This window comes from Trachemys scripta, chromosome 2 (assembly GCF_013100865.1).
Source record: "Trachemys scripta elegans isolate TJP31775 chromosome 2, CAS_Tse_1.0, whole genome shotgun sequence".
NCBI classification, from domain to species: domain Eukaryota; kingdom Metazoa; phylum Chordata; order Testudines; family Emydidae; genus Trachemys; species Trachemys scripta.
The window spans coordinates 147,060,019-147,123,446 of NC_048299.1; the positions used below are offsets into that span (position 1 = coordinate 147,060,019).

General features: G+C 45.5%; 2 protein-coding genes across 2 annotated transcripts; both read left to right on the forward strand.

Moving 5' to 3' along the window:
* Window positions 1-43,974: 43,974 nt before the first annotated feature.
* LOC117872933 lies at window positions 43,975-47,560 on the forward strand. The gene has a single exon (XM_034761795.1). The coding sequence runs from the start codon at window positions 44,048-44,050 to the stop codon at window positions 47,519-47,521; it is 3,474 nt and encodes a 1,157-aa protein (XP_034617686.1). The 5' UTR covers window positions 43,975-44,047; the 3' UTR covers window positions 47,522-47,560.
* LOC117871770 lies at window positions 47,522-60,720 on the forward strand (the record flags this gene model as incomplete). Its single annotated transcript, XM_034759534.1, is given in 9 exon segments — window positions 47,522-47,929; window positions 47,931-48,402; window positions 54,424-54,857; window positions 55,583-55,648; window positions 58,095-58,174; window positions 58,595-58,700; window positions 58,909-59,004; window positions 59,138-59,242; window positions 59,691-60,720. Coding segments are annotated over 9 exon segments (1,995 nt in total), but the record flags the coding sequence as incomplete, so codon positions are not given.
* Window positions 60,721-63,428: the final 2,708 nt, after the last annotated feature.

Here is a 63,428-nt window from a genome sequence, read left to right on the forward strand (position 1 = left end):
GAGGTCTGTTTGCAAGGCATTGTGGGAAACTTGGACCACTTTTGTGATCAGGGGAGGGATTAAGGCAAAATGGGGACCAGATCCACCATACCTTCAGGCTTCCTGATTTCCTCCTTCAGAAAGACTCCTCCTCATCAGAATGGCCATCCTGTCTTCTGACAGTAGCCAGTGTCAGATGCTTCAGAGGGAGTGAACAGAACATGGTAATTTTGAGTGATCCATCCCCTGTCATCCAGTCCCTGCTTCTGGCAGTCAGAGGTTTAGAGACACCTGAAGCATGGGGTTGCGTCCCTGAACATCCTGGTTAATAGCCATTTATAGACCTATCCTCCTTGAACATATCTAATTCTTTTTAGTATCCAGTTATAATTTTGCCCTTCAGAACATTCCATGGCCGTCAGGTTGACTCTCTGTTGTGTGAAGAATTATTTCCTTTTGTTTGCGTTTTAACCCTGCTGCCCATTAATGTCATTGGATGACCCCTGGTTCTTGTGGGGGGTTTTCTGGCATTGCTCCTCCTGCCAGTGAGTGTCTTGATTCTGCTCCCCTGCATTAGCCTTTTCATGTTTATATATAATTATAAAAATTGCGCATTCTGTTTGATGGCATTTTCAGCCTTTTATTTTATTGTTGCCAATATTGGCATTTGTCTTTATATATTTAGTGCAAATTTCAGTGAATCGTTCACCATACCAAATCCCTGTAGTAACCGCAGTATCTGTATCTTCCTACTCTTAGTAGCATGACATGGCAATTACTGTGGAGTTTTTAATGGCACCCACCCTGGTTGCCTTAATCTAAACTCTTTACAAAATTCGTATTATTTTTCCTAGTTTACAGATGAGGAAACTGAAGCACAGAGAGGTTAAAAAAATTACTCGCCAAAAGAATCACTGACTCATTGGATTTAGGAATAAAACCCAGGAGTGTTGAGTGACTCTTGTTGCCATTAGCTAACCACTAGACCACACTCATTTCCAGAGAGTTGGGACTAGAACCCAGGAGTTCTGGTTCCCAGCACTTCCTGCTCTAATCTCTAGACCACACTCCTCCTCAGAGTGCTCGGAGTGCTTAGAACCCAGGCGTCCTGACTTCCAGCTGCCTCTGCTCTAATCCATAGCAGAGTCTTCTCAACTGTAGCAGCTAGGAGAAAAGAAATGCTTTTCTCTCACAAAGTTAGTCACAAAACACTTGAAACAATCATCATTCGTACTGTTCCAGCCACACTCAAAAACACACATGTGGTGAGCTTTGGATTTCGTGCTGTTTTTTAAAGCCAGTAGCAGAATGAATGGGAGGACAAGTATCAAAGTGTAAGACTGGAAAGTGTGCATAATGTCAGTGTAAAGGAAATATGCCTTTCAGTTTGACACAAGGAGTATAGCTGCCACTGCAATAGAAATCACAATTCTGTTGCAAAGCAGTAGGAAGTAAAAATGCCTAAATAAGACATTAGAAATGCCAGACACACAAATATCATTGCTACTCACAGCATCTTAAAGAACGTGAGCTATTGAATGATCTATCTGAGTGGGAATCCATCCCCTTTCTGGATTGGGTTTAGACATCAAGCCCACTTGCCTTCAAGCTACTTAAAATCTGCTGCTGTTCCTCAAATCATTCTTTAAAGGTGTGTGTACAGATGGAGAGGTGAGAAGGGAACATTAATAGTGACAGAATGCCATGTTGAAAGGGTGGGAAAGTCACAGGAACGGAGTATTGTAATTTATTTTACAGCAGCATGGTCTGTTTTGCACGACTTCTCTTGTGCAAAGGGAAACAAACAGATATAAAGGAAGTGTCTTAACAGAAGCCACATATGCATACAAAGCATCAGTGGTTTAACTGAGTCTTTGAACACATGAGAAAGTTAAGCAATGCTTCTGGACGATCTTATTTCAGTTTGACAGTGGCTTATTCCAGTTGAGTTTAAACTTGTTCTGAATCGGTGTAAGCTAAACTGAAGTAAACCTAGTTTAAGCCAAGGTGAGTATCCACACAGCCTTTGCCCCAGTTTAGCTTAAGCAGTTTAAAATCACAGCTTAAGTTAAATTGGTGCTACTTTCCCATGTAGGCAAGACCTAAACATGTTTTTTTTTTTTTTTTTAACCCAGTTTAGTTAAATTGGTTCAAATTTGTTTATAGACATTTTTATTTCTGTTGAGTGGCTTATTTCAGTTTAGGATAATCGCTTTTTTATAGGATTAATCTAAACTAACAAAAGCCATCTTAAATCATGATATAGGCCCAAATCCTCCCCTACTGTGCAAAGGCTGAGCAACTGAGCGTGAGCTCTGTTTGGAGGAATGCTATCCTTCCACTCAAGGCAATGGGACACCAGCAGGATTGCTGTGCGGCTGCTATTGTAGCCAGTTGGGGTATTGCTAGACATTCAGGTACATGGGTGTCTTGTGTTGGGCATCCCAGACAAGGAAGTGGACTCCGGTTACAGACAAAAATGGAAGCCATCTTGTTTTATTTGTAATCTATGGCAGTTCTCTTGAGTGAATGCCTGTTGTATAAGGATGATAGTTTCATGTACAGTGCACTCCTTCTTTTATAAGAATCGCATCCGTTCCATATTATTTGATTCTTATAAGTGGAGTATAGGTTAAGTATAGGAATGATTTTGTCCCAGTGGTTTGGATCACTCTATACAGTGGATTCTAACATCAATGATTCTTATAAATGGAGAGCACCCTATGATGATGTTGTAGCTCTTCCTCCTCCCCCAGTTTTTCTCCACTAATCTGTGTATGGTATTCCCAAAGAGCCTATCACCTTGGCATCTGGGCCCAAAACAAAATTATGGCAAAGTATCCAAAGAAAGCATTGCTGAGGCTGGAGTACCCATTTAGCACAGCTGCAAAATTCACAAAGTGGCATAGAAACTACTGTGTGCCTGTTCACACTGCTTCCACTGCCTTCCAGGCTCAACAAGTCGCAGACGTGCATGTTGGCGAGACTGAGCCTAGGTGTATATCGGGATATATGATCTCTTAGTGGGTGAAGTGTGAAGATGAGAATCTGAAAAAATTAGGGCTGGAATTTTCTAAGGAGGCTAAGGGAGTTGTGTCCAATTCCCATTGAAATCCCATAGAAGTTGAGCACGTAACCCCCATTAAGTTCCATTGAAAATCCCAGGCCAAGTGAGTTAGCCTTTCTTAGTAATACTTCTGTGTGCTCCTATTTGATCTACACTAATTCTCTCTCCCAATCACCGTGGTATCTAAATACTGATGTGTAGAAAATGATTTTTAAATGGCAACAACTGTACATGTGTTGAAGAGTGCTAGAAGGGAGTTAATAAAAGTCACCATTTCAGTGTAACGTGTAATAAATGATGACTGATTCTGATCTTAATTACACAGGAGTAAATCAAGAATAACTGATGAAGGCAGTAGAGTTACACCAGTGTAATAGCTATTACATAAGTAACATCAGAATCTATCAGTCATGGGGCTTTCTGTAGTTTAAAGATAGTGGATTTAGAAATTAGTTGTTTTCAGAATTTCTTTTTAAAGTACACTTTGAAATGTAAGCCAATGAATTGTAAGCAGTTGTCACCGGTGAATGAGAAATATTGTATTTTACTATCCAAGCATGCAGTAGTGGTGAGATATTTTCCATGCAAACAGAGACATTACTATAGTTAGCACAGTAATGAAATTATAATTAATTGTTCACTGTACTATAAATACACTCTTCTTTAACTTGTTCCCACATCTCAAATTTAATTCTTGTTTTTACCTAAATTAAACTTGCCTGGCATGCCTGAAATATTCCAGTCAACATCACTCTAATAAAGTATGATGACACTCTATCATCTGACTATCATCATTTGGATAATCCACTGCTGTAATACATCACTCGTGTGCTATTGTTCTCAGGATGTATGAAAGTAATGCATCGTTACAGGGCTGCCAGCAGAAATATCCCAGAGGCTGACGTGCTTTGTAAATTTCCCTGATCCCCGCCTTCCTCCTTAAAAAACAGGTATTTATGGGAGTTGAAAAGGAAGGAAGTTTGGATGGGAAACAGAGAGAGAATATTATGTATTGAGGATTTTGATTTTTTTCCCGAGATTTTCAGCTGAAATCAATAGATGTAGGTGCTCAGCACTTTTGAAAACTAGACATGAGATCTCATGACCACCAGTCCTGTGCCTTAACTACAGAGCCATCTTTCCCATCCTGATCCTCTTTAGCTACATGGAAGAAAAGGCAAGATGAACTTGTTAAGGCAGTGAACTGGGACTCAGGGGACCTGGATTCATTTCTTGGCTTTGCCACTGACTTCCTGATTGACTTTGGGCACGTCAGTTCACCTCTTTATGCTTCAGTTGCCTATCTGTAAAATGGATATAGTAATATTTCCTCTCCCCACCGCCATTTTCCTATGTTGCTTTTTTTATGTTGTGCTCAAGTACCAAGGTGATTGGTAAGGAATTTTTAGTATGACAGTAGTATGGGCTAGGTGCTGTACATGCACATTGCTTACTTCAGTGGCTGCTCTGAAGAGCTCCCAGTCCAAAGCCCTGAGTGAGCAAGGTGTTTAAGCATATGACTAAGGCTTCTAAAGCTAATGGGACTAATTACATGCTTAATAACAATAGCTGTCTCTTGTACAGAGCTTTTCAGCTGTAGTTCTCTAAGCGCTTTACAAAGGTGGCCAGTATTGTTGTCCACATTTCACAGATGAGGAAACCAGACCTCCCATCAGTCCCAGGTTTCGTTGGACTATCTCTCTTTGAAACCCCAAATCCCCCGTCTCAATTGAAAATAACATCGCTTGAGTTTAGAACCGGGTCCTCCCAATGATGGCAGTGCAGCCTGGCCCACAGGATCACAATACCACTCTAACTTGGCTCGCTTGCCCTTCCCTTTCCATGAATGGAGGGGCCGAGAGGCCAAATTTGAGTGGCATTGCAACCCCATATGTGCTAGGCTGCAACACTAATCAAATAAGGCCCATCTGCCTCTCCATCGGTGGAGGGGTGGATGGGCCAAACCTGAGTGCCAGCATCCCTGTTTAGCTGCTTGAAATATTAGGTTGTTATGGCAAACTGAGTCACAGAGCAAGGGAAGTTATATGCCCAAAGTCACTCAGCAGACCTGGTGGAGCTGGGAATAAAACCCAGGTTTCTTGAGGCACCACTGCCTTTCTTGCTGAATCAGGGCACTTCGGAGCAAGGGCTGACTCCTACCATGTTTGTTTAAAGAACCTAGCACAGTGGAGGCCTCTTGGCACTACTGATATACTAATAACAATATGCTATATGCAAGGACATAGTTCAGGGGTTGACTGCAAAACCACAGTCGTTACTATTTTTTGGAGATAGACGAGAGCTTTGGTTTCATACAGCGTCTTTCATACTCCATGTATCTCCAGTCACTTTACAGTTCAATTCCAGCAGCTTCCCTGGTGTGACAAGACCTACAGTTGTTGCCTAGGTTAATTCATCACTTGTCTGAGTCTAGGACAGTTTTCAATGGTTTTTCTTGGTCGGTCCAGCTTGTATTAGTGCCCATTTCAGATAGGGCTAGACTGTGACTTGGATTATGTGTTCCACTAGCGGGTTAGTACGAGAGAGACACCTCCCTCACTTCACATGAGCTATTTGGACCTTGTATATATGTAAGGTACTCAATGGCCCCCATAACTGTAGTATCTGAGCATCTCTAACACTCTAATTTATTTATCCTCACAACACCCTGTGAGGAAGGGCAGGGCTTTATCCTCTTTTTATAGATGTGGAACTGAGGCACAGAGAGGCTAAGTGACTTACCCAAGGTCACTGTGGCAGAGCAGGGAATTGAATGTGGGTTTCATAAGTCCTAGGTTAGTGGGGGTTGGGACTCTTCACTGATGAGTCCAGATGAGCTGGTTCAGGGAGCATCGTAATTGGCTGTGCCAGCATATGCCAGCAGCAAATGAGCAAATAACCCCTCCCTGCACTCTGGGGGGAACTGATTCTCAGGGTGTCTCCTACACACAATGCTGCACCAGGGCTGAAGCGGTTTATGCACTGTGCCTTGCTCGTGGCCGTGTCTACTGTCACAGTCTAGTCTCTAGTGAGCCCCTTCTGGACCTCTCTTTCCTGCCTCTCAAAGCTATGCATCATTTCTCTTCCTTGCCTTTCTAGCAGGCCATTGCATCCTGTTGCTGATGGCTTGTCAAAGCCCCCCTCTGCTATTCCTTTTCATTTTGGACAGCCAAGAGGAAAACACCTCTCAGATTCAGTCTCTCCTCTGTTCGGCTAATTACAAAGCCAATCCTCCCTGGGTTTCTGTTCTGCCTGCCTCAGGCCTCCTGGTTTCTATTTCTAGCTTTTGATCACTGCATCTCTTTGGTAAGAGACTGACTGTCTGGGCTGCAGCCCATCCGATTATTACACTTCACAATAATGAGTTAGCAACTGGTACCTCGGTGACAGGCTACGGAGAAATCATTATGTGCTGAGCAATAGCTTCCAGGTAGCCTGAGACCTCTTGGAGCATTTTGCTGAGAAGGACTGCGAGCCAGGACACTAACCCTCTGGAAAATTATTTAGGGGATCTTTAACTTCTATCTGGGCATCCACACGAGGCTTCATGTTACCTTCTCAGTCAAAGAGCGGCTCCTTACAAATCCAGCTGGGTATTGGTGTCCAAGATGTACCATGCAACTTGAACTCATGACCTTACCCAAAGGCAACATTACTACCAGCTGCATGAGTGGACTGGGGGTATATAGTGAATCGGTTTCCATGATCAATGTGAAGGGGCAAAGGACAGAGATGAAGGGAGTGATGATACTGATGCAGAATGTATACATTGGGCTGTGTTTTCCAGAGATCTCAAATCCCATTTAGGCATCAAAATAAGGGACCAAATTTTCAAAACCGCTGAGGACATTGGGTGCTGACATACTTCTAAATCTCAATGCCATTTTGCAGAAAGGTCTGAAGAAATGACAACAACGAAAGTAGCAGCTGTGAAATATATGAATCCTCGATTTAATGGGGGCTGCAAAGCAGACGAATACACTAGGTAGGGTTTGTGGTTTTGTTTTTGTCATCTACAGGAAACATAGCCATGCACTAAGAGGGCCGAGCCTAAGTGCACTGAAAATATAGCAAGGTTACTCAGTTAAGCCACGTGTTTGTCCAAGGAAAAGCATATCAATCGGGAGCGACATGACATGAGCAATCATTGACCCAAAGTGATTGCTTCTGCTCTCATTTGTCCACTGCTAAGTGGGAAGGAAGGGCAGTACTGCTAGGGAGTGAAGAACACTTGTCATTGCTCAACCCTTGAAGCTGCTCACTATGAACAGAGGAAAATTCACCTTCCTGCTTTAATTCAGTGCACATTTTAAAAACATCAGTAGTTCTCCCTCCATGGGCACCAGTGGCCCACAGAGCCATTTCTTGATGGTTCGCAGAACAACCAAGCGCAATACAGAATTCTTCAGGGAAAGTGGGAGATAGGGAGGGTAGCTAGTGCAGGAGAAAAGGATATGTAGCAGGTATTCGACAGCTACTGATTTAAATGCCAGGTGGTGATGCAGTTGGAATTAAGAGATTTCTAGCAGATTTACAGACTTGGCACCACCAAAAGCCATGCACCAGCACCTGTGTGTGTGTTTGGGATACAGTTGTTGTCGTAGACACTCTATAAAATGGATTGCATGTACACTGGCTATTGAGAGGAAGAATGGCTGTGTGGATAGAGCAATGTCCTGAGACTCAGGTTATGCGGGGTCCACTCTTGGTTCTGCCACTGACCTGCCACTGTAACATTGGGCAAATTCACTTAATCTCCCTATGCCTCAATTCCCCATTTGTAATATAGAAATGGGAATATTTTTGTCTCATTCATCTACTTAGGCTGTAGCTGTTCAGGTCAGGGACGTCACTTACTCTGTGTTTGTATAGTGCCTAGCACAGAGGGACCCTCATCTCAGTAGGTGCCACTATAATATACATAATAAAACTGACACACATTATTATCTTTTATCTCCTTGTTGATCTCATCTCACCTGCTGGTTTTCTTTGTATTTCCCTGTTTTCTCCTTTCTTCTTAAGCAGCGTAAACTTTAAAGCATTAGGCCGAGCCTCACCAGGCATGTAGAGAATTAAATCCCATTGGAAACAGCCAAAGCGATCCCTTCCTGAATGTTATCTTGCCGCTCCAGCCACTCAGTCAGGTCCCTATGCATGGTGTCATGTCAGGCATTGGCAGCTCAGCCTGGTGTAGATTTCCACTCATCACAGTCCCAGCAAGGGACCAGCGGCAGGCCTGTAAATATGCCACGGGGAAAGAGTTTGTTCTCTGGCATGCAACCTTCATTGTTACTTTGCTAAAACTGGAAAATGGTCAGCCCATTGAACCCCATCACCATCTATAAATACTGGAGGAAGCTAATACTAACTGACCAAGTCTGCTGCCAAGGGTGCAGGAGTTGAGGAAAGTCCAGTGATCTTCAGTTTAAATGCAATATGACTCTATTGGTATGCAAAATCAAAGTGTAGGGACACTTTATAATTCACCAGAACTAGATTATGGCAGGCCTCAGATCTTTTGAGTACAGGGATGACCTTGCTGTTCCTTGTCCTTGCACAGGGTGTATAAGAGGAAATGGGGCAGGCTATTTGCCCTTTATTTCCTCTGTGCATCTGTGCCATAGCCAAGTAAAAGGTGGTCCTAACGTTTGTAAGACTCTTTAGCATCTTTGGAGAGAATGCGCCATACAGATATACAGTGGTATTAGTTAATTGACTAAATTTTTATTATTATTTGTAGTACATTGAACTTCTTATATTGTTATGGCAGTTGTCACGAGATGAGGCTGCTTCACATAGTCTTAAAAGTTGTTTGTTAGTGAGCGAGCATTTCTCCAAAGACAGAACAATGTTATGTTAGTGTTTTGATTCACTGTCTTTTTTGGGGGAGCTGTTGCAAATAGCAAGATAGTTTACTCTTCAGTGCCTTAATCTATCTAACAAGAGTCAATTCTTGGGGCAGAGTTGCTCTGTGGGAACTGGGGATTGGTGTTTAGATGAGATTTATGGAGGCGGTGATTACACACATGCCATTTGTAGCCACCTCTGTACAAGGTTTGGTGTACATAGTGAAAATAAAGAAGCTACACTAAGAAAATACCTAGTCTCTACATTACTGATTTTTCTTCTAATGGGAAACTGACCTATAAGGCCCAGACACCTGCTAGCACTCATAAACATACACCTGTACCCCGATATAACACGAATTCGGATATAACACGGTAAAGCAGTGCTCTGGGGGAGGCGGGGGAGCGGGGCTGCGTACTCTGGCAGATTAAAGCAAGTTCGGTATAACGCGGTTTCACCTATAACACAGTAAGATTTTTTTGGCTTCCGAGGACAGCGTTATATCAGGGTAGAGGTATACATGTAACCTTCCATTAAAGAAGTTTAAAATATATTACCGGCTTTAAGTATCTTGGACCAGATTGCCCATGTCTTGGGGAAGAGAACATCAACTTGGGGATTTTGGAGTTTCCCCCTGCCTCGTTCTGATGGGTGTACTGGGTTTTATCTCTTTGTGATACTGACATGGTGATTAGCATGTTCTCCAGAAAACCCTCTCCTTACCCTTCCCTTGTTGAAAAGTCCTATAGAAGTTAGTATGGATGGCGAGTTGTATAGGAACTCTAAAAACCTATCAGAATGAAATTCTTTTGGTAGAACCATTTTCTAAAATACTATAGCAGGGAGGTCATCTCCTATTGAATTATTTAGGGTACACCAAAATAACAATAATAATAGTAATTAATAAGAGTCAAAGAAAGAATGATTGATTGCATTTGAGCACCTAAAATGCAGGAATTTTGTGCAGGGTTAAGCAAAATTCCTGACTACCCAAATGTATGGAATTGATTTGTAGCCAGGTTTTATTGGTGACAGATGGAGGTAAATTTTTGACAGTAGCTTTCCTCTTTTTGTGCTTAAAGATCTTGTATACTGTGAAGGCTGCTTTTAAAAGAAGTCCTAAGGTGCAATATTGAGGGATAATAAAAAAAAGTTATTGTGGTATTGAGAACTATGTCTTCAAGGCTTCCCAGACAGTGGGGCCCTGTGAAGCTCTTGTTGTGCACAGGCAGTTGGAAGTGGACACACAATTAACAGATCCCTTGCAAACTCCTTAAGCAATGAGTGATTACTGAACAACACACTTGCAGGAAAGTTATTCTCTAATAAATTCTATAGCGCTTCTCCATCAGGGTGGGAATGAGGCTCATACTTTTAGAAGCACCTGGACTCTGCATCCACTCTGGAGCCTCTTTCTTCAGGATCCTGACAACATGGGTCAGGTCTCAGCTGCTTGGTGTGCTTCCTTTGGCTTCAGCGGAGCTGTGTTAAGTTAGGCTAGCAGAGGGCTTTATCCTCTGGATCCTTGTGAGCTGAGCTTCCAGTGACTTTTTGCACATGCCCCCAAATGTCTATGCACTAGCCCCAATCTCTCTATAATCTCCTCTTGCAGCTTGGTGGGTTCCCTTGGAGGATGAGTCCCTCTCAGGATCCTGTAGATATTAAGCAGAGGGGATAGGAAGGTTTACAAATACAGTCCTCTCCGCAAGGTTAGGCTCTTTCTCCTGTCCTGTGCCCTCCCCACTTGCAAATCCTGTAACACAAAAACTGATAACGCAGCCCTGATCCAGCAAAACACGTATGCACGTGTTTAGCATTAAACACCAGAATAGTCCCATTAGAGTCTATGGGGTGACTTCCCCATTTCAATTTAAATGTGCATAAGCGCTTTGCTGGATGAGTGTCCATATCAGCACATACGCTATCACTTCAGCTGGCATAAAAAATGTTTAACAATAAGTACCTCTTATATAGCACTTTTCTCCTGTAGCTTGCAAAGTGCTTTTCAAAGAAGGTCAGCATCATCACCCCCATTCTGTAGGTGGGGGAACTGGAGTGCAGAGGTGAATTGACTTGCTCAAAGTCACCCAGCAGGACAGTGATAGAGTAAGGAAAAAACCCTGCATCTCCAGAGTGCCAGACTAGTACTCTATCCACTGGACCACAGTGCCTGCAACTACCACGAAAGAGGGTGGCATTTTTTTTAAGTAAAAAAAAAAAAAATTAGATGATTAAAAAGACCTAGGAGATAGTTTTGGATCAAAACTTTAAACTCCGCTACACTCAAGCTCTTTTAACTGGGTTTTCTACACTAATAATTACTGTGAATAGCTGTCCGTTCAAAATCATTTTAATGGGAACTAAAAGAAAACCTATTTCAAAATGAGTTTGCCCTCCAAGACAGGATGAATAATTTTTGGAATAAATTTCATTGCCAGATCCTTTGCTTGTTTTAATTAGCTTAGCTCCATTGATTTCAGTGGACCTCTAGGTATTACTGTAGTAAGAATAATAATAATTAATAATACTAAATAAGCCAAATGACACTAACTGAAGATCTGACCACAATTATTTAGGTCCTTTGCATCTGCAACTCCCATTGGAGCCAATGTTGATGATAGGTGCTTAGCACCTTTCAGCATTTACCAGTAATAAAGTGTGAAATAAACCTCATATATAGAGTCCTATGCACCACTCAGAATCCACTTAAGCCCTATTGTTAATAGAACTTAATCGGTGCATAAGACTTGGGTTGGCCCTGTGGGCAGGGGTGAATTACACTCCGAGAGAGCAAGAATGTTAAAAGCTAAAAATGAAAATATTCTCCCAGGTACCAAACCTCAATTCAAAAGAAAGAAAGAAAAGGAAGCGGGAGGAGAGGGGGGAGCCCATTCCACATATGTTATCGGCCAGGAGATATTTAGCACTTTATCATTTCCAATCTCTTTCTCTCTCAGGATCAAAGTCTGATCCCTTGTTATGTATTTATAGGTGTTTTAAACATCTGTTTCCCCGCTTGATTCAATTTACCAGATCTGATGGGTTGTTAATTGAAATGCACATCTAGGGCATTCTGAAACGTAATGGTCTCCAAGTGCCATCTAATAATGACAGAAATGGATAAAGGCTTGTCTAAAAGGAGGGTGAATAAAGATTCATTTCAGAGTAACATGCTTTTATTTTTAAATAGTGAATATTGTCAAAGTCATTTTTAAACAAACTTGCAACTATTAATCTCCCTTCATATCTGGTTGGCAGAGCAGGGTTTTCTAAGTGACATTTTATATTCTTTAACCAGTCAAACCTCTGGGAATGAACTCAGGGTGGTAATTAACACTGCATGAATCTATTTTCCCAGAAGAAGTACAGACCTGGCAATTCGGATAACACTTTGGGGGATTAACTTATTTTTTTAATTTTCAGGAAAATACCAACTGTTTTAATTTCTGTATCTGTGGGGCAATGTCTTATTTAAGAGATTTTTTTTTTAAATAATTGTATCATAATGGAAATAGGATGTTGGTCTTGAAAGTTGACTCTGAATGGTGTTTAAGTGTTTCATGAAAACTAGAGGAATTAAACACATTCTTGTAGCCTACAAACTTATTGTGTGTGTAATAAGAGTGACTCTGTAGCTTAGTGATTAGAGTAGTTTTGTGGAGCTGGTTTCCCTGCTCCAATGAGGTTTTGAACTCTGGAGGTCCCTTCCAGCACTATATTTCTGACTTTCTAATGTACTTGCCCTTGGATGACTTATTTGAAGTTACTGAATGTGGGCTTTTTAGATCCAAAAGTATAGATGCTCTACTGCATGAGTGGCAGTGTAAGGCTGTATGACTAATTAGTTTCTCAGTTTGCTGGGAATGCTGAAAAGCTGAAGAAAAAAATAGTTTGTTAGGTCTAACTGAAAACAATTTCTAAAATAAATTTTAGCAATTTTTTTTAAAAAATAATTTAATTTAGATTCTGAAAATTTTGTTTTTAATTAAAAAAAGAAAGGAAAGTTCAAAACAAAATTTGTTTTAAATAGAAAAAAGAGAAAACATCAAAGTGTTGATTTTTCTGGATTTTTTCACTGAAACAATTTAACAACATTGACACACATAAGCAAAATGTTACCGTATCGCTGAATCTGCATTTTTCTTTGGCTCCAAAAGTTTTGTTTGGCAATCTTCACCCAGCTCTCCTGCTGAGTCTATGTCCTGTTGAAGGCTGTAGCAGACATAAAAACCTGTATATTATGGACTAGGCAGCCACTAGAGGGGGATCAAGAACTATACTGTGTATGAATGGGTTACATATGGAATGGCTGTATTCCTGCTCTCATAGATGTCAATGAGTGTCTTTCCATTGATTCCAATGGGAGTTAGATCAAGACCATAGATGATAGTGTAGTCTGTGCCTCATCTCTGGCTTTAAGCATGGTTGTGGCCTTGAAAAACTTGCCATTTATGCACACCTTAGTATTTGACCCTGAAAAGGGAAACATTCCAGAGACTCCATGAAGTTCACTAGCAATAGGTATTGCTATTGACTTCATGGAAAGATCTCAGATACAATGGCAGCAGACGGCAGTATAAAACCCCAAAATAGATAAATCTGCAGATACACAGCATTTGGAATATTCCATTGTAATTCCCTATTAGAGCTGGTTGAAAAAAATTGAAGTAAATGGGAGTTAGGTGCCTAAATTTTTGAAAGCGTGCTAAACTTATCTGCACCTTAGTCCTTCGGCACCAACAATCTGTAAAATGGTGATAGTAGTAATTTCTTACCTCTCACAGTTGTTGTGAAGTTCTCAGGTACTATGGTAACTAGGGACATAAAAGTATCTTCGCTAGACAGAGGGGAAGGGAACAGAGTGCACAAGTCCAAGGAAAGTCATGTTTCCTCTTGGTAAATCGTGCCTTTCTGGAGACTAGAGAAGCCTACAGAGATGAGGAGGAAATCAGCACCTTGGAGAGAGCCATTTAGAGACTGTAGAAAGGACAGATGATGGATGCTGAAATCCCAACAGACACTGAACAGCTATAAGTGATCTAATCAATTTTTATTCCATAGTGACTTAGATTGCACATTTCTTTGTTGTTGTTTCCATTTTTTTCAGACATTGATTAGGTACAATTTGTTGCAGCTTTGTGGCAATGTTTGAAACAAGAGCTGATAAAGAAGCAGAAAATTAACGTTCCTTGAGTATTAATTCCACAGATTATTAGATTAGACCAAGTGTTTTACTGTAAATAAAATGTCTCTACTTCCCAGGTCTTGGTTTCTTTTTCACCTCATCTTGTTCATAGGTCTGAAAAAGCAGTTAGACTGAAAGAAAATTACTATTCCTCCCTCCCACTCTGAGATTTTCACTATGAGATATCCCATACTCTGTACTACAAGCTATCATGGGGTTCCTTCCTTTTCTACAAGTCTGTCTAGGTGCATCTTGGCTATATTCATTTTTTTAAGGTCTGAAGTGACCCTTACATTGTTTAGTCTGAATCACCTGTTTATTGCTTCTGACATAGAGGAGGGCAAATGCAACTTCAAAAAAAAATCTAAATATATATGCGGAGCTATGACTCATGCAAGGGAAACAGGTACTGGAGGAGTTGATTTGGGAGAAGTATTTTTCACTTTTGTATTTTAAAATTAAAGAAATTCAATGATGATGTACCCAGCATCCATCTCCCCTGCATTTGCTAAGGCTATGAGTTTGATGTTTTACGCATGTTGCTTATTGAGGTCCAGATGCAAGAACTGAGACTCCCACTCATTTCATGTACTGGGGCCCTCGAATGCAGGAATTAAGGGTTACATCCTTGGCTTTGCCATAGATTAGTTGTTTGGTCTTGGTCAATTCTCTATTCTCCCTGGGCTCAGCTCTGTTCCTTATCTAAAATATTGAGATATTAATACAGTCTTTCCCTCACCTTATGCTTGTGTGGTCTAGTTAGATGACAAGTTCTTCAGGGCAGGGTCTGTCTCTTACTCTGTGTATGTACAGTTCCTAGCACAATAGGGCATGATCACAGCTGGAATACCATGTAGTTGAGGCCTGGCATGACATGAGTAATTAACACACAGAGGGAGGCTTCATTTCTTGGAAGATAGAATTAGGGAAATAAGCAGATAATTAGGCTGAAAACAGAACTTTTGTGCTCAATAAGATAGATAAATAGGTCAGTAGGCTAAAAGGATATAATGTCTGAGCCAACTAAGATGAGAGGGAGAAGTTAACACCCAGGGAACTCTTTACTATGAACTTGATAACAAGGGACAAAATAAGTTAGGCATGTAGAGATGAGGCAAAGAGGAAGTTGAACAACAGACAGCATATGGACGGTGCATGCTGCACAGTGATTGGTTCCTGCAAAGTAACCAAGCCAAGCCAAAAATGAGTGATGCAATGAGTGTAATATGTATATAAAGGGAGAGAGTTTCTGTGTAACTTTGGAGCTGTGATGTACCCGGCATCCATCTCCCCTGCATTTGGTCAACTTAGGCTAGCATTGCTGTATGCCAAATAAAGATACCTGAGTGATGAAGGCTGGACTCGAACTGAGTTATTGAGAAGCCAAGTGGGAATAGGTCCCAGAGGGAATCCTGGCATGCAGATGAGAAATGGTAGTACATAAAGATGGCAGGGCAGGATACTAAAAGAGAAAAAAATCATACCTTCTATAAAGCAAAGTCCCTAGAAGTTGTGTCAGAGGGAGAAAGTGCATATGGATCAAGAGACTAGAAAGCATAAAACACCTACCACAATGGGGAGGCTGGTTCGTGATGGAGATTCTAGGTAGGGATAGCTAGAAAACAAGAATTCTGATTTGCAGAATTTTTGACATTATGATACTTGGTCTCATTCCAACACAGAATGAAATCAAGATTTTTCAGAGAGCGAGGGGGAGGGGCTGGGGGGGGGGGATGGACGACACACTATTTTGGCTATTTTGGAGGTGTCTCTCACTCTGTGGGTTTGACCCAAAATTCCATCCTGGATCAGAGAAACCTTCCCAACAAATCGGTATTTTCAGACAAAAAAATGTAGTTGAAACATTCCTGAGTAATAGCTCTGCTTCAAGGTGCTACTGAAATAAAAATAAATGAATAATTAGAAGAGCAGGGTTGTTTAAAGCTTGATCCAACCTTGTTGACTTTGATGGGAATCAGATGGGCTACATAGCTTTAGTGTACTGGCTGCATTCTAACTGGGGAATATGCTCTGCCTATGTGAATTCTCCCTGCAGTTCTAACTGAATATACTCCTCTTCATTTTCTGTCCTGAAAATAATAATACTACTAATCCTTAGCTCTTATAGAGCCATTTATATGTTTACATGCAGGTGTGAGTTTTGCAGTGTCTATTATTATGGTGGATTGTTTTTCCATTTGCAGACTGAAAATGGGCAGCTCAGCACAATAGGATTATGTAATTAAAATGAACACCTGATTTAAGATCATACAAAGTTAGCTATATTAAAGCAAACCTTAGTCATACAATCAATTTTTCCCCACATTGTTTTTTTAAGGTAATTGCATTTAACAGCATTGCATCACTAAGTAAAAAGGATTGTTATGGTTTTGCATGCCTTAGCTCCTCCAGTTAAACTTTCTAGCAGTGGGTTAGATCTCTAGCTCATGTGAATCAACAGAGCACCATTTTCTCTATAATAGGTACATATATGGCCCCAATTACTGTAATACATGAGAACCTCACAATCTTTATTGTATTTATTCTCACAACACCCCTGCAATATAGGGAAGTGCTGTTATCACCAATTTACAGATGGGAATCACAGGCACAAGGACTAAATAATTTTCCAAGGTCATACAGGAATTCTGGGGCAGAGGAAGGAATTAAATTAAAGTCTTCCGAGTTCCAGTGTCCCGTCCTTCCTCTGCTTGAGCGAATGGAGCTCAATGGACAATAGGGACACATGATGGATTATTATCCCCATTTTACAGGCAGGGAGCTGGGTCCCAGAGGGAAGAAAGGACTTGCTCAAGGTCACACGGAGAGTCTGTGGCAGAGGTGGGACTTGAACGCAGCTTTCAGTCTAGTGCCTTAACTGCAAGACACTCCTTCCTGTCTTTGCATTAATGGAGTCCTTACACCAGCTGAGCATCTGGCCTGATATTGAAGTTTATAGGAGATGAGCTTGATTCTCATCTCACTTACCCTGGTAAAAATTAGATTAATAGATTACATGGACAGAAGGGACCATTGTGATCATCTAGTCTGATGTCCTGCATAACGCAAGCCAAAGAGCTGCACCCAGTCACTCCACTGAAGTCCGTGGGGTTACACCACTATAAAGCAAATGTGAATTAGGAGGATCAGTATACAGTCAGAGCAGAAGTGTGTCCCTTTCAGATATAATAGTGATATGCCCATATAGGTGGATTACGGTGGTGGTGAAATCAAGGCACAAAGAATTGAAATGACTTTTCCAAGGTCACACAGTGAATCAGTGGCAGAAATCAGTGTCCTGACTCTCACTCTCTTTCCTCATAAGAAATTCAGGAACCATCAGGAAGGATTCTCTGTTTGGGCTTGATTTGTCTCCCACTGATACTGGTATAAATCAAAAGCAACTCAATTTAAGTCAGTGCAGCTAGTATTGTAGAACCAGTGAGAGAGCATGCTCAGTGGTGGTTGGGGGTATGTGTATACCCCAATTAATGTGCCATTCCTTTTGTGTAGCTGAGTGCCTTTTAACTTTCTATTACTTATCCTCTCTTTTGCCAGGACTAACAGCTGTAATTTTCTATCACTTATATGAGTTTGCATCTAGACTCTTATCAAATATTATCTCATGCACAGATAAAAAGAATCAGCAGGAACTGCATCTTTCAGAATGGAAATGTAAGTGAATGTGATTATTATGCCAGAAGCAGGAAGAAGAAAAATCTGAGGAAATGTAATATGTTGACTAAGGAATAATGGAATATACTAAGGGCTAGAACATGGAATTCCAGCGAGGTCTAAGCAAAGGGCTATGTATAGCTTCTCTTCTATGCCCCACGTGCAGATTGGGGATCAAAATGTGACTGAGGTTGCAATATTTGTAAAGCACCTAACACAATTGGGTGACCCGTTCCATGTCTGGGTCTCCTAGGAACTACTGCAATACAAATACGTCTAAGTGTAGGCAGACAAGGTGGGTGAGGTCGTGTCATTTATTGGGCCAACATCTGTTGGTGAAAGAGACACGCTTTTGAGCATACTCCGAGCTCTTCTTCAGGTCTAGGAAAGTTACTCCGTGTGTCACAGCGTCATGTATCTACCAACCACCTCAGTGTAATCAGTGCTCAGTCTGATTCTTCCTTTGGTGAAAGACATTAGTAGATGCACATGGCAATGAAATTGGCTTGGCAAAGGTCCCATCATACTCTGGCAGCTGCAGTTTGCCCATATAATTGTAACATTTGTGCAGATACCGTTAAAAGGGCAGATTGACTCATCAATTAATGATTGAGCCTGATGCTTTGTTGTATATCTCCCATATCTAGAAATAGTAAGGTTTGAGATTCGCTTTCCACAGGTGCTGTTTATCTCTGAAGGTCCCAGTTCATCAAAAATACATAGCCCTTCATTTCAGCCAGTTTATCTCATACTTTAAAACCTGCACCTTCTCTATTCACAATTAATGAATCCTTCCTCCCAGTAGCCCAAACAGAAAACCTTAATTACCAGATGCTATGCTAAGACAAATAGGGATGGGTGGAACAATGCTGTTAGCTCAGGTTACATGTTACTACTGATACCTTGATATGTTTGCAAAAGATTTTACCTCAGGAGGTGAACATCCAAGTCCAAAGGGAAGGGATTTGGAGATTAAGGCATTGGATGGGAACTGGGGAGATCAAGGTTCGATCCCCAGCTCTGTGATGGGAGTCCTCGAGGAAAGATGTTTGTGGTGGGGGTATACTACTCCTTTAAGGAGTAGCTTGGAGCTTGCAGCCAAAACAGCTTGGGTGCAATAAAGGAGCAGCCTGCCCTACTCAGTGGTAGGGATATAAGCAGGAAAAGGGAGCTGGGTGAGAGACAAGGGATCCATCCCATCCAGGCAGTTATGGGTTGCAATCCCCTTCGGACTCCAGGACGCTTGCCTGATCTGGGCCCTAGTGACTTTGCTTTCCGACTGTAAGTTGGGTTACTCCGATTCAAGGCTCTGGGGTCAGAGCCTTATGACTTTGGCTCAAACTGTTTCTTTCCTGACTTGATGCCTCAGGGAAAAGGAGGAAGCCAGCCTGCCTTCCTCCTAGAACAGTAAGAGAACTGCGATCTCTGCTGGCTGGAGTGTGTTCTGAAGGGGCCATGGTGGTGATTTAGTTTGGTTTTGGCCTCCCTCTTCTTGGATCCTCTACAATATTCTCTTTGCTTCAGTTACCTACCTGTAAAATGGGGATGATAATGCTTCCCCACTATGAGAATTAGGCTATGTCTACACTACAGCCTATGTTGCCGTAACTTATGTCAGTCAGGTGTGAAAAAACCACCCCCCATGAGTGACATATGTTTACACCAACATAAGCCCTCGTGTGCATGGCACTATGCTGGTGGGAGAGCATCTCTCGTTGACATAGCAACTGCCGCTTGCGGAGATGCAGCACTGTATAGACGTGGCCCAAGTGAATAAAAGTCAGTGGGGTGTTGAGATACTATAGTGAAGGGGTGGTCTTGTAAGTACTTAGAGTGGAACAGCAAAGATGAGAGACAAGTGATTCAATGCCTGACAAATAGGTGAGCACAGGAGGAAGTATTATTCACATTCTGTTTCAGTACAAGTTGATAGCATTGGATTTGATCCGCCAAACACATACTACCAGGTGTACGCCCATGGGAACCAATCAAACTATGCCAGATGGTCAGTGTTGGGAGATTTGGGTCCTGTGCTCCATTGTGATGTACTGCAAATCAATGTAGCCGCTCTAATTTAAACCTCGATTTCTTAAATCAGTCTCACATGAAAGAAAATAGTCTTTTATGCCTTTGATCAGTCATGTTTCCCTCAAGGTAAAAAAAATGCAAGCAAATTGTCTTGTGATTTGTAATTAAACTGCACCCCTGAACATTTTGCCAGAGACTAGATAGAAAAGTTGTCTTTGAAATAGTGTCAATTAAATAGACTTAGATGAAGTGTTAACACATTTAGTGTTTCCTAACAATTAATTACGTTTCTAAAACAGTTTATCATTTATAAACAATCCTAAGGACCTTGCTCAGGCAAAACTCTGTCACAGAGAGGCATGTTGGGGTAAGGATTGAGTAAAAACTGATGCATCAGTTCTGCCACTCTGACTCACCTTGAGTGGTGTCTTACTACAGGCAAAAATTTACTTGCTTTGGGCTGAATTCTACAACCCTTATGCCCCTTGAATAGTACCCATTCACATGAATAGTCCCATTGAATCATAGAAACGTAGGGCTGGAAGGGATCTCGGGAGGCCATCTACTCCAGACCCCTGCACTGAGGCAGGGCCAAATACACCTAGACCATTCCTTCAAATGTTTATCTAACTTGTTGTTAAAAGCCTCCAATGATGGAGATTTCACAACCTTTCAGATCTGTATCTGAACCTTGCAATTTAGGCCCATTTCTAATATAAGATCACAAATGTGGTCATGACAACCAGTGACATGTCTGTTGTTCGGTATTTCTCCAATCAGAAGTAACTTCCTCCTTTGGAAAGCGATGAAAACTGCTGTCGGTCAGCAAGCTGAGTCTGATATGGGAAGCTGTTTCTAATGACCAGTCAAGCGTGCGTCAGTGGAAACTTCATGCAATGCTGTATGAATAACGAGGTGTTTGATTAACGGTGTTTACAGATCTGCAATATGCAAATGTGAAAGGAGTGGGGTAATTGTGACAAGTTCCTAAGTGTAGACTGAGTACACAGCCTATCTCTCTGTTGTATTTTTAATAGCTGCCTCCCTGCGGATAGGCCAGCCTCCACTGTAAAAACAAAATCTTACTGAATTCACTTATCCAAACTCCTGTGCGTCTGTCAAGTTTTGCAATTTCTATCGTGTTGTTTTGTGGAGAACATCTAACGCTGGCTGGAGCTGATATTGTGACACTGTACCACTCTAATCTGCCACACACGGTATACTGCAAACATGTATGCTTAGCAGCCTCATTCTTTTAGTCTGGGAACAGCCAGCCTCCCTTGCCCTCCCAAAAAGCAAACAACCTCCCCAGTAACCAGCTGTCTTAGCCTGGGCAGAGCCAACCTTGCAGGGGGCAAGTGTAATATCCTTTTTGGATAAAGTCTAAGAGGTGTTACTCCGCTGCTGAAATAACTGTGAGAGGTTTGGCCTATGACCTGGCCCATGCCTCTACTCTGTCACCATACTTGCGGCCCATATTACAGGAATATCTGAAAACGCCTCAAACATGAAATCATTCTCTTGCTGCCTCCATTTTGTAGGCAGAGAGCCCAGGCAGAGAGCAATGAAGTGACTAGACTAAAGTCATGGAGAGAACCGGTGGCAGAACCATGAACCGAATCTTAAACCAGTGCCTCTGAAGCTCAAGACCATCCTCCTCTGAGTATGGATGTTGCGAAATGGCTAATGCTGTACTTGGACTATTGTGTCCGTTGTTGGTAGAGTGCATTACTGCCGCCATGTGGTTGGTGAGAGTGTCGGCTGCCCTCAAACGAATGGTCATTTAGCCCTTCTTTAAGGAGTCCTCTTTTGAGACTGAGAATCTCACCCATGATCATCTCTTATCTTCCCATTTTGGGGAAGGTTGTTGAAAAACTTTTGGTGCCACCCAGAGTTCTCTGATTTCATGATTCTTTGGATCCTTGCTTTCAGTCTGGGTGCCCTTGCTGATTCTCTTCAGTCTGTCAGCAGCCTCTCGTGCCAGTGTCTGTAAAGCTTTGTTAACTTGTCTGTAGGTACTGGTGGGTGTGGGTGGGGTTGCTCATGCATGCTTCTGTTCTGGCGAGACTGGATACTGCTGTGTGGGGCAATTGCTCCTTTGCCTCCACACCTCTCCTGGGTGGGCAGTGCAAGGCTCTGTTTTGTCTCCTGTGCATGCAAAACTGCCAGAGGAGATTGTGGGGTATTTGGGACTGTGGTGCCATCAGTAATTGGATGATGCACAGCTCTGTGTCTCATTCTCATCTGACTGAGGTGGGATTGGTCTGGGCTTCCTCAGTGTCTGGCTGGGATTCAGAGGAGAGACAGCTGGTTTGAAGTTCAATCCAGACAAGGTGGAGCTGATGCCTTTCACGACTTTCAATTAACTGTTTTACTGTTATTATATGGCAGTATAAAAATGAAGGTCCTAAATTTTACACTCAGGGCATGTTTACACTGCCCCGCAGTTTTGAATAAGGGGGTGTGAATAGCAGCGCACACCAAAGAGCACTAAATCTCCCCTGCATGGATGTTGCAGGCACAAACTTGAGGGTCTCGAGGTCGCACTGTGCTGTACTGACTCCCTTCCATGATGAAAAAATCTGTAGGAATTTGGCCCAGGAAGTTTAAGCCAGACAAGATGGAGCTGATGTTGTATAACTGGGGAGGAGGATCATTTGGGAATGGAGTAGGGTGGATTCTGTCCTAGCTAGTGCCTGATGTGGCTTCATTAAATTCAATGACAAAACTCCCATTCAACTGGTGCAGGACTCTTACGAAGGTGCTTGGTTTTGCACCACTGATTTTTTTCCATGGAGTTGCATCTGATTTACACCAGTGTAAGTGAGAAGAGAATCGGGGCCTCAGGACTGGGTAAAAAAGGGTCAACAAACAGACAGGTAATGGTTTCTTCCTTTCATAGGTGCTGGAACTAGGGGTGCTGGAGGAGCTGCTGCACCCCTTGGCTTGAAGTGGTTTCCATGATATACAGGGTTTACAGTTGGGTTCAATGGCTCACAGCACCCCCACTATACAAATTGTTCCAGCGCCCCTGCTTCAATGCAGAAAATGTTACTTTGAATATTAATTATTATTACCTATAGTATCATAGGGCTGAGGAGGCCCGGTCATGGATCAGGACTCCACTGTCCTAGGCGCTATACAAACAGAACAGCAAGATAGTTCCATCCCCAAAGAACTTACATGCAAGGGAGTTTAGATTGCTAAGTGTAAGACAAAGGACACGTTGGTTTGCTTGAGAAAGCCCTTGTTTAATGGAGGCTTTATTAATATACACTATGAATGGCTCCTCTGCTATCGTGCATATTTCTGAGTTGCATGGTTTCAGATCACATTATCCTCTCACCTTAAGTAATTTTGGGGGCTAGTCCTACTGAAAGCTAAATTATAAGGCAATTCAAGATCCTATGAAAAATCCCTATAAGCCATAACCCCCATCTCTCTCTCTCTCTCACACACACACTCTCTCTCACACACTCACACTCACACACACACACACACACACACACACACACACACACACACACTGCCTTTCACCTTTCTTTGACTTGGCTCCAGGTTTCAGAGGTAAGAGAAACGGGGCAATTTTAGATGCTATTGTTTCAGGGTGTCTCTGCTGATTTACATTGGCTGTAATCGGTGCACATTTTAAAACTTTTTGATGTATCCAGGAGGGCTAGAAATGTTACTTTTTTAAAATGAAAGCTGAGATTCTGATCTCCTCATGCGAATCCAGGATCTGAGGGCTTTTGCATGAGCACATGATGTCTGTCTTAATCCAGCTCTGATCCTACTCTCAGTGAAGTCAGTGGGAATAGGATTGTGCCATTATGGAGCCATTAATTGTTTCATAAATTTAAGGCTTGAGAGCAGGGATTTGTACTGTCAGTCCCAGGAAGCTGTACAGAAAATCTCTGAGCGTCAAACTAAAATTGTAACCCTTGCAGTGCTGGAAATATCTTTCGTTATAAATATAAAATAGAAGCCAAATGCACTCTCATTTTAAGAAATTGTTAATGTGGAGTTGAGCTTTGAAGCTCAAGCCCATTTTATAAAATCATTAAAATTCTCTCCTAAGAAATACTGTATTATTCACTTGAATCATTAGGACTTGTTGTGGTCCACAGTGCTGCCAGAGGTGTGACTGCAGCATGTACCTAGCTATCTTAGATCTAACTAGCTCAGATAACAATGGCAGTGAATCCTTGGCAGCAGCTCCAGCTGCTCAAGTACAATGTGAGATTGGTTAAGTGTCTTGCTCAAAGTCAAAACATGAGTTAGTGGCAGATCTGGAAATAGTACCATGGTGTTCTGACTCCTAGTCCTGTTCGTTGTCCACTGGGTCATACTACTTCCTTTCCCCAGTGAAAAATACTTGCTAGAAATTAGGCCAAGAGGGTTTTCAGGACTCATACTAAAAACCTATTGAATTTATTTAAAAAACAGGGGCCTGATTCTCCTTTACACAAAGCCCCACTATGCTGTGAGAGTAACATAAAGGATCCTTAAGTCTAAAAAAGAATCAGTTCCTAAATCCTTTCAGTAGGACTCAGAATCTTTATGTTTTTTCTAGGTAATGCAACTATAATTTATAGTCTAACTAATGTAATGGTGGATGTTCTCATTCCCCATATGCATGTCCAGTTGGCAGGTGTGTTACCTTAACCTCAATCTGGCAAATGCTTATGTATGTATTTAATTTTAAGCATGTGAGAGATCTCATTGAAGTCATTGGGACTATTCATGTACTTAAAGTTAAGCCGATGAGTAAGTATTTGCAGGAGGGGGCTTAGAGTTTTCTTTAGGAGGGTTCATAAAACCTGAATGTCATTTTCAATAGGACTTTTCCATAAGGGTGAAGGACATATTAGATCATCATATATATCCCTATATGATTGGCTGAACTGTTCTTAATATTCACCTTAATTTCTGAAGAACCTGCATCTCTGATATGTGTTTGCAGTGCTTCAGTTCTTTATTTAATGTACCTCACACTTAAATGTTAAACAGATGCTGATTTGAATATGTTAGCCTGGCTTATTAATTTACTGCACATAATGACTCTCAGAAAAGGTAATAAAGGACTAATTGGTGTCAAGAACGGTAACATTGACAAATGCCTCACCGTGTAAATGTAAGCAACGTTTCCCAGCGCATATGCAGTTAAAATTCATTTCCCATGTGGAATCATTTGATTTTCATCTGGATGAATCATTGATTTTACCTGTATGCTAGGTAAACGAGACCGTGAGTGTATGAAATACAGCTGTTCATCAGCCTTGTTAATTGGTTTGCATTTGGCTTTATTGATTTCTGCCCAGGACTATTTGTTTTTAAGCTCAGAGGAATCAGAGAAGTGAGACTGAAATTAGCAATGATTGTAACTTGGCTATGTTAGTCCTTCCTACACTAAGAGGACATTATCATTGGACACTTCTTATGTATGTATGTGTATTACAGAAGCACCTAGAGGTCTCAGGTAATATTGTGGCCCTGTTTCACTGGACGCTGTGCAAACACATTGAGAGTGTCTCTGCTTCGAAGAATTTACATTGTAAATAGACAAGACAGACAATGATGGACGAGACTGAGACTACTGCCTGTCATGCTGAGCAATATTTGTTTCTTTGTACTCTGCTCTCTTGCTGTCTGTAGCCATCTCTTGTCTTATACTTTAATTATGAACTTCCTAGGACAAGGACCAGCTTTTTGTTGTGTGTTTGTACAGCATCTAGGACAATAGGGCCCTGGTCCATGACTAGGGTTCCTAAGTACTATGATAATACAAATAATAAAAAAACCCCAAAAGGGTAGGAGGGGAATAAGGAGTAGAAGTGACTTGGCCAAGGTCACAAAGTAGATCAGTAGCAAGCCAGAAAGAGAAGACCACATGTTCTGACTCATATCCCTTAAACCATACTGCCACCCATAGCCTCCTACAGACTTTCTACTCTCACTTTGGACACTGAATGTCAATGGATATCCTGGACTTTTCCCTTCTGAGACCATTTAAGTTGCAGTCATTGGTTAAACAGAACTCTAAAATGTTAATGTCAATAACTCTTGAGTGATTAGAAGTAACTATGGATCAGCTGGAACTAGCAGAGTACTATTTAATCTCTTGCTTAATTGATGTGTCTAGGTATCTAACTAGGTGCGCCCACCTTTAGGTATGAGAGTTTTGTGTTTTATAATAAGGTATTCTATATGTAAAGAAAATGAGGTTTATAAGACTGCTCCTTAGATGATCCCTTGTTGATTGCACTCTACATTTGCTGTCCCAGAGGCTACTTGGATTTTTTTAAACCAGTCCTTGTCCTCCTTACAGAGACCGAGAAATGCTGGAATTGAAGAATAAAGGTCTCCACGCCAAATCTCCCTGATAACTAATAGGAGTTGAGCACCCACCTCCCATTTGACAACAGTTTCTTAGGGTCAGGAAATAAGGCCAACCTACTTGGGCAAGTAAGACCTTCCCAGATATTTGGGTCTAGTCAAGTCTCCATCCTGTGAGCAACAGGGGCATGGAGTGAAAAGAGAGTTGACTCTACCCCCTACATGCAGCTCAGATGTGTGGGGTAAGGTAAAAGTTGCTCATTTCGAGCGCAATAGAAATTGACTCTGCTGCTTCTTCCCTCCCACAACCCAGGCATTCTGCCTCTGAGAAACCTCTCTGAGGCATCGTGCCACGTGGGGGGTATTCTTACGATGGTGCAGCTTACAAAGGCCCTCCAGTTCTGTTGGCGCAATCTAGGCCTGCTTCACATTTCTCTAATAAGTACCTACTTCCTCATACCTCATACCTTTTTACAGCATTGTGCCCAACTTACTATCTGAAGGAAAGCAGATAGAATACACTGATTCTCTTCTGGTAGAGATTACGCAGGGCATGGTGCAAAGCCCTTCAAACGAGTGGGGCTCTTTCTATTGACGTTTTGTCTGAAAAATGTCACCCTGCTGTAGTCAATAGTATTGGGTCACCAAGCAACCAGTATTACTATTCTTCATTTCATGTATAGGTGTCGGCCGAGGATGGGGAAATTTGAGATGACCTAGAAGGAGGGGACAGGTAGTGAAAGGATGAAAACATGAATTTCAGCATTATCCCTCTGCTTTCCTGTTTCTCATGCTTCTCTTCTCCCCAGCCTCCTCTTGTTTTGACATTTTCTATTTTCATCACTTTGCAGAAAAGTGGCTCTTCCGCCAGCGTATATATATTAACACCTAGATGCCCAATTTTTCTTACAGCATGTCCCCTTCACTCATTGAGACCTTGTAGCAGAATTTGCTAATAGCTTAAACATGCATTTTCAAGGTCAATATAAAAATAATATCTTCTGCTGCTGATGTGGAATTTCTTGCTTTTCCTAGTGGCACTAATAAAGGCTCAGTTACAGTGATGTTGCCTTCTCTCCCTTTTATTGACATTACCGAAAACTGTGAAATATGTAATGTTCTTGACATGTTATTTATTTCATTTTTTTCTAGGCTCTTTGGGTGCTTTTCTAGTTCTTCCTTTCTTGCTTTCTCCTTTGATGGATTCCTCATGAAGGTTTATTAGCCCCAACCTCCCATTCCTCCTCCACATTTTTGTCTTGGGTATATTTCCACTACACCTTTCCTTTCACTCTCATTCTCCCCCCCACACTTTTATAAAATAGCTTAAGATGAGATTTGTGGTGATTTCGGGCCAAGAAGCAGAGCATGAGAGAGGTGGAGAGATACAAGAAAATTGCTCCACATGAGTTTCATTAAAAGCTGGTAAACTACACATTTTCCCTACCTTCCCACTTTCCCAGGTTTTGTCATAATTTTCCTCAATTTCGTCTGTATTTTCTGTTGTTGAAATTAGAAACATTTCAAGCTGATCTATTCCTAGTCTAATTGCCCAACTATAATACAGTGGAGGACATATGGGTTCTTTACTCAGATCTGCACTGTGACCTTGGACAAGTCATTTCAACGCTGTGTCTCCATTTCCCTTTTAACTGTTTTGTCTTTTTATATTGTAAACAGTTCTGGAGAGGGCCTGTCGCTTACAATATGTATGTACAGCGCATAGCACACTGGGTTAGTGATCTCAAGTGGGACCTCTAGTGGCTACAATAATGCACATGATAAAATAAAAATAATAGTTGCTTGAAGAATGAGAGAACGGGGGGTGGGAATGTGTGGAAAGTATCATAAATCATTTCCCCGCCCCCCCTTAGCTTGGGCCAGATTTTCAAAAGAGCTGAGTGAGCATCTGTTTAGGCACCCAAGCCAGCAGCCAGGTTTTCATGAAGTGCTCAGGGCTCAGCAGATCCCATTTGTGGCACCGATTGCCAGATTTTCAAGAGCCCGGCACCCAACAAACATAAAACAAAGCTATAACAAGCTCCAGTGGCTGAAAGTTGAAGCTAGATGAATAAGACGTTTGTTTAATAGTGAGGGTTGAAACAACTTCCCAAGGGTCGTGGTGGATTCTCCATCACTGGCAATTTTAAATTCAGGGTTGGATGCTTTACTAAAAGATATGCTCTAATTCAAAAGGAATTATTTTGGGAAGTCCTATAGCCTGTGTTACGCAGGAAGTCTGATTACATGATCACAGGGGTCCCTTCTGGCTTTAGAATCTATGAAAGCTGGTTTTATGTGTATGCATAGTGTCTAGCACAATGGAGCCTGATCTTGGTTGGAGCATCTAGGCACTAGCGTAAGGCAAATAGTAACATAGAAGTCAGTATGGAATCCATTGGGATTTTACCCGGCATGTTCTATAGATGCAAACGTTTCAGGAAACCTCTTTTCCTGAGAGTCACGTGCAACTATAGCATAGAAAAGTTTTCATGCAAACACTTTTTTCACCAAAAAGACATAAAATAAGAAAATTTGAATAAATTCACCAAAGGCACCGAAGGAGTATGGTTCTTCTAAGCAATAACTTTAATGGAATGGGCTTTGTACATGGTGATAAACATTCCCACAACTTCCCAAAGAGCTGAGCAAGGGTCATAGCACAAGGTGTTTATCACTGCAAGAAATCATTAGTGCCGAGAAGACAGATTCGGAGGCATTTGAATTGTCGCTATCAAATGTCATCTTTGAAATAAAAATGTAAATTTCACAAGTATCTGTCGCCTCTTTGTTATAATTTAATTGTCATAGCGAGCGCTTCCTTTTTAGCTGCAAGATGCTGCTCTCAGCAAATCAGGAGGGGAGACAATTACCAGCTGCCGGCTTCTCAACTCCAAGGAAATGCTGCAGCTTTTGGGGTTAACAGGCAATGAAGTGACATTCTGTCCTGCAATAGGCTGAAGAAACCTACTGGTCAGGATAGCTCAGTTAGGTTCCTGGAGAACAGCAGACTTAGGGAGCATCGTTATCTCTTGATATAACCCACCTCTGATATGCCTTATTGCTTAGCCCGGGTCTATGCTACAGAGTTAGGTCAAAGCAATGCAGCTTTCATCGATCTAACTCTGTACGTGTCTACACTAAAATTTTGCTCCCACTACTGTAACTTGCCCACTACACCGACTTAATAACTCCATCTCCACAAGAAGCGTAGAGTCAATGTCAATGTAGTTTGGTTGATGCCATTTCAGTGCAGGCACTGTGTTGCTTGCATCGACTGTTGCTGGCTTTCAGAAGCCATCCCACAAAGCGCCACACTGATAGTTCAAACGCTGCGAGGCTTCCTGGTGAGGATGTGCACCGCTGACATAAGAAGCAAAGTGTAGACACACACAAGCAATGTAATTACTCTGGCGGCTGTATGCAGATGTAAGTTAGGTTGACTTGATTTTGTAGTGTAGACATGCAGTTAGATGCTGTTTGTAGAGGCAGATGATAAATGTAAATGTTCTCTCTTAAGGTGTTTTTTCAGGGTGGTAGGGAAGGTAAGGAAAGCGCCATCTAGGACAAAGGTCCATCTAGCCCAGTGTCCTGTCTTCTGAGAGTGGCCAATGCCGAGTGCCCCAGAGGGGATGAACAGAACAGGCAATCATCAAGTGATCCATCCCTGTTGCCCAATCCCAACTTCTGGCAAACAGAGGCTAGGGACACCATCCCTGCCCATCCTGGCTAACAGTAATTGATGAACCTATCCTCTATGAATTTATCTAGTTTTTTGAACCTTTGTGAAGGAGCAGAGAGACGGCTGCCAGACACAGCAGGGGTTAAAGAAAACCTGTGGGTTCAGCTAGCCCCACCCTATTATACCTGCAGCCAATGCCAGGCCTTGAAGGGGGAGAAAAGAAGGGAGCCTGGCTCAGTCAGGGACTGACTGGTGAAGAGGCAGGAGCTCTCTGTGTGTCTGCCTGAAGGCACAGACGCAACCTGCCTGCCAACACAGCCACTGGAAGCAAGTAAGTCTTCCCTTGCCAAGGGGAATCTACTGCCAAGCCCCAACTGTGGGGAAACTGGACTAGCAAAGCCATGCCCCAAACTAAAGGACTTACATAAGGAACAGCTCAGACAACAGGTCCTGAGTTCTTCCCTCACAGCTGGGAGCAAGATCCATCTCCCCGTCTAGGGATGTGAGTGGCCCAGGACTCTGAGCCAAGACCTGAGGGAAGGTAGGACAGCTTCCCCTCCAGACCATAACCAACGGTCTAGCTGCTAGGCTGCCCAGCCACTGAAGGCCCTATCACAACCCTGTTATAGTCTTGGCCTTCACAACATCCTCTGGCAAGGAGTTCCACAGGTTGACTGTATGTTGTGTAAAGAAATACTTCCTTTTGTTTGTTTTAAACCTGCTACCTATTAATTTCATTTAGTGACCCCTCCTTCTTGTGCTATGAGAAGGAGTAAATAACACTTCCTTATTTACATTCTCCATACCAGTCATGATTTTTATAGACCTCTATCATATCCCTCCTTAGTCATCTCTTTTACAAGCTGAAAAGTCCTAGTCTTATTAATCTCTCCTCTTATGGAATCCGTTCCATGCCCCTAATCATTTTTGTTGCCCCTTTCTGAACCTTTTCTAACCCCAATATATCATTTTTGAGATGGGGCAACCAGATCTGCATAGAGTATTCAAGATGTGGGTGTACCATGGATTTATATAGAAGCAATATGATATTTTCTGTCTTATTATCTGTCCCTTTTCTAATGATTCCCAACATTCTGTTCACTTTTTTGACTGCTGCTGCACATTGAGTGGATGTTTTCAGAGAACTATCCACAATGACTCCAAGATCTCTCTCGTGAGTGGTAACAGCTAATTTAGACCCCATCATTGTTGTTACAGTGGTTGATTACCTTCACTGTATTCCTAGTTTGAATTTGTCTAGTTTCAATTTTCAGCCATTAGAACATGTTCTACCTTTGTCTGCTAGACTGAAGAGCCTGTTAATAAATTTTTGTTCTTCATGTAGGTACTTATAAACTGTGACCAAGTCACCACTGTTCTCTGTCAATCTCTCAAAACACACACAAATAAATTATACAGGCTTATCAATGCTTCATTTTTTACTCTTTTTTCTATAGTAAATGTAAGGGGGGGATGCAGAAATGTTTAACCTTGAATAAGGGGTGGCCAACTTGAAAAGGCTGAGAAACACTGATCTACACCATCAACACACACTTCCATCAAGAGGAGCTGAGAGATTCTACAAGAATGCACCTCACCACATGATGCCATTATATCAAGTAAAAATATTTGTGCTTACATTATCATTTTGTGTGAGCTTTATCAGGGATTTGTTGTCTTATTTCTAAACTTCAGAATGCTGCTGTAATGTGGCTTTTCTCTTAGGAGAAGCTGCACTCAGAAATGTGTGTGATGCTATTGATTTCAAGATCCCTATTTTTAATCAAGGTTGCTAAATCCTTTCCTTTAGTTTACATTTTAAGCCTTTGGGTTCAATATGGGACTACTCCTTAGTCATTCATTGCTGGATTTTGTATTGTATTCCTCTGGCAGCAAAATCATTAAGAATCAACATTTTTTAAAAGGAGTCCTGTCTTACAAACCTAGTTTAATCAAATTGTGCAATTGAAGTTTGTCAGAAGCTAGAAATTTAAAGAAGCGGTGTTGAGAGCTGTATAATCTGGCAGCACTGCACTATAATAACTTTACTGAGCCTGCCAATTTATGAAAAATGTTACATACTCCTCTGTCAGTCACTTTATATTAGTTACCTTTATATACTACCATATATATTATGTCATAAAAGGTGGATTCTGTGTTTTTAAATGCAAAACTGGATTGTATGAACTCCAGTGCAAACTCAGAGTAACTCAAGTCAGGTTCTCTGGTGTAACTAAGATCAGAATTTTCAAACTTTTGGCTCATCAATAAACAGTTGCACTGTTCTTTCTCTTTCCCTGATCTGCCCCTTTTCTTATATTTATTTGCAAGAGCTATAGGGAGCAAAATGAATAATTGACTATAATTTGATCAAAATCAGTTGTTTTGCCCCCACACTAAATCATAATTACAACGTTCACATTTGCTTGAGCAATGGAAAGGATTTTCACTGCTGAAATATTTGTCTTTCAGGGAACCTTGTAGGTGTTGAGGTGCGGGGGAGGCTGAAAAAAACCCTGTCTAGTTTGTATTTGTTATCTTCTGACATTTGCAGCAGACTATGCTAACTGAATGGATTATGGAAATGAAGCCAAACAACTAGCAATAAATGTGTTATGCATAAAAGTGTGTAAGTGGCACCTGGCAGAAGTCAAGTGACAAAGTATAATAAATATCTGACATGTCCTGTAAATATGTGACACTCAATCAAAATCCATTTGAGTCACAAAACGCCGAAGGCATTGTAAAGTTTAATGGCACCATTTCAATCTCACCCATTTGCTTATGATGTTTTATTATTAGGATCTTTCAGTTATAGATTTTCAACCTCTAGATTCACAATTTAAAACATGAGGCTTCAAAAATTGTATCAAAGGACTGACTACTACGGACATGAAAAGTAGAGTTAGTCTCTTGGTATTTATAATTTTCCATCCTTTTGGCACAGCCACAATTTGAGCTGAAAGCTTTCCAATCAATCAGCGTCCCTAGGAATATAAGAAAAAGTTGTAAACGCTCTAGCCACCATGTAAGTATTGTGTGAAATATTGAAGGTAGAGCTTATAAATAAGGAGAGACACAGAGGACATTGAGGAAGAAATAAAACCGGAGGCAACAAGCTCACGACTCAGGAACGGAGTAGTTCCAATGCTGGAACCAACCCAGTGGTCCAGTGTCCAGTCACTGACTGAAGAATGTTGTTGGAGGCAATTTTTAGATAATTTATCTCCAGGGAAAATGTTCTTAATCCAAAGTAGCCACAGATTGGCTCCTGTCATATGGCGGGATGACTCTTAAAAGGGGTGTTGGGTTTAGCCTCAGCCTGTGACAGCTGCCTCCCAACTGGTTGGCCAAAAGGCCAACAAGTGACTCGTTTATGGGAGAAAATTGTAAGAAAGTTCTTACAGGAGAGCCTGGGTCTGGGAAAGGACCCAGAAGGGGAAGCTCGCTACACCAGCGAAGGGAAAAGACCTGGCTGGGGATATCAATGACAGCAGTAGAAGCCCTCTAAAGCTATGTCTCCACTGCTGTCAGAGGTGTGACTGCAACACATGTATGTAGACATAACCCAAGCTAGCTTTAATCTAGTTCATTGCTATTGTTCAAACTAGCTAGATTAAAGATAGCTTGGGTTATGTCTACATACATGTGTTGCAGCCTCAACTCTGATTGCAGTGTAGACTTAATTTAAGGGAGACCCCTTTGGGAGGGGCCAGGTGGCAGGACCTGGTTCGTGTGTATTGACTGATGCTGAACTATGATTGTGTTTGAACAATAAATGCATTCCCGAGAAAAGGAATTAAAATAACACTGGTGGGAACTTCAGTTGAGGAACAAGCTGGTGAGTTGGTCTGTCAGCTTACACAAGAGTGGGGAAATGGAAGCAGAGACAGGATCTGACACTGGGTTGGGGGAGATCCTGCTACATGTCCTAGTTACAACTCCCTTTAAAAATGTTTGTTTACTTTCTCAATATTAACTATTATACCTCTGGATATTCTCATTATCCCTCGAAATGCCCCACTTTAAAAAAAAAAAAAAACAATCCTGTTCATCTCTTGGCAATGAGTTCCACAGGCTGTGCGCTCTGCATTAAAAATAATTCCACTGATCCATGTTGAATGTAACTGAATATCCCTTGGTCCATTCCACTCATCACTGAAGAGTCTAACTATTGTGGAACGAGGACGCCAGGTGGGAATATCTGTGGGACCTGGTCTTATATTATTACTTGTGGATGTTTGTAAGGTCATCTTCCTTGCAGGTCCTCTCTGCTGATTTTAAATGAGGATAACGACTCTCAATGAGACGAGCAGCATAAAATCCATGTACCACTTAAGCCTTATTTTGAATGCACAGGGCTCAATTTTACCCCAGACTCCCATTGAGAATCTTACCTATGTAACGGGAGGATCAAGCCACAGAGATGCCCCAGCTATTGTCAGCTTCCTCCTAAGTGTACTTTTCATGTGTCATGCTGTTATGATTCCAAACCAGGTCTCTCTATTTATTTACTGTAGCCCAGCATTCTATGCAAATGATTAAGAGGAGACTAGTCCACAAAAGCCATGTCACTGATCTCAAATTACCCCTGAAAATATTGTTTTATGCTGTGTGACGCTGTTACATATGCTGGTTGCTTTGGTGGTGGTATCCTATATAAGTAATCCTTTCAAAGAATGTCTTTTTAAATGCCAAGGTCTTTTGATCATTTTAAAAATTCTCTCCCATCTTTTTTTTGTTTTTTTTAATGCTGGGTTTTTTTCAAAGGGGTTTAAGGGAGTTAGGCACCCAGTACCCACTGAATGTCAATGGGAGTTAGACCTCTCTGAAAATCCAAGCCTTCATTTCATTAGTGCCTCTCCATCATTTGTATGGCTTCTTTCTAGATGCTTAAGCGGTAGTATTGTGCTCAGCTGCACTGCTGTCAGTCTGGAATAAGACTTCTGCAGTCAATGGAGTTTCTTCAGACTGGTACCAGTCTAGCCAAGTCTCACAATTGTATCACAAGTCTCATGCTATTTGTATCTCAACGGACTAGCTCCTGGTGTTAGGTGATTACAGCAGAATCTCAGATTTTTGTTTAAAAACAAAATTAAGTTTCTAGCCCTCATGCCTGGGCAGAGCACTGGAAAACATGAACACCAGAAGGCAAATACAAAGAACCACAAAAATATTATCTTTAAAATCTTGATTACTAAGCCAGTCTTATGGTTTTTGGAGGGAAGGGGCTGAAGGGAGAATGACTCATGATACTTTGGTTGTCAGTATGGTACCTGAGGGCAGTACTGACTGTCTCATCCCAGTCTTTATTTGCCTACATCACTTTACTGTCACCTTGGCTGGAATAGCGGGAATCACAGATCAGTAATAGGTTTCATTAGAAGAGTCCTGTGGGGAGTCTTTCAGTGCACTACACTTGGTTCTAACCAGTGCAATTAATTTGCCTTTTCCACAGGTAATCTAGTCCCATAACAGCAATAATAAAAAGTAAACTGATCCTTATTATTTTCAAGGCTAATCTAGAAAAAAACAGCCATAATGGGGCAGGTTCACCATTGGTGTAACCTTTGGAAGTGAGTGGAGTTGTTATATGGGGGCTGAATTTGGCCCAATGTCATTTAATTTGAACAAATAATAAAACCTGATTGGTCATTCTATATACATGGTTATTCCTGAACAATTATGTATGTGTTTGTCCTCCTTCTATTTGTGAAATGTCAAGTTGGATCTTAAATTCTTTCAGCAATAGATGCTTATTGCCAAGGTAATTAAGCTGACTGCAAAGACTACATTTTAATGAAGTTTGCAGGCTTGATTATTTCTAGTTGATCATTAAGGGCTCTCTGTCCCAGCCCAGTTCCCAGTGGAGAGTTGTCCATGTCACAGAGCCCACCATCCCATTTGGCACTAATTGGCCCCTTGTTGCAGTGGCAGCACGTATGTGGTCCAGGAGGCTGAAACTAGCTCCAAACAAATGCTCATTAGCCGTGGCTGGGGTTGGCTTTAGGGATCCTTCAGAAGTGAGGCTGAGGACAGTGCTAAGCAATGCAGTGCAGAACAGTAAGCCACTTCTACATACATTCAGCTTGTGTAAACACCAAGGGCCAGACCCTTGGTCACATTTTAGCTGCATTGCTCCAATCTCACACAAAGCAGCCGTCGGTCCCCATGTGCGGTAAAGTTATTGGAGTAGCTGTATGGCAATAATCCCTCCCCTGTCCTGCAGTCTCGAGCACAGCAAACATAGCCTCTGTGCTCCCACAATCCCTAGCTGTTTGTCCACAGTTCCAGCTGCTATCACTCCCTTTGATTCTTGACATATTTATCCCAGCAGGCCTCCAACGTGTCCTGGGAGAAAAAAGTCTGCTGAACGACTTTCAGTCTTAAGTGAATCGTGGATTTATTGGTGGCTATGTATGTTATTTTTTATAGGGAGTTTCTAGCCTGGCTCCCTACTTTCCTTAGTTCATCCAGTGAATGAGTGATAGGTGAGAGTATACTGGATCAAGTAAATGTTGCCCTTGACTAGGGAGAAAAATCATATTAGAGAGAGAGATTAGGTTTATTTAATACAATTCTGGACAGAGTTATCCTAGGAAATCCCCACATTTATATTTTTTTATTCTTCGGGATCTAAAAACGATCATTGATGGGGGGGGGAGGGGGGAATTGACATGAGAGGTTCATCCTGCATGAGGAATCGCTGGAGGGTTATGGTTTAAGTGGTTTTACAATGTGCATGTAGTTGGAAAGCCATTTATTTAAACCAGGTGTCTGTGATTTAGGTATACAGTGGAGTGTGGGGGCATAGAAACATTCCCTATTCTAATCTACTTATGTCCTAGCTACAGATTGTATTTTTCTTCTTCTAAATAGTTTCCAAAGGGTCTGCAGCCTTATCCTTTACTACACAGGGCAGTGATTTTGCAAAGCGCACTTAGCTTTAACTTTTTTTGCATATGCTTAAGAGCTTTGTTGAATAGGGAATGACCGAAGCATGCACTCAGGTGCTTTGCTGAATCAAGGCCTATATTCTGATATTCCATTCACCTAATTGCTCAGTTTCTGGACCTTTCTGCAGTTTCCTTGCTTTCCAGGAATTTCACAAATCACTGCTTGATGTGCTGAAGTGTGGAATTTGGGCGTATCTTTCCCCATTCCTGTATTTAGATTAAATGGTTTGAGCATTGGCCTGCTAAACCCAGGGTTGGGAGTTCAATCATTGAAGGGGCCATTTAGGGATCTGGGGCAAAAATCTATCTGGGGATTAGTCCTGCTTTGAGCAGGGGACTGGACAAGATGACCTCCCAAGGTTCCTTCCAACCCTGATATTCTATGGGTACATCTATACTTACTCCAGTTCATTTGCTATTTTGGCGTGTGTGTGTGTGGGTACATCTATACTTACCTACGGGTTCGGCGGTAAGCAATCGATCTTCTGGGATCGATTTATCGCATCTTGTCTAGAAGCGATAAATTGATCCCGGAAGTGCTCGCCATCGACGCCGGTACTCCTGCTCCGCAAGAGGAGTACATGGAGTCGACGGGGGAGCCTGCCTGCCGCATGTGGACCCGCGGTAAGTACTTTATAGTTCGAACTAAGGTACTTCGACTTCAGCTAAGTTATTCACGTAGCTGAAGTTGCGTATCTTAGTTCGAACGGGGGGGTTAATGTGGACCAGCCCTATGATTCTAAATATTAAAAACTTAAACAAGTGGTTAGGTGATATAAGAGAGAGGCTATGGACCTGAAGTAATAGTGACTTCAGTGGAACCACTCGTAAAGTACCATTAAGCCTACTTAAAGGTCTCAGAACCTGGCATCAGGAGATTGTTGGACATAGATCCATTGCATAGCATCTTGGACTCTCCAGTTCATTTGCTATTTTGGCGTGTGTGTGTGTGTGTGTGTATATATATACATATATACAATATAATATACATTTTTTTTCTGCATATGCTGCCATTCATTAAGTTAATTATAAAGAAAACTTCATCAACTCAAAACAACTAGTTGATCTAGCGATGAGTTTTTTTTTTTAAATATATTTTACAGCTCCTAGCGGCTGGATTTATTACTGAAAAACTCCACTATTAACATGAGCCATTGCCCTTATTTTAACCACGTATGCTGATAAATCATCCTTTCCATCATTCTGTGCTTTACAGTGATACAACTTTATACTGAACTGAGTAATATGCAGCCAATACATTAATGCAATTCCAAGGGGAAATTGTATAGAAAAGGTGGGCAGAGGGTTAGAATAGACATATTTTGATTATTAAGGCTTTACGTTTTCTCCTTTGTTTGACATTGCTTTTTTGTTTATTTTTTTTTCTTATTTGATTATTTAATGTGTTAGGGCCTAAACCAAACCTCACTGAAATCAATGAGATCAGATCTTAAATTCCTAGTTTGACAAACTTCAAATTATGCACCCCTCGATTGTGTTTATGGATTAAAATACTTCTTTACCATAGCTTCATTTAGGTTGCTCTTGTTCAAACTTGAGAGACTAAACTTAGGCACCTAAATTTACATTGAGGCACCTATCATGGGATTTTCAAGAGCCTCCAGCAGTGGTTGAATTCTGCTCCCATTAACTTCAATAGGAGTCTACTGTTGATTTCAGTGTCAACACAGTTAGGCTGCGCTACTCAATGCTTCTAACACCCCACTGCTAAACAAAAGTGGCCTGATTCTTAGAGCTTCTGAACAGCAACAGATCACATTAATGCTATACGATCCTAATCTCATCTACATTACTTTCTCTAATCAGGAAGCAGAGTCATGCCATGTGACCTACATTTCCAATAGAAACTAACCCGGCACAGCTCGAATTTCATCTACTTTCAACAAACTGCTTGAGCTCCAAGTGCAGACCAAGCGTGATTCATATAAACTATTGGATGAATAAAACTGAGGCAATGCCACTTGCAGATAGCTGGGCAATTCATTTTAGAATTAGGCAAATTACTTGCATGAATTATTCATTCTGTTCAGCCAGTGAGAAGGAAGTTGTTAAACTAAGATGCCTGTACAATGCCAAAGTGGTATAAATAAGAATCAGGCTTGTTAAAAGCTCACAATCACTTTTCAAGGTAGAACCATATTTTAAACTGGCTTTATTAATATTGAACATATTCTAGAACAACCTTTTTATAAAGTTTTAATTATTTCTTTGCTTTCTTTTCCTTTTAGCCCTTTCAATTGCTAGTTTATTTTATCCTGCTCCTTCTGCCGAACTTACCTTTAAGCCAAAGTCCAATACATACTGTGATCTGTTTTTTTTTTAATTAAAATTTGTAGTTTTTTCTTCACCAGTTCCAATGGGATCACATTTCATGTTCTGAGTCCACACTGACCTGTGATGTATCATATTGCCATGGAGATATATATCACCATAGCAACTTGTACTTTCCTTAAGCACAGCAGTAAAGATGGAACAAAATAAGGAAGCTTTGCTGAAGTAAAACAGCAAAATCTCAGTATGCCAGTACTCTACTATCAGAAAGGATGCCAGGAATTCTTCTGGTCTAACATGTTCCTTCTTCAGTTTAATAATAATTTAGTGTTTAGAAAGCACTTTGGGGTGCTTGAATGAAAGTATTATTCGTGGTAAGTAAACAGTCTAATGATCTGTGTTTAGATCTAACTGTACGGTAGGTAAGTATTATCAGTAGTAGAGATGGGCCCAAGCTGCTATCTTGATTCAGGCTTCCTCACAAGATTTGGAGGTGTTTGTGTCTTAGATTTTGGTTAATGCCCTTCACTTGTCATCATTCTTATTAGAGAGATGGGGAAAATGAGCCACAAAGAACTTGCCCACAGCTAAAGATAGCCAGTGTCAGAGATGGGACTAGATCTCAGGACTTCCTTGTGCTCAGATCTCTCTCCCTGGTAAGGAGGTAGGGCTGGCTGGAAAACAAAAACTCTGTTTTGTGAAAAAAATCAAGGCTTCAAATTTGTTTCCATATCAAAATGAAACAAAGACTCTTCTCGAGAGAGAGAGAAACCAACTGACCAACTAACCAAACTGGCCTGGTGGTTAGGGCACTAGACTTGAACCTGAGTTTCCCACATCTCAGTTAAATGTACTAACCACCATGGTATTGGCTATTTCGGGATACTGTTTTCTTTGGTTTTGACCAGAAATTCCATCCTGGTCCTGAGAAAGTTTCTCTTTTGCTGAACTGGCATTTTCTTAAGGGGGAGGGGAGGACAATTCGGCAAAAAATTCCCAAGCAGATCTAGATCGAGGAACCCTTGAATGCTAATTCTGGAATGGAATCTGGCTTATGCGATGACATCTCTGACTTTAGCAAATCACCCCTATTCTCTGGGCCTCTGTTTCCCAATCTACAGTATGAGCATACTAATAACACTTTCTTCAGAGATGATGTGAGGATTAAGTTGCAATGTCTCATAAGTAGATAAAGGAAGGGTGCTATCATAGCTGACAAGCAGTAGGCAACCAGTAAGGAATTATCTGGATTGAGTCCCACATTTGTCATTTCTCATATTCTCCAAAACATAGGTCATATATTGATATATGTTCTCAGAGTCCATCTTGAACAGGAGTAATCTATTCTACAGAAAAACTTCAACCTAAAGACACAAGCAAACAAGCTTCTACCTAGCTCATGTTCCAGTTTTGTCTCCCTTGTTTGCCAGGCAATACACCTTCTCTGAAACACTGCACACATCACACAGAGATATCTAGTAACTGAATAATGTAAGTCCGTATCATTGCACCTCCATGACAGCCGAAAATACCATGCTGTCCATGAGGCCGATAAAGCCAGAGATCTGATTCTTCCCTATGTAAGATACTTCACTGGTAGTTACTTGTACCCTGTGTGTACTGTTATTTATATTTAACAATTAATTTGTTTTATTTACATGAGCTGCTATAAGCTGCAGTCTGCCAAAGTCTGTTCTGCTCCCTGCAGATGGATGATGACCTTTGGTCTCTGCAGCCAGCCACATCCCCATATCCTTGCATAACAGCAGCAGCTTTCCGCATTGCTGAGGGAGAATTGGGCCACATATTTTAGAAGCAAAATAAACTTATTGCATATGCTTATTCGAACTAAAGAAATCCCCTAGCCTTAATTATTCTGGAGGGATATATATTTTTTCATCTAATCAAAGTCATGCCGTAATGCTTTATTTAAGGTAACTTTCTCCAGTATGGCAAAGTTGCTGCTCACATATTTTCATGAGTGTTCTGCAAATCTTGAATGACATTTTCAAATATCAATAAGATGCAGGCTTCAGGCAAAATTAATTTTAAACCACCTTTCAGTACTTGAGAATTTTTTGAACACTAATCCATGACTTTAATTTTATTTTCTTTTCAAAATAAAATAAATACTGGGGAAATAGCCATGAGCTACGCAAGCAGCATGTTCACTAGATTGTCTATAGCCTTTATCTATCCTTTTTTTTTTTTTTTTTTTTTTTTTTTTTTTTTTTTTGTTAAACATTTTCCCCCATCTGAAATGTTTCCAGTGAAATTCTTTCTGGACATGTTTAAAAATTAACTGTTGATTAGCTTCCCCGGTGATGTAATTGACGTAGCCCAGATAAATGGAACAAGTTGAATAGTGCACTGTAGCTCATTTAAATTAAAAATTAAAAAACAAAACAAAACACCTAATCAAAGCCAGCTTCATGGGCCAAACACTGTAGTTCCTTGTCCTCAATTAAATGCAAAGCTTGGCTCAGTGGCTGTTGTTTCACTATGTTAGGGACTCTGAGTGGCCACATAAGCTTATATTTCAAATAAAGGGTTAGACATGGGCTAGATGATGCTCCTTCAATTCAACCCCTTCCCAAATTTAGAAGGACAGGTGGGATTTGAAGTCTGCATCATCTTCCATATAGATATATATCTATATAGATATATTATAGCTCTTATATAGTTCTTTGCACCAGTAGATCTCAAAGTGCCTTACAAAAGAGGTCAGTATCATTATCCCCAGTTCTATGGATGGGAAACTCAGTGGTTTGTGCATTGGCCTGCTAAATCCAGGGTTGTGAATTCAATCCTTGAGGGGACCATTTAGGGATATGGGGCAAAAATCTGTTGGATGATTTAATTGGGGATTAGTCCTGCTTTGAGCAGGGGGTTGGCTAGATGATCTCCTGAGGTCCCTTCCAACCCGGATATTCTATGATTCTATGATTACTTGTGGAGGAGAAAAAAAAAAAAAGAAAAGCTCCATTACTTGCATGTGTGGCAGTTGGGAGGGGGTATTTCTGTCTGCCATCACTTTAGCTGACAGATTAGCAAATTGAAGCATATTGCATGAAATCACAGCTGATCAGAAATATATAATCAGTACAGTGGAAGAAAAAATATATTTAGAGGGGGTGGCTGAACCTACTGAGACATGAAGAACTGATTCCTTTTATATATATATCAAAAGAAAATAATTGCAATACATGAAAAGTCAAGGTGACGCATGCAAGCTGCTCAAGTAAAGTTTATGAGCAGTTTGAAGGTGATGAAGAACTGGACTTTACATGGCCTGTGGCTTGCCCAATATGGCACTGATTTACCTTCTTCCCAATCAAGTTATTACACTATTGGCACTGTTGCATTAACTCTTCCATCCTGGGGTCTCGTTTATTCACATAGAAGAACACTCACACAAAACTTTCTATCCCTTTCCCTAGGGCCCATGAGTCCTTCCAACCCTTTACCCCGCTCAAGAGTCTTTTAACAGGGCTTCAACCTCTCCAGAGCCCTGCTTTCTCAGGGCTTTCCAGTTAGAGATGGGTGAAATTTTCCAGACAAAACTTTATTTTCCACTGAAAAATGCAGATTTAGATCGATCGAAACGTTTTGCAAATTTGTCATTTGCCCAATTGTTTAGGTTGAAAAAAAGAAAAATTCTGGGGAAAAAATAAAAATATTTAGTTTTTGACATTTCCAGACCAAAATGTTTTAATTTTTCAATTTGAAGTGACTTCTCCTGTAGAATTTTGCTTTGATGATGATTAAAAAAAAAAAAAAATTAACTCCCCCTTCAAAACAAAGGAAACCTTTCAGGTTGAATGGAACATTCTATTTTACCCCAAATTAATTAACTGAAAAATAAGTTATTCACATGGCTCTGTTCTCAGTATTTTAGACTCCTCCCTAGCTACAGTTTCTTCCTGAACAAGTTCTTGCTCCTTTTAGGTTTCTTTCCCCATACCTTCTGCTTGGAACCTACAGAGAGCCAACTTCTCTCTGATCTTTTCCCTTCTACCTTATCTACTCACTTCTCCTTATACCTTTGTAACCCTGTGTAGGGGGCCAGTGTGGCTGCCCTCCAAACCTGAGGGTAAAAGGGCCTTTCCCTCAGCCTGAGTGGGCGGGGCCAGCCCAAGCTCACTCCACCCCCCGGAAGGGGAGGGGTGGAACAGGAAGTATAAAGGGCGGGGCCCTTAGCTCAGTTGGGGCAGCACCAGGGAGGGAGGCAGACGCAGACCGTGGGCTGCTCCCTTCAGACCCTGCTGCCACGCCAGGGGAGGCCCTGGACCAGTGGAGACCTCACCTGGAGGACGGACTGGGGCTGCCAGGACTGCCCGCTGCCGAGTACCCAGAGGAACTGGAGGAGCCAGAGGGGGATCTGGAGCTGCCAGCAGCCGAGTACCCAGAGGAGCTGGAGGAGCCTAAGCCTGAGGGGGAGCTGGAGCTGCCAGCAGCGGACAACCCCGACGCACCGGCGGGACCAGAGGGATTCGGACGAGCAATCGGGTAGGAAGTAGCCCAGGGACAGAACTGCACAGTGGTGAGTCTGTATTGCGGAAGGACCCCGCTGATCCAGTGGCGGGACCCTCGTCCTGCCACTGTCAGGGCCCTGGGCTGGAACGCAGTGGTGTAGGGTGGGCCTGCGTTCCCCTACCCGGCTGAGCCACGCTGGGACCTTTGCCGGCGCTCCCCTGCCTGAGGGGCGCGCTACTGACCTTAGCCGGCGCTCCCCTGCCTGAGGGGCGCGCTACTGACCTTAGCTGGCACTCCCCTGCCTGAGGGGTGCGCTACAGACTCTGGCTGGCGGCCGCCCCGCCGCTAATTCCCCGCTGACGGAGGCGTGACCCAGGCCGGCCAGTGACCTCATAGCTCCCCACCGCCCCCTAACGGGTAGGTGGGTCGACGCAGATCACAAGTGGTGGAGAATGCGGGCAGTGCCCCCTATCCCTGCCGGAAGGGATTAGAGCAAGGAGGCAGCGACAGCCCCTAAACAGAAGATGGAGATGGAAAGGCTCATCAAGGTGCTGGCCGAGACTCAGCAGCAGCAGCAGCAACAACTCATACAGCAGCTGAGTACCCACCAGCAGCAGTTGCTTCAAACCTTGGGGGCCCAGCACCGCGAACAACAGACCCAATGTTTCCAGCAACTTGCCGCCCTGTGGCCGAGTCCCGGTGGAGCCCAGCCGGGTGGGGTGACCACCCCCAACCCGCCTGCTCCACCAATCCGTCTGGCCAAGATGGGGCCTGAGGATGACCCAGAGGCTTACCTGGTGACCTTCAAGTGGGTTGCTGCAGTAGCTGGTTGGGCGCCGGACCAATGGGCCACCCTGCTTGCCCCCTATCTAACGGGGCCGGCCCAGAAGTCTTACCGGGGGCTACCAGACGATGAAGCCCGTGTTTGCGCCAGAGTAAAAGCGGCTATCCTGGATGTCTTCGACGTCACCCCGGAAACTTTTCGGCGATGGTTTTGGGGAAAGCTTTACCCCCCGGGTGCCCGGCCCCGGGCTGTGGCACAGGAATTAAAGGATGCAGCGTGCCGATGGCTACAACCCGAGCATCGAACTGTGGCTGAGGTGACAGAACAGATCATCCTCGAGCAATTCGTGCACATCCTTCCGACTCCAGGGAGGGCATGGGTGTTGCGGCACCGACCTCAAACTCTAAGTGCAGCGGTCACACTTATGGAGAACTTTCTAGAGGCCGAGGCCCCGATAGGGCCGACCGCCCGACCCCCAAGCTCTGGACCCGGCGCTCAGAAGCCGGAAAGGGGGTCCACCCCCAAAGTCAATGTGCCAGCTCGAGCCAGACGACCAAACGGCGGCGGCACTACTTTTCCCCGACGGCCCGAGGCCCCACAACCCGCACCGTCCGGACATTTGGCCCGTCCATCGGGCCCCGGCCAACCCCGCGGCCACCCGGGTGACCCTGCACGGCCGGGGCGCACAGAGGTAGGACCTTGCTTTCAGTGTGGGAAGTACGGCCACCTGCAACAAGACTGTACGGCGATGGAATGCGATTTTGGCCGGGTGTACACCGGGGAGCGCCGGGTCCGCCCACCATCCACGGCCAAACTGACGGCCCCCATGAGCATCGCCGGGACACCTGTTTTGGGTCTAGTTGATTCGGGCTGTGGGCAGACTCTTGTCCGCCAGTCCGTCCTCCCGGACACCGAGCAGATCATCGGGGAGGTACGGATACAGTGCATACATGGAGATGTGAAACCGTACCCCACAGTGCAGGTCCCTCTCACGGTAGACGGGGCAACTCAGTTAATGAATGTGGCTGTGGCCCCATCCCTTGCCTACCCAATCATCCTGGGCCGGGACTGGCCAGAATTCGTCGAGGTGCTCCGGTCCCTATCTCTGGAAGAGGCTTTCGAGGGAGCCCCCTCTGCGATGGACCCAGGCCCCGGGCGGAGCCCCGACCCCGGCCTTGACCCATCCCTTTCACCCAGGCAGGATGGCCAGGAAACAGGGGGCCCCCCGGTGGACATTAGGGACTTTAGCCGAGACCAAAGGGAGGACCCTACACTCCGGTTTGCCTATGAACAGCTGGCACGGGTAGAGGGGAAGGTCGTGGAGGCCCAGCGGGCGACCCAATGGCCTAGATTTGAACTTGATCGGGATCGTCTCTACCGCGTGGAGCGGGACCCGCAAACTCAAGAGGTCCGGACCCAACTTGTGGTTCCCCGCATTCATCGACGGGCGGTCCTAAAGCTAGCCCATGACATCCCAGCCGCAGGCCATTTAGGACCGGAGAAAACTGCGGCTAGGGTCCTGGCCAAGTTCTTCTGGCCCGGCATCCACCGCGAAGTGAAGGATTATTGTGGGTCATGCCCGGACTGCCAACGCGCCGCCCCGGCCGGGGTCCGGAAGGCCCCCCTGGTTCCATTGCCAACAGTGGGCATTCCGTTTGAACGAGTAGCGATGGACCTGGTCGGACCCTTCCCGAAAAGTCAGGCGGGCTACCAGTATATCCTTGTCTTGATGGACTACGCCACCCACTTCCCTGAGGCTATCCCCTTAAGGAGTATCACTGCCCGCACTATCGCGGCAGAGCTCGTGAAGATCTTCGCCAGGGTAGGCCTCCCTCGAGAGTTACTTACTGACCAAGGGACCAACTTCACCTCTAAGTTGTTCCGTCAAGTATGTGCCCTGCTGGGGATTAAGAAACTGCAGGCCTCAGTTTACCATCCCCAGACAGATGGGTTAGTCGAACGTTTTAGTCGAACCCTGAAGGGCATGTTGCGACACTTCCCCACCCAGGACCTCCGTCAGTGGGATCAACTACTTCCCCCTTTACTACTGGCGGTCCGGGAAGTTCCACAGGCTTCCACGAAGTTCTCTCCATTTGAGCTCCTCTATGGGCGACGGCCCCGCGGAGTGATGGACCTCCTGAGAGAAACTTGGGAACATACACCATCCTCAACGCAGGGCCTTTTACAATACGTCCTGCAGCTGCAGGAGCGGCTGGCCCGGGCAGGTGAACTCGCAAAGGAAAACTTAAACACGGCCCAAAGGGGCCAGGAGCAGCAATATAATCGGGACACCCAGGTCCGATTATTTGCCCCTGGGGACCGAGTTCTCCTCCTGCTCCCCTCGGAGGAATCAAAGCTGTTTGCCCGCTGGCAGGGTCCGTATGAAGTCCTTCGCCAAGTGGGGCCTGTCAATTACGAAATCCGGCAGCCTGATCACCGAAAGGGAAAGCAGATTTATCATGTAAGTCTTTTAAAACCCTGGCGGAAACGGGAAGGACTACTAATTGCCCCGTACCCACCTGAACCTGACCTTGGGCCACAACCCCCCGAAGACTCTGATAATGGGGAACCCCAGCTGGCCGAGACGCTCACTGCTGAGCAGCGGGAACAGGCCCTCTGCTTAGTGAAGGCATTCCCCAGGACCTTCACCACGAAGCCCGGACAGACTACGCTCGCCTACCATGGAATCCAGACCGACCCCGGTGTGGTGGTCCGAGAAACGACCCGGCCATTGCCTAGGCGAATGCGAGAGGCTGTGGAGGAGGAAGTCCAGGCCATGTTGGAACTGGGGGTTATAGAGCATTCCCAGAGCGAATGGCGGAGCCCCGTCGTCCTCGTTCCGAAGCCAGATGGGAGCCGGCGGTTTTGTATTGACTTTCGGAGAGTCAACGCCATTTCAAAGTTTGATGCGTATCCAATGCCCCGTGTCGATGAGCTCCTTGACCGGCTGGGAGAAGCCTGCTATATCACCACCTTAGATCTCACCAAGGGGTACTGGCAGATCCCCTTGGAACTCCGATCCAAGGAGAAGACTGCGTTTGCCACCCCTTCAGGCCTGTACCAGTTTACTCGGATGCCTTTCGGCCTCCATGGGGCCCCAGCAACCTTCCAGCGCTTGATGGACCAGCTTTTGCAACCTCACACCAAGTACGCCTCCGCCTACCTGGATGATGTGGTCATCTATGGCAGTAACTGGGAGGAACATCTCAACTAAGTGGCGGCTGTCCTCAGGGACCTCCGCGCCGCCGGCCTCACAGCCAACCCCAAGAAATGCCGAATCGGGCGGGAAGAAACCACCTATCTGGGGTACACCCTGGGGCGGGGACAGGTACGCCCCCTCATCGGAAAGGTTCAAGCACTCCAGGAATATAAGGCGCCAACCACGAAGAGGCAGGTGCGTCAATTCTTGGGCCTAGCCGGCTATTACCGGCAGTTCGTACCCCACTTTGCGACCATTACGGCCCCTCTAACAGAACTCCTGACCAAAGAGAGCCCCCGTAGAGTGTGCTGGTCTGACGACTGCGAGAGGGCCTTTCAAACTGTCAAAGACCGCCTGTGTAGCGAGCCCGTACTCTTCAGCCCGGACTTCGATCGTGACTTCATTGTCCAGACCGATGCCTCCGGCGTGGGGCGTGGGGCTTGGGGCTGTCCTCTCGCAGGAGGTGGACAGGGAGGAGCATCCTATTGTTTACATCAGTCGGAAACTGTTCCCCCAGGAGCGGAACTACTCCGTCCTGGAGAAGGAGGCCCTAGCTGTTAAGTGGGCGGTTGATGCTCTCCGCTACTACCTCCTCGGGGCCCCCTTTACACTGGTCACAGATCATGCACCCCTGAAGTGGCTCAACAGGATGAAGGACGCGAATGCCCGCCTGCAGCGGTGGTATCTCACACTACAAACCTACGCCTTCACGATCCGCGATCGGGCGGGACGGGACAACGCCAATGCGGACTTTTTCTCCCGTCTGGGGGAGGCTGGGGACGCCAGCTCCGAGGTTCGGGAGCTGGATTTGAGGGGTGGTGTATGTAGGGGGCCAGGGTGGCTGCCCTCCGAACCTGAGGGTAAAGGGCCTTTCCCTCAGCCTGAGTGGGCGGGGCCAGCCCAAGCTCGCTCCACCCCCTGGAAGGGGAGTGGTGGAACAGGAAGTATAAAGGGCGGGGCCCTTAGCTCAGTTGGGGCAGCACCAGGGAGGGAGGCAGATGCAGACCGTGGGCTGCTCCCTTCAGACCCTGCTGCCACGCCAGGGGAGGCCCTGGACCAGTGGAGACCTCACCTGGAGGACGGACTGGGGCTGCCAGGACTGCCCGCTGCCGAGTACCCAGAGGAACTGGAGGAGCCGGAGGGGGAGCTGGAGCTGCCAGCAGCCGAGTACCCAGAGGAGCTGGAGGAGCCTGAGCCTGAGGGGGAGCTGGAGCTGCCAGCAGCGGACTACCCCGACGCACTGGCGGGACCAGAGGGATTCGGACGAGCAATCGGGTAGGAAGTAGCCCAGGGACAGAGCTGCACAGTGGTGAGTCTGTATTGCGGAAGGACCCCGCTGATCCAGTGGCGGGACCCTCGTCCTGCCACTGTCAGGGCCCTGGGCTGGAACGCAGTGGTGTAGGGTGGGCCTGCGTTCCCCTACCCGGCCGAGCCACGCCGGGACCTTTGCCGGCGCTCCCCTGCCTGAGGGGCGCGCTACTGACCTTAGCCGGCGCTCCCCTGCCTGAGGGGCGCGCTACTGACCTTAGCCGGCGCTCCCCTGCCTGAGGGGCGCGCTACTGACCTTTGCCGGCACTCCCCTGCCTGAGGGGCGCGCTACAGACTATGGCTGGCGGCCGCCCCGCCGCTAATTCCCCGCTGACGGAGGCGTGACCCAGGCCGGCCAGTGACCTCATAGCTCCCCACCGCCCCCTAACGGGTAGGTGGGTCGACGCAGATCACACCCTGTCACTTGGCCGCCTGGGAATCAACTCCCTTCAAGGGTCAACCTTAGAAAAGTTGCTCTGGGTTGGACATGCACTCCTGGACCAGGGCACTGTTGCACGGACGATACATTCCAGATGCATGAGTTCCTTTAAGTTGATCTCCGTATATTGCTTTTGGTCTTTGAATTCTTTCTTCGACTTCCATTGACTACCCAAACAAAGCACAATGGGGGAAACACTTTTTTCACATGCATTTGTATCTAATAATTTCTGATTTGCCACTGACTTGCACAGTCATTCCCACCTGTGCATGTTTGGAGTAGCAACGCAGAGTGGTATGGTTACATATAGGCGTGGCAGAATTCATTTTGTATTATTTATTATCATTTTGATGGATATTATCAATGTTTATTTTTAAGCATCTTTCAATTTTTATTTACATTTTCACAGTTGTGGGAAATTATGGAGGGGCAGACAACAGGATGGGTCGGATAAAAAATTATTTAATGACAGTAGACGTTGAGGTTCAAAAAGTTAAAGCTTTAGAACTGTTAAACCACAAATTGTCAACATCTCATGTCAAAATATACAAAGTAAATATCCTTTAATAGGTTCTTAAGAAGCATTTGTCTTACTTTGCTTATCTTATATGTGTGTGTGTGTGTATACACACACACACACACACACACACACACACAAATAAGGCAAAGTTGGGCACTTAGACAAACAAACATATATGTGTGTGTGTGTGTGTGTGTGTGTGTATATGTATATATTGTGACAAAGTTCCTCCTCTACCTTGGTGGGTCCTGCGCTTATTGGCAGATTTGCTCCCTTCACAGATTCACCCTGTGGGTCAGGAAACAGTCCAGAGACCTTCCCCTCTGGTAGAAGCTATAGTCCAGGTCAATTCCTCCTGTGTTTGATCAGGAGTTGGGAGATATGGGGGGAACCCGGGCCCGCCCTCTACACCGGGTTCCAGCCCAGGGCCCTGTGGACTGCAGCTGTTTAGAGTGCCTCCTGGTAGAGTTGCACGACACCTACAACTCCCTGGGCTACTTCCCCATGGCCTCCTCCCAACACCTTCTTTGTCCTCACCACCGGACATTCCTCCTGATGTCTGATAACGCTTGTACTTCTCCATCCTCCAGCAGTACGCCTACTCACTCTGTTTCTTGCACACCTCTTGCTCCCAGTTCCTCCCACACATTTCCTCTCCTTTGGCTCCCCTTGGCTTGACTGGAGTGAGCCCTTTTATAGCATCAGAGGGGCCTTAATTAGAGTCAGGTGCTTAACTGCCTCACCTGACTCTTAGCAGGTTAATTGGAGTCAGGTGGTCTATTAGCCTGGAGCAGCCCCTGCTCTGGTCACTCAGGAAACAGAAAACTACTTATCCAGTGGCCAGTATATCTCCCTTCTGCTACTCTGCAGTTCCCAGCTGGTCTGGGTCTATCACAATATATATATATAATATATATATAATATGTATATATGTTTAAGAGCCCAACTTCGGGCACCCAAGTTTGCTTTATTTGTATGTAAAGCACCTTAAGACGTTTTAAGTAAATAATACTGAAAAAAATAGTTAGCTTGAAGTAAAAGATTCCAGAAGAGTAACGTCACCATAATTCAACAGGGTTGGCTACTTGATCATCAACATTCTGCGGAGTTCTGATTATACTAGGAGTTCCCAAACTGGTCCTTAGCCCACTATTGGTGGTGATCTATGGAGAGCTGGCTGGTTATGGAATCCTAGCTTGTTTACAAATCACATTATACATACTTTGCTTTTCTGTGGGTGGAATTGCTATGGTTGCTGCAGCAATGTTATAAAATGAAGAGTGGGAAGAGGCGTGGACTGCATGGTGATGTATGGGAGGAAAGTTGGTCCACAGGGCAATCAAGTGGTGCTGTACGCAGAAAGAGGTTGATATGTACCAGGGTGTGATGGGAGTACAAACCTCACACTGGAAAGGAAGGGGTTAAAGAGCTGCTCTGGGCCCAGGTGTCTCCACCCCACCACACCCTCAATGAATGCAGAGGCTGGAGTAGGAGCTTGAAAGGGGAGCAGAGTACTCACTGGCAGACAGGCAGTGGAGGTCTGCAGAATACATGCTGGAGTTCTGCAAAAGGACAGTGGTGGGACACTCAGCTAGCAGGGCCTCTAACTATTGATGGTCTATCTGACATGCCAAGGGGAAAGGACTCTGGATGTTTGCCAGATAGGAGATTTCATCTTTGCTGTATTTTGTTTGCATGTCTTTGCTTTTCCCTCCTGTGTGGGGAGTCTGGTAGGAAGTGATCCCGGGAGGCAGTCGCATAGTACTCAAGGGTGCAGGATTCAGCTGCCTACCTTTTGGATCCTGGATCAGAACCCGGTGGAGAGGGTGGGTCTGGGGGCAAAAAGCCTTTCCCACATACCAGAGACTCAGGACTAGGAAGACCCCATATCCCAGAAAGTCCCCAGGGTGGGGCTTTGATTGGGTGAAGCCTGAAGCACCTTGCTGAGCAGCAGACTCTTTACGTACGCCAGAAGGGGCTTACACACGTGCGGCCCAGCCAGAGGGCTGAGTCACGGAAGAGCACCTGTTGCACCATCACCTGGGCACTAGGGGGCACCTGTGGAGAGCAGACCTCTTTGCACAGGGGTTGGCTCGGTCTTTTCAGTTCAGCACATTCAGGCCACAGGTGAAGCAGAAAGCATACGGAATTCAGAAATCTTTAGCAGTCAATTCTTGAGCATTTGCTTAAACCACTGCAATTTTTATATTGTACTCTCTATTCAGCAATCCTGAGATAGCAGTAAATTGTTGGAAGCGAGCTAGACTGAAAGGGGGAAATAAAAAAGCCCGCTAAAAGCAAGCGCATATACACAAAATAAATATTTAATTTTGCTTTGAAAGATGTATTTCAGACCAATTCAGAAAGATCAAAGTTGGCAACTTAGCAATAAGATGATTTTTCTATCTTTTAAGTTAACAGCATGATAAATTTAATTTTCCTTTCTGAGACGCCAAACTCTCTTTCAAGTTATATGGTTTGAGAGGTACAATTCATTGCTTTTGATATAAACATGTCTACTCATGTTTACTTGTATGAGTTAAGATCAATGTGTGATATTATCTCAATTGGAAGCCATAAGTGAAACTGCTGCTTGCTGCTGCTGAATGAAGTTTTCTGGAGATTCAGAGTTTAGCAAACAAAGCCTTCCAGATTACTCAATTTTTTTTATATAATTACAGAAAAATAATTTAAGGGATTTCAGCTGCTAGCTGAAGATTCACTTTGAGAGTCCTGTAATATGAAATTCTTTCTGTAGATCTGTTTTACAGATTCTGTAATAATGATTACTGATTATAATATTCAGCTGTAGATCTCAAAATGCTCACTAGGAAGCTAAGCAACATTGTCTCCATTTTGGAGATGGGGAAACTGAGGCACAGAGCGAGGCAGTGCCTTGCCCAAGGTCACACAGGGAGCTAATGACAAAGTTGGAGATAGAGCAGTGGTTCTCAAACTATTGAACTAGTGCCCCCTTTCACATAGCAAGCCTCTGAGTGCAACGCCCCCCCTTATAAATTAAAAACGCTTATATATTTAATACCATTATAAATGCTGGAGGCAAAGTGGGGTTTGGGATGGAGACTGATGGCTCTAACCCCCCCCCCCCCGTAATAACCTTGTGACCCCCTGAGGGGTCCCGACCCCCAGTTTGAGAACCCCTGAGATAGAGGCTCCAGGTCAGAAGTGCATCCCTATTCAGAAAAGTAAAGAAGCATGTGTTTGAGCCATCGCAATGGGGCATAAAACATCTGTTCACTTTAAGCCTGTGCTGAAGTGCCTTATTGAATAAGGATGGATGTAAGCACCCATTTAAATGCTTTGGGGCTAGAACTCTGGAAACCAGGTGTCCTGACTTCTAATCCAGTAGCCTATCTCTCCACTGTATTGACAATGACACTCTGGTGTGACCTGAAGGACCATTGCCAAGAGGGAGAATGTATGTTCACATGTACTGTTCAGTTCCTGGCCCTCTCCTGAGATTACCATCAAGTCTGTCAGTTATCATAATCCTGATGTGGATGGTCTTTTGTTATGTGGATACTTTTTCATTCAAAACTGGGCTTAGATCACCAAATGCGCTCATTTCATAGGTTCATGTGGTGTTTTGACCTTGCAAACAGATGCTGGGTACAATAGTCCAATTCAGCTTTGTGAGTGGGGGATAGCTCAGTGGTTTGAGCATTGGCCTGCTAAACCCAGGGTTGTGAGTTCAATCCTTGAGGGGGCCATTTAGGGATCTGAGGCAAAAATCTGTCTGGGAATTGGTCCTGCTTTGAGCAGGGGGTTGGATTAGATGACCTCCTGAGGTCCCTTCTAACCCTGATATTCTATGATTCTATGAATTACCCGAAGTATCTCACTTGAATTGGGAGGAGTCAAGAGGTTTCAGAACCAGCCGAAGTAGAAGGCTGTGGGGTCCACCCTTACCATAGGACCTACCAGATAATGGAACAGGCTCTTGTGAGCATGGGGGAGAGAAAGGGAAGAGGTGGGATGAATGATCCATCTTCCCCTTGCAATTAGAAAAATTCTTCTGCATGTTAAACAGATGTAATCAGTCTTGGCTTCAAGTTTTTGTGTTGGGAGTTGGGGTGTGTGAAAGGCAAAGCCAACCACTATTGGTAATGCTAAATGTCAAATGTCCTGTCTTGGCTGAAGGGAAGGGAAGGGAAGAGAAGAGGGAGGCGGGAATTGTTTAGATTTCACAGCAAAGGTTAGTCTCGTGTTCAGGGCCGGCTCTAGGCACCAGCAAAGCAAGCAGGTGCTTGGGGCGGCAAATTTGCAGGGGCGCAAGAATCCAGCATGAGAGCTGAGAACCAACAGGGAGCCCTGGGAGCTGTAGTTCCTTGGTTAGCTCCCTGCCTATAGAGCCAGCCCTGGAGCAGGGAAAGAACTACATTTCCCAGCATTCCCTCGGCCCCAATTAACAGGAAATGGAGGGGGAAGGAGTGTAGTGCTTCTCGGCTCCTTGGAGCTAGGATCAAAGTGTAGTGTCTGTTCTTATCAGTTTAATTTCTTTTGGTGGACAATTGCGAACATACGTCCAGAAAATGGACTCTCCTGCAGCCATTTTTGAAAAAATTGATGCTGCTTTGAAGATATACTCCACTCCTCCTATTTTGGAAGAAAACTCTTTCTCCGCTTTAGCTACACTGCCATCGACTGCTGCTGTTCCTGCTTTCCAGAAAGCTCAGCAAAAACCTATCCTGAAGACCACACTTGGTGCCTCACGGAAGACCCGGACCATCTGCAAGAACAAAAACATTAGGAGCTGGCTGAAGAAAACCCCCGTGGATACCTCTGCAGGGAGACCTGGCTCCAGAAGGACAGCTCTTCGGGACCTCACATACAGGAGCCAGAATATCTCAACAGCTCTTCAGGAGGAGGACCCCCGGAGTACCCTGCCCACTTCCCAGGACCAGGATGCTGAGCGCCGCCTCGCCGGGAAGGACGCCACCGGAGGAGCCCCCCCGACGACCCAAGACCAGAATGCTGATTGCTGCCCCGCTGCTCCAGAGAGGGATGGTTCAGAAGGAACCACCTCCTCAACCCCAGACCCCAAAACTACTTACCACCCGGCTGTCCGGAGGAGGGCCACTCGAAGGGGAATGCACTTTAGAACCCAAGATCTCGATGCCGCACGCTGCCCTTCCGGGCAAAGAGACAACGTGGCCAGTGAGGGGATAGCTCAGTGGTTTAAGCATTGGCCTGCTAAACCCAGGGTTGTGAGTTCAATCCTTGAGGGGGCCATTAGGGATCTGGGGCAAAAATCTGTCTGGGGATTGGTCCTGCTTTGAGCAGGGGGTTGGACTAGATGACCTCCTGAGGTCCCTTCCAACCCTGATATTCTATGATTCTATGTGAGTCCAGCGCCGCCCCCCCCCCAAGAGTGACTTCATCTCCCAAAGCTTCTCTACCAGACCCAGAGGAATCACCTGGCGAGCCTGCAGGTACAACAGAGATCCGCCCCACAGAGGGTGAGGCAGGGAAGAAGACTGCATCTACCTCCAGTACCCGCTCCCTACAGGTCTCCTCCTCTGCCCCTTCTGTCTCCCAGTCGATGGAGTCCAGACCTTTGCTTCAGCAAGTCCCCTTCTCGAGATCTCTCTTTGAGGTCTGAGAGAGTATTTGGGTTCATGTATGTGAGCACCAGGAGGAACCTCTTTTGAGTTTTCTCCTTTCTTTTTCCTGATTTCACTAGAAAACAGACGTCCCTGTTTAGAAGGTAAGAGCCTCCGAGAGGTTTGGAACCTGTTGAGTCTGATGCATCTGGCGCCAGCTGAATTTTAGGCATGGAAAACACTAGCTTAAGGTGGCCAAATTTTATTCCCCACCTGGGATTTTGTCCCTTAGAATCTCTGGGGACATTAAGGTTTGTCCTTTTTGTTTTACCTTTTCCTCCATCCCTCCCTCCTTTCTCTTCATCTCTTACTTCTTTTGTCCTTTCCCCGTTCCCCTCCCACCACCAGGAGGGGTGTGTGTGTGTCGTGGGGGGTGCTCTACAACTCCCATTGTGGGAGGTCCACCGAAAAATGTGGCGTTGAAATAGTGCTCAGACAGTGATCCCCAGTGGTGACCTGGGCCATCCTTTGGGCTCTCTGGTGAGAACCCTCATCCCCCCGCCCCTCGGTCTCTACCCTGATTGGCTGAGCAGGGGGTTATTGACAGGGAGGAGACTCAGGTCCCTGTTGTTTTCTTTTAAGAACAAGTAAATAGTCATAACCAGTCATATGTTCAACAAATTTTGCTGCTTCTCTGCAGTTCATTATTTTCTCTACCATTCCAGTTCTCCTAAAATACTTGCTGAATAATTACTATGAACTCTTGCTGGTCTGGAACTCACTTGAGAACACTTTATTCAGGTCATTCAATGTCTGAAATTCAAGATCCGATGGTTAGTTTGAAAATCAGGGCTCTTGGGTCCTATTCCCAACTCTGCCACGGACTGGCTGTGTGACCTAAGACAAGTCAATTCTCCTTTCTCAGCCTTAGCTTCTCCCTCTTTCAAGTAGGGATAACAATCCGCTCCTACCTACCTCCCGACAGGTGGAGGATGGGGATCTATTGGAGAGTGTCACTAGGAGCAGTGCATAAGATGAGGTGTCCTATCACGTTTACTCAGATCAGATTAGGACATAATAGAATGGCTGAAATAGTCTATTTTATTTGTATTTTATTATGTTGCAATTGTTAAGAGCAGCAACTACTTAGCTCAGACTGAAACATCTCATCTAATTTTTGAGATCTAAGTGTCTCTTCTTTGTGTAGCTCAAACCTCCAAAGTGTCTGCCCTGTGGCAGGACATTAGCACTGCAGGGGAGGAGTGGGTGTGGCAGTGACATCACAAAGGCCTTTTGCAGGATCTCAGCCTATTGGTCAAAGGTGCTGGGGAGGTGGTGACCTCACAGAGAGATGCTGACATCAGCCAGGCAGGACAGGGGCGCAGGGCCAGGGAAACCTCAGAGACCCCTTCGGCTTTGCTTCAGCAAGTCCCCTTCTTGAGATCTCTCTTTGAGGTCTGAGAGAGTATTAAGGGTCACGTACGTGAGCGCCAGGAGGAACCTCTTTTGAGTTTTCTCTTTTCTTTTTCCTGATTTTACTAGAAAACAGATGTCCCTGTTTAGAAGGTAAGAGCCTCCGAGAGGTTTGGAACCTGTTGAGTCTGATGCATCTGGCGCCAGCTGAATTCTAGGCATGGAAAACACTAGCTTAAGGTGGTCGAATTTTATTCCCCACCTGGGATTTTGTCCCTTAGAATCACTGGGGACATTAGGGTTTGTCCTTTTTGTTTTACCTTTTCCTCCATCCCTCCCTCCTTTCTCTTCATCTCTTACGTCTTCTGTCCTTTCCTCTGTTCCCCTCCCACCACCAGGAGGACTCTGTGTGTGTGTCGTGGGGGGTGCTCTGCAGTGGGAACAGGGACAATTCTCCAACTTTGGGCAGTCGAGAGCCTGGGTGAGATAAGGGGCGTTAAAGCCCTTTGTAAAGGAGAAAGGGGAGTTTCACGGTGTTGAGCACCAAGGAATTCTAAACTTTGCTAAAACATCTAGTCTGCAGAAACCAGAAATGGTTGGGGCCACATTGTAACCATTGTCTTTTTTAAAGCCCATTGAGGGATGTGAGTCCCACCCTTTTAGGTATCTGGGGTGCTGGGAGAAGAGAAGAGGTGCCTGTCTCCATTTTATGGCCTCAACAAACTACGTGCTGTGCCCCAGTTCTCGTCAGAGATCCCTGAAAAAGAACGTCTTCCCATCCATTAACATACCTGGAAAGATACTGGAACTCCTTATTAAACAATCAGTTTGTCAGCACCTACAGGACAATTTGGTTCTTAGGACTAGTGAGCATGGACTTGTCAAGAACAAATCATTCCAAACAAATCCTAGCTCCTTCTTTGGCAGGGTTACGGGCCTAGTGGAGGTGGGTAAACAGTAGATGTGATCCATCTTGGTGTTAATAAGGACATTCTCACAAACAAACTAGGGAGATGTGGTCTAGATGCAATTAGTATAATATGTGTGCACAGATGGTTGAAAGCCCGTACTCCAACAGCCCAGAACCAAACACTCCTCCTCCTGGGCAGTGTGCTCTGACCTCTAATGGTCAGATGCTGCTTAGCACTGTCAGAGCAGCTTTTGCTGGGGGATTCTCCCAGCACTTTCCAATAGTGGGAAAGTATGAAATCCCCATTTGACTGCTGGGGACAGAGCCTAGAGCGGGGAGCAACTTGCCCAAAGTCCCACAGGTCAATAGGAAACCAGCAATGTCCAGTGTGGCCCGAATCTCACACGCTCCTTTGTCTCCTTTGGGTCTCACAGGAGCTCATTGAGGAGCTGCCTGATAACTCTCCACCCGGCGCCTTCCTCGCTAACTCCCTGATTGCTGTGGGCAACCTCAGGTACCGAGACCCTCCGTCCCGGTTCCCCTAACCCCAGTGCTGCTCAGGCCCAGGGCTGGGAGTCACTGCCCCTCCCACTCCCAGGTCACCGCCCAAGGGTGGCTCCTCTGGCAGAGGTGCGGGGAAGGGTCACTCTCTCCTGGCTGGGCTGTTCTTTTCACTCCAGTAACATTGCAACGGCTTTGGGGAGAGGCTCACTCCCAGGATCAGATACAGGAGGGGCAGCAGGGTGCAGGGAACAGGTGCTATTCCTGCCCTGCCACTGTCTGTCTGAGAAACCTTGGCCTTGTCATTCCCTGGCTCGGTGCCTCAGTTTCCCTTCTTGCCAGCCTGTGCCTATTTCCTGCAGTTTAACCTGCGTGTTGGTGCCAGTCCCATCCCCGCACTGCACAGTCTAATACCGGCTCCTCTCTCTTCCAGCACCATGACACCTGCTGTGGAGCCAGAGCTGGAGACCCACCTCCTTCGAGCTGCCCTGCACGCCGTCTTCACCCTGGCCATGGAGAAGGACACCGCCCAAGTGCAGGTAGATCAGCTAAAGTCATGGATTGAAGAGCCAGCTGTCATCCTGCCATGAGTCCTTGCTAATTGCCTGCAGTGGGATGTGAAGGAGAGAGGCCAGGATATGTGTTTGGGGGTCACACCAGTGCTTCCCAGAGACCCCACTTCCCATCCTGTGGCAAGTTTAGCCCCAGTTTCCCTAACTCTGACCCATGGCTCTCCCTTGCTTTCAGGATCTGCCTAGGGTCTTGCCAGACCTGCTGGACGCCATGCTGGGGAACCTGCTGGCAGACTCCCCAGACACCGAAAGGCTCCAGTACATCTTGGAGGTGAGCCCGATGAGAGGGGTGGGGGCAATTTTACCTTCACTCTTAGATCCATTTTCCAGTCTGTCCTCCTAGCCGGGCCCCCAGTGGGCATCCTTGGTCAGGGCAGTCAGTGCAATGCCTCCTTTCCCCACAGCACATTAACTACTGGATCGTGTCCAGGGTGCCGCGAGAGAGAGCCAGGGCCGTTAAGAGCAGCACGGCCCTGCTCAGATTCACCATCACCCTCCCTGAGTTTGACGTAAGTGATCTCTGACCCCAGCTTCCTGACTCCAGGGGTAGGTGATCTGGCTCTGACGGGCTGTAGGATCTGCTGCTGCAGGGGCTGTGGGTTAGGAGTGTTCCTCTTGGGAAGGCAGAGTCAGAGCAGAGAGTGAGCCTGGCTTGAGTCAAGTTCTTCTTGTCCTAGTTAAGTGGTGACTCTGGGCTTTTAAGGGGACTGTGCTCCAGGTTCATGCCTCCCTGTCATCCTGGAGCAGCTGGGGAAGCAAGTCCTCATGGAGGGCCCTGTCCACAGCCCTGTGCTGCAGGCTTCCTTGGGGGCAGAGGAAATTAAGGGTCTGGCTCTAGCTCCTATCCTCTAGCATCTCCTGCAGAGGGGCTGAGGGGAAGGCGAGTCCTGGCCCGGGGGGACTGGGAGCTAACAGGAAAATGCTGATGGAGTCTCCTCTCCCTCTCCCGTCCATTAGAACTCAGCGGAATTCCCCAGGATGGGTCACCACATGGCACAGCTGGCTCTGTCCGTCAGTGACCCAGCCAAGGACATCAGCCGGCAGGCCAGGGATGGGGTTTACCGGCTCTACCAGCTGCTGCTGCACCAGAGGGATAAGGAACCCAGCTGGGAAATGGCACCCGCTAGAAGAGTGAGACTGGGACCCCAGCCAATTTCTCTCAGACTGACCCCGGCTGGAGGATGAGTCTCTCTATCTCTTTCTGTGTTCCACACCACGCCCTGCAATTCTGTTGGGCCAGGCACGCAGCGAGGACTCTGCCCACTGTGCAGCCACCAATGGGATTGGAAGGACACAAGCCCTGCAACCAGAAGGACAAATGTGTGTGTCTCTCTCTCCCTGTCACCTACTCCCTCCTGGGGGAAACCCAGCAGCTGATGGGGGAAAAGTTGAGCAGCTGCATTAGACTCAGGAGATTGGGGCGGGGCTCAGGCCTCATTCCCATCCTGTGGCCATTCGCTGGCCTGGCACAAGGAGCCTGGTGGGGAATGAAAGGGAGAGCAGGTGCTCCTGGGAAGGGAGATGAATTCACCTCCATGAGCAGGAGCGAGCCAGCTTGTCTCCGGAGCAGCTCCACCCAGCTCTTTAGCCAGGTTAATTAATGACAAGTTTTGCCTCATCCCAGACTTATGTTCTTAGGACAGGGTGCTATCGCTCTTGGGAAGGGCAGGAGAGTCCCCCAAGTGCCCTCTGCGAGACTCTCCTGTCCCACAGGGCCGCACCCAATTCCTAGTGGTCTGGTGTCTGTGTCACCCGAGCCACCATCCAGAGTTGCTCCCATCACTGGCAGCCTGGGAGGCCAAGGACTGACGGGTGATGGCGTCTGACCAGGCAAGGCTGAGGCACATGGGCAGGGGACGCTTGTCCTGCTGCTGGCAAGGCTGGACCCCTTCTGGAGAGAACAGGAGGATTCAGTCAGCAGTAGGGTTACCATGTCTAATAAATAAAAAAAGAGGACCCTCCATGGGCCCTGGCCCCGCCCCTTTCCCCACCCCTAGCCCCGCCCCAACTCCACCCCTTCCCCGCCCTAACTCAGCCCCCTCCTTCCTCCCACTCCCAGCCATGGGGAAAGGGCTGCCCCAGCGCTACCGGCTTCACGGTTTGCCGGGCAGCCCCCAGACCCTGCGCCCCCGGCTGGCGCTTCCCCAGCGCAGCTGGAGCCCGGGAAGGGAAGTGCCTGGCCCGTGGCTCGGGGTCCGGAGGCAGGGGGGGCTGCCCGAAGCCAGTAGCGCTGGCTCGGGCAGCTCGGCTCTTACAGTCTGAGAGGGGAGGAACGGAGCAGCTCAGCTGGAGCCCGGGAAGGGAAGTGCCTGGCCAGCGGCTGGGGGTCCGGAGGCAGGGGGGGCTGCCCGAAGCCGGTAGCGCTGGCTCGGGCAGCTCGGCTCTTAAAGTCTGAGAGGGGAGGAGCAGAGCAGAGCAGCCGCGGGAGGGGAAGTGCCCGGCCGGCATTTTCCCAGACATGTTTGGCTTTTCGGCAATTCCTCCCGGACGGGCGTTTGATTGCCGAAAAGCAGGACATGTCCGGGAAAAACCGGACGTATGGTAACCCTAGTCAGCAGGGGCTGCCGATCCGTCCCATTCACCAGGGCTGCCATCCTGTGGCTTCAGCATTAGTGGCTGGGGTGACTTGGGGAAAGGTCTCAACCTCCCCACATCCCACTTCACTGCTGCCAGAATCCCTCCTGCTCCCCCCGCTACAGTCCCCTCCCTACCCAACCTGGGTGGGGCTGGAGGAGAGGGGTCTGAGAACTTGAGCTGTGGATTGGAGGTGGAACAGCTGTCAGGGGCACAGTGGGGGAAGTGGCAGGAGCTCCCCGTACAAGGAGGGGGGTTGCCACTGGAGGTCACTAGGAAGGACAAGAAGACTCCATCCTGGGGGTCAGGAGGGGGAATCCATCCCTCAGAGGTGGGCAGGGGCTGGGTGGAAATGCTGCTGGTTCCAGGGGCCGTTAATCCCCCCTGATTCCTCGGAGGCGTCTGAGTCTCAGACAGGTTCTCATTCCCTTGCAGCAGGAGGACGTCACGGCCAATGTGATGCGCCAGCTCCGTATCATGCGGCACTTGCGCCAGGTTCCCGAGGCGCTGCAGGGCCTGTGCCTCTGAGGCCACCAGCAACTCCCGCTCTCTGCTGCAGGTACTGCTCTGGCTCTCTGTAAATGGGGAGCTAGTGGAAGGGGAAATGGAGCCCCCTGGCACTCACAGAAACCCTCTCCCCTCTCTGTGGAGCAGGGTCCTTTCCTCTGCCCCCAAATTCCTTCATCTGGGACAGGAGCTCTTTCCCTCACACCCATTCCCCTCCCCCCTTTCCTTGATCTACCCCCATCCCATTCCCCCTGTGCCCAGGCAGAGCTCTGCCTGCCCCATATGGTGCAGAAAGGCCTGTGATATGCAGGGGGTCAGATTAGATGCTCTAACGGTCTCTTCTGCCCATAAAGTCTACTCATTTCTGAAAAACCGAGTGTAGCATTGGGAGCAGCCTCTGCTGTTTTACTGTCTAGCCGGCTTGCTTCCTAGAATGAACACTCATTGAGCGGGGTGATCCACAGAGAGTAGCTCTGTGACATACTGGTGGAGGGTCTGCAAGGTCCATGGCCACCCCAGCCACCTCCACCTTGTCTGCCTCATTGGGGTTTGTGTCAGAGGACACCTTCTCCTTCTCCTTTCTTTCTAACTTCTTAGGGCCCTGGCCGCTCGTTCAGCCACTCAGCAATTTCCTAAGCAGGCCGTGTCTTTTGATGTGGCCTGCTTCTCTGCCCCCAAAACAAAGAACTCTTGCTCCCATCTTGGCCTTAGGCCACGCTTGTACACTTTCTCATGCCCTTCTCCCTGGGCTAACCTTCTCAGCACAGCCCAGGCATGCTCTCCTTCTCTGCTCTTTTTGTCCATGGGCATAGCAGATCCTGGGTTGATTTCCCTTTGCAGGATCTCTCACAGGTATTGCTGCTGCTGCATCTGTAGCTCCACCTGCACTTCCTTCTGCGTCTGTTGGTTTTCTAGGAGCTGCAGGAGAAACCCCTAGATCTGTTTTGGCTGCTTAGCCAGTCCCTGGAACTGAAGTGGGAAATCCAGCGACCAGCTTGGTCCCTTGATACACCTGCTTGGGGGAGGGATAGCTCAGTGGTTTGAGCATTGGCCTGCTACACTCGGGGTTGTGAGCTCTATCCTTGAGGGGGCCATTTAGGGATCAGGGCAAAAAACTGTCTCGGGATTGGTTCTGCTTTTAGCAGGGGGTTGGACTAGATGACCTCCGGAGGTCCCTTCCAACCCTGATATTCTATGATTCCTTCAGCAACCAAGACTTCCCTCACGGATCACAGGGGGAACTCAATCCTGCCAACTATGCTAATCATAAATGAATCTACTCATCGTTAGGTGCCCCCCGGCGGCCAGGCATGGCATCACAGCCCTCTCGCTGGGCTAGCGTCCCCCATCCATGGTCGCTCCACCACCACGGCAGTTTCTCTGCCTGGTAACTCCGGCCAGGTCACCACCTTTAGTCCACCCTTCTGGGGCCCAGCTTGCCTCACACTAAAAGTCCAAAGAGGTCTTTCCACAGACAGAAGTCCTTCTGCCATCGCTGGGGCATTGCTCAGCCTGTAGCCCCCTTGCTGGGCTTGGGAACCCTCTCCAGGTGCGTGTACGCCGCCTCCTCTGGGGCCGGTAGGGGAACCCAGTCCCACCCTGACATTGATAGCA

Coding starts and splice junctions, on each gene's coding strand:
- LOC117872933 (XM_034761795.1), top strand. CDS start 44,048: ATGGAGATGGAAAGGCTCATCAAGGTGCTGGCCGAGACTCAGCAGCAG.